This window comes from Cupressus sempervirens, chromosome 2, assembly GCF_028749045.1.
Source record: "Cupressus sempervirens isolate cs-2001-9-10 chromosome 2, ASM2874904v1, whole genome shotgun sequence".
In the NCBI taxonomy this organism is placed as follows: Eukaryota; Viridiplantae; Streptophyta; class Pinopsida; order Cupressales; family Cupressaceae; genus Cupressus; species Cupressus sempervirens.
The window spans coordinates 52945756-53017844 of record NC_143119.1 but is presented as its reverse complement, the minus strand read 5'-3'; positions in this window follow the sequence as shown (position 1 = coordinate 53017844).

Sequence of the window (72089 nt, the reverse complement as noted above, 5' to 3'; positions counted from 1 at the left end):
ATTGCAACAGGAGAAGCCTCTAATGGATCTATTAAACTCTATGTATTTTGGAAAATTAAAAACTAGGGCATCAATAAATAAAAAGTATTAAAAGTCACCTAGTAAAGGACATGCCCAATAATACCTAGAATAAAAATAAATGACAAAACATATTTATTTTCCATTAACAAACACATATAGTTATATCTTCAAATTTGTTTCAGTCAAATGCTTTTTTCAAATACAAAGTCTATTTAAGTTGATTTAGATAAATTGACCTTTATTCAATGCATATTGTGTAAAACCTCAATATGTCCCTCTTGGCTTTACTATGTAATGTACAAGACTGCAAAACTATAAAGGTGCATACAGTGAAGTTTCTCTTGTAATCAACAATCTCAAAATAAATGAAATCAATCATAACAAATATTCATAGAAAGTCATATTGTATTAGACATGTACGAAAGCCAAAAAACCATATTCATAGAAATACCAAGTATATATATATATATGTCATAACTGTTATATAATGAGTTGTACATAAACATGTCATTACTACAAAGTGCAAATATATGTTCATGTTTTGCAATACAGCTAAGTTTGAGAGTTGTAGTCTTCCCACATCCTTTGGGCTATTTAATTTCAAAAATTCCTCTAGTCATCTCTATCTCTTTGATTCATTCCATAAGTCTCAAGAATGAGCACATTTATCCCAGCACGATCATCATCCTCTTCAATATCCACTTCAGATGGAAGACCATCCTCCATGGTAATGAAGTTGTGTAGTATGTTGCATGCCAAAACAATCTTTGTTTGGGTAAATATACTATAGGATGTTGCATGCTCTAGGATAGGAAAACATTGCTTTAATATACCAAATATTCACTCAATCACATTCCTAAGAGAGAAGTGTTGGTGGTTAAATAACTCTTTTGGAGTGCTGATCGATTTTTCTCTACAAAACTCTTTTAGGTGGTAACATGTACACCAACAAGGGGCAAGAAAACTTGGTACATTTGGATACCTAGCATTAACTAAATAGAATTTTCCTACACAAATGGAAATAAAGTTATAATCAAAATAGAGCATACAAGTTTTGATTTAATATAACGATTATATTATTATATAAAATATGAATTAATATACTAGGAGGAACCACCAGTGGATCTGCTCTAAACAAAGCTGAAGAGAGCACCCAACTATCTATAGTAGACCCTTCCCAACCAACAAGAATATATTGAAACTTGTAGTGAAATGAATAGACACCCAAAACATTTTGTGACAAATTACCTTTTCTATCACGATATTTTTCTTGGATGTCCACATCGATAGTAACAGACATATGGGTTCCATCCATTGCACCAATACAATCCTATAAAAAGAAATATTATTATCAAATATAAATTAATATTATTATTTCCAACAAAGAAAGAAATGTCACTAGAGTATTTACCTTGAAATATGGATCAAAATGGTCATTCCCAACAATTTTTGGAGGAGTTGTTGCAAGAGGGGGTAACAGATAATCGTTATGAAGTGCTAATATGGCCTTCAAGACCTTGTGGAAGTGTTGACTCATTGTCTCTCCTGAGTGACCAAAGTTATGGCTAAGAGTGTGGAGAAATATCACTAGTTGTTCTTCCAATGTTATGTTACCCATATCTTGGATGCTCCCTTTTTGTCTTAGAATTTTGGCCAAGTGAAAGAAGGCTACTCTACTCATGTGTATTTGGTCATGGCAATCTGTGTTAGTAGAATGGATAATACACTTACAAAAAGGACATGCAGCTCTTCTTCACTTATCCCTATGCCTTCTAGCCTCTTGGGAAGATACTACTATCAATACTACAAGGTTGGCCAACAAAACAACGAGTATGCACATGACCTTGATCTTCCTAACTATGGCTCCTTGGACTTCTATATTTGGAGTAAGATCCATTGAATGACGTACAATGAAAACAAGGTCACATGAATCTTACTATTGTTAAGAGTTATATAAACAAAATATAAATAATAATTACTTAAAACTACCAAGAGTACATCAACACATAGACACTTTTCTTACCTCATAAGATCTCTAGACAATATAGAAGAGGCAACTTCTAGCTTAAATTGTATTAAAGAGAATATATGGAGAAGATAAAAATGGGGGCAGCAATTACTAATCCAATTTATAGAAGGTTTTGAGGGCACAACATGTATTTCAATAGGACCCAATAGTTCTATATGTCAAATATGCAAAAGAGCTGAAATGGAACACTAGTCATAAAGATAGTGACATCTAAAGAAAACATTCTTATAGAAAAACACAATCTTCATCTACTTTGGAACTCAATAATGAAGAATATACACATACAATGAAAATGGTCAAACAAAGAGCTACACCATGTTCTGCAAGAAAAAAAAGGATATTGCAGCTATATGTGAGCAAAAAAAGTAACAATTGAGCAAAAAAGGATAGTACAACTATAGCTGTGATAGTTGTTACCAATGTAAGTATGCAAAAAAATTGAGATGAGAGAAGACAATTGTCCATCTCAGGGAGTGATGGTAGCTTTATATTATAGAAGACGAATATTATAGACAAATTTCATGCATTCATATAGACAAATATTATAAACAAATTTTGAGTAATTATGATCATACTCACTGGATTAATCCATAGAAAATAGTTGTAGAGAATGACATGATGAGTTGCATCTCCTTAAAACACATGACATACAAAAAGCTAAAACACGTGACATACAAATGAGACACTTGGTCTTTTTTTAAACTCTCATTATGTGTTATGTGTTTTAGCTAGCTAGATAGCGACAAGTTCATGATCTAGCTTGCTCGAAGCACGACATCCATGAATTTTTTTTGAATTTGACAAAATGACTGTTATTACTGTTGCATAAACCATGACTAGTCTAAGAAATGGTTAAGATCTTTATCTATAATGTCTCTCCCATAGTTTTTGAACATCGATCATAGAAAATTTGAACTTCTCATGTGAGGCTTTAACAAATTAATTATTTCAGTAGAAGAAGTTTGAGATGTATTTGATTGAAGGCAAAGTATAATGGGACCTTCCCAATCCACCTTGTTTATCTTTCCTAGTTTTCATTTTTTATCTTCTCTTGCGCAACACGATCTTTCCTAACTATGGTTCCTTGGACTTATATATTTCGAGTAAGCAGGAAAGTGGCAAGAAACCCAAATATGAAGGCTTTTTCAAATATGCAGAAATGCTCTGTTTATCAGGATTCAGGGATGGCTAACACAATAAAAATATAATTAAACATACGATAATCACAAGAGCAAGAACATATAGGAACAATTTAGAAACACAATAATTAAGCAGATATAGTTTTGTAATTAAAATAAGGAGTGGATTAAGGATACCTTGTCAAAAGAGTTTTGAGAAGGATAATGTGAATCCGGTGCTACGGTTGGACCAGCCCACTACTGATGATATCCTGCCTTAATCGATTGAGCCACAAAAAGAAGATGTAAGTCCTCCGTTTACATAAAAAACATGCTCAAACTCCACAAGAAGCTCGATCACTTTCAGCCACTACACAAAACATAAACAGTTCTTCAAAATACACACAAATGAACCAAATATTAACATGCATCAAAACAAGCAGATCAAATATGTAGAAGCGCATAACATAAATCTAAAACCATTAACCTAAAATAGAAAGGGTATGTTTCATAAATATTTATAATGTTATTTAATGATAAAAGGCAGCATTACAGACATGAAAAATAAGGATGAAAGCAGAAAATTAAATTGCTATGTGAACAAACTATAGCATTCAACAACTGGTTTGCCACAAGAGCATGTAATATAATTTGTTTATGTTTTTTTCCTCTTTTGGTCAATAAATAGCCAGTAGTAATTTCTCATGCGTGCGGATAACGGATAGAAAAAAGAAACGACTAAACCAGATATCCCTCACAGTTAGAGTGCCAAAGGATTTGTGGAAGGAAAAGATGGAGCTGATTCCCATCAATATAAAATGTTACAACCATCTTCGAATGTGTGTATTTATGAGGTGTCTGAATCTATGGTGGCTTCAAAACCACAAGCTTAATTATGTTCCTCTGCTTGTGTCCTTTGGATTTTATCATCACAAGAAAGGGGAATAACTATCTGTAATGGACGACCACAAGCTAGAAGCAGTAGAGAGAACATTGAAAAGGCTCAATAATATGGAATCTATATGTTGACAGCATAAATTGAGGAGTAATCAGGGAGTGCTACCAAGATTCAATAGTTGAATACGATAGAGAAATAGTGGCCTGGATGCTGACAATGGGTGCATGATTTATTTAGAGTTAATTGATGACTTAATTTGAGAAAGATATTGCTTTGCTTCTGAATCAAGAAATCATCATAAGTCTAATGGGGAGAGATAATGAAATACCAGATGCTGGGATTACTGTTCTTCATGCTGGGTTTGATTGAGTAGAGCTAAAATAGCATGGGAGTTGTAATTGTTCTCATATGAGGACGTTGCAAACAAAATGGTCACTTCCAATCAACTGAATTAGGTTTGGTAAATTACTCAACAAGTTGTGATTTTGTATACAGAATGTTAATAAATAAAATTAATTTGTATTGACTGTTTATTTTCAACAAACTCTGATTGTATATAATGAAAAAGTCAATTGAATTAAATATGACAAAATTATCAGAAAAATTGTAACAAATCATTAAAGGATGGTTCAAAATAAGAAACAACCAGAAAATATTTTCTATTTATGCAAATTGAATCAACTACACATCTTAGCCCAGCAAATAGGCGTCATAAATACTACTTCTATTTGAACGTACTTGAGCAGAGAGAGTAGCAGAGCCAAGCAAAATTGAACATGAAACCTATGTTGACACCTCACAATTCATTATCAGTATAAAGGATTCATCATTATAAAGAAGAAAATTTGAGTTTCAAATCACTTGATCCAACATGAAAAAGAAGCAAATGAGAAATATGTTCTTCCTGTTTCATCGTCTAGAAGAAGCAACACACATTTTTTTACAGCATAACTGATTGCTTTGACCAACATGAAATGACCTTCTTCGAAATAGATGCAATTTATTTATTTTTAGTGAAATACAAAGAAGTTAACCCAAACCTTGCAAACAAAAATGGCATCCTGAGGCAAAAAAACCAAAACTCAAACCCTGCAAACAAAAATGGCTTCTCGAGGCACTAAAACAAAATCCCTAACCCTACAAACAAAAATGGCTTCCCAAGGCAAAAAATAAAAAACACAAAACCTGCAAACAAAAATGGCTTCCCGAGGCGAAAAAAGAAAAAACTCAAACTAGTTCTCTTGAATAGAAAAACCATGTGTGAACTATGAATTACTGGGAGCTTTGCGAGCATATATACAACCCACAAAAACTAAAGATTCATGCCTCTCCATTCACAATTATACTCGTGAATTTTAACACCAAAAATTATAATACTTACGTCTGGACCATGAAGAGGAGATTCGATGCACAACTCTTCTAGGTGATGAAAGCTCTATAGAATCTTGCCAAGGCTTCGACCAGAGATGCACATTATTTTACTCAATGATGTTACTGCTACAAAATGCTCAAGAAATTTAAAGCCAGTCTCCAAATGGACACAAGCAGGTAAATGTATAAGGAAGTTGCATAAGATTCATTTTTCTTTTACCCATCTTGTTTCCTCTGCCAGATTTTTAATTGCAGTAGTAAAATGATATTTTAGAAACATACAATGGGGTTGCAAAATGCAAGAACATACCTTTCAATAATGAAATGCAGGACCTTTGACTGAAATCGATCTCCTAAAATGGTGGCATGAAATGCAGTAACATGAGCAGGAGTTTTTCTACGGAGAAATACGCAATTCACAATATGTTGGGAAAGTGAGATTGGCGGACCCAATAGATTATAGATTTTGTCATAGTGAGATTGGGAATGGGATTGGCCCATTCCACTTACAAGTTTTTTTAAGAATGGATAAAAGCTCATTTTGGGCTAAAATAGGAATTTGAAATCCTATTCTCCAATCCCATTTCGTGTAGCGAACAAAGAATTAGAAATATATTCTAATTTTCTAATCCTATTCATATCCCATTCCACTAACCAAACGGTCCCTTAAGGAATTAACCAAATAGGTCAACCTAGACAAAGGAGGAATAAGCGTTGGACATTGGCCCCATATGACACAAAATTATATATATAAAGTATCATATTCATCAAAGTGAGCTTTGTTGGGATGTGATGAAGATGTACGGTGAAGCCATTGTATGGTGCAGTGACTCACATGAGTCTACCATATAGGGTCCCACCATACGATGTGTCATGCTTGCAGTATGACAAAGGAATACCTACAATGCGATGTGGGGCATGTTGACCATGCAACATGAGTGCGACTTAGTAGAGTGAGACACACTTTCTATAATGGTGTGGTGTACAGTGATGTTGCATAGTGTATAGTGAAGTTGTCTAAGGCCGAAGGGAGTGTCTTGATGCCGAAGGGAGTGTCTTGATGCTGAAGGGAGTACCCAAGGCTGAAGGGTGTTCTTGAGGGCGAAGGGAGTGTCTGAGGTGGAAGGAAGTGTCCAAAGCCGAAGGGAGTGAACCAAAGTTGAAGGGAGTGACCCGATGCTGAAGGGAGTGTCTGAACTTGAAGTAAAAGACCTGATGCAAAAGGGGGTGACTGTCGAGACTGACAACTGGAGGAATGACTATTGTGATTTTTAAATGGAGGAGTACCAAGGCTATCAGTAATTTTTTTTTTATGACAATTAATGCACTAGATTGCATAATGAATTATAGAATTTGTAAATTGTTGCATGTTTCGTTGGGATATGCATGGTGGAAGTAGGGTTGATTGTAACACAGCCTAAGCTTGTGAGCCTATGCAAGAATTTTTAGTTCATTGTATGCAATATTGATTACTATTATACAAAGAAGTTGCTTAGGTTCTTGGGTGATGAATTTTTTCCCAAAAGGGTTTCCCACGTTAAATATGGTCTCCTTTATTTATCTAGTGTGCATGATATTTTCATATTCTCATTTTCATGCACATTTCTATATTTATATTTATTTTTCTTGTTTCCCCTATAAAGTTGGTATTAGGAAGCCATTTCTGCATTGTAGCTTTCTTAACAAGTGGTATCAGAGCTTGGTCAGTTGTGTTATCCTTTTTGGGTAGGGTTTGGTCACTTGTGCCAACTTGGTTTCAGTGGGAGTTTCGAAAGTGTTCATCTAGAAATTGAGATGGGAGAAAAGACATTGAAAATTTTAATGACATAAACTTTGAGTTGTGGAAATTTAAATTTGAAGATATGTTGGTTGCTTGAGATCTGTGGACCACTATATCTCAAAACAAACCTAGTAGGTTGTGTCTCGAAACAAGCTTTCATGCATGAAGCATGAAGATTGGGATCTAGTAGATCAAAAGAGGTCCAAAGTGAAGTGTTGGAATTTTGGGGAGGCTGGTCATATCTAAGATGATTAAAAAGATTAAGGAGAAGAAGAAGAAAATGAAGAGTTCCTCCAATTTCTAAGTCTTTTCAAAGTGATGGTGAGTCTTCATATATTATTATTACAAATATACAACAATCTACAACTAAAAACAATACATTACATTAGCAAACTTTATCATTATTATTATTTAAAAAAAACTTTTCATAACTCATAATTTCAGATTTTACATGAAAATAAAAGTATAATTAAAAATAAAGTTTGATAACCAAGTACCTATTATGAAAAATAGTCGTACCAGTACTAGTACTGGTACCCGAAGTATCCAAAGTACCCCCATCCTTGTGCAACCTTGATAATAATATAATATTCTTCAACTATCTAATTTGCATAATTTCAATAAGGTTTATTGTGGCTAAAGAATGGGTAAAAGGAGCATCCTCGTGTCCTCTATCCCATGTTTGATCCATATTTTCCTATGACAAAGATTAAATATAAAAACTTCAGTCCACTAATCCTAGCAAAAAAACTTATTAATAAAATGGTGTATAGTACTTACCAACCTCATGATAGTAAATTTATTTTTATCTATGTGATTTAAATGGTAATCTATTAGCAGTTCTTCAGCTACACTTATTGATATTATTGCATATAGAAAAATTTGATTCAACTCACATGCCTCAAAAATGCATTTGGGATGCTTATTAGTTGAGGAAGGCCGCATACTATTTATAAAACCCATAATATTACTTGTTGCTTTTGGTCTCCCATCAATGTACATAGAAATTTTTTTACTTTGATAATTTTATTTCCATTGTATATAATTTGTTGATAGTGCATACCTACGCATACTTTTGTTATATTGAACAATCCACATCTAATCATTGTAATTGTAACAAGGACCAACATACTTCATCAATTCAACAACTTTTTTGTAACATACCTTTATCCCATTCATTGAAAATAGGCCCAAACCATGCAATGAGGATGGAGCTATGTGATATATCCTCTCATTAACATAGAAATTAGTGTTAATTTGAGGTAGCTCATTAGGTACTCATTCTTTCTCAATATGTGTGTATCGAAAGGGCACATTGATTTCGCCTTTCCTCTCATCATCATAAGAGCATGACCCCCCTTTAGCAAGGAAAAATTGCATGTGTTTATTGAATTTTTTTAAATTTTTTTGGACCTCTAGTTGATCTCCCCATTTCAGCCATAGTACATGTAGAACTTTCATCTACCATTCCCTCATTTCCCTCATTCAATGTAGATAGATCTGACAAGTACCTATTTGGTGTTCCCTAAAATCCATCAAATGAGATATAATTACATGTCTATAGGTTCTTATTTGTCTATTTAAAAAAGAAAATTATAAGAAAATTATGTCTATTTATTGACTTATACCTGCTGATCCATGTCACTGTGCACAATGCTCACTAAAGGAGTTAAATTTCCTACATTTGTTAATCATTTATCTTAAGTTAGCTACAAATAACTTAGAAGAATGAATATTTCACTCAATTTATTTTAGGACACCTTCGTGTGAAATGATCAGAGCTTACTAGGAGTTATGTATATCTTAGAAAATTTGGACATGTTATACTTAATGTTTATATTTGTACAGATGCTTTTGAAAGAAAATTTTTGTGCATGTTGTACTTAACAATCAAATCTTATTAGGAGTCATGTACATCTTTAAAAATTTGGACATGTTGTACTTAATGTTTATATCTACACATATGGTTTTGAAAAAAAAATTGGTGTATGTTGTACTTAGTGATCACAGCTTAGTAGGAGTCATTAATCACATACCTTGTACATTTCAATCATGTCATTGATCATCTTCTTCATCTATCTCATCATCATCATCATCATCTTCGTCTTCGTAGTCATCATTATCACAATCATCATCGTCATCATCATCATCATCACCATTATCATCATCATCATCATCACCACCACCATCATCATCATCATCACCACCACCACCAACATTGTCATCATCATCACCATCATCTTGATCTTCATCATCTTCAGCATCTTCTTCTTCCATAACATCATACTTTATTGGCCTTCCTCTTGGTTCATTTCTAACAAAAATGACCAACCCTATTTATGTGGAAGCTCATAGTAAAACACTTGCTCACAATGGCTTGGAAGAACATAGGGCTCATATCCAAGTAGCTCAAACGACCTTGCATTAATCATTCCAAATCCATTATCATGTTGAATAACAATTCTATCTAGATCATTTTGATTCAGTCATACCCTATACCATTTGATGATGAATAGAACTACTTTGAAGGAGTGAAAGTTACACTGAATTAGATCATCCAAGATGCCATAGTATCAATTTTGAGATTGTTGAGGATGTATGTCATTTCTAGATGATATATTAGTGACCTTGAAAACATCAGTTATCTCATAATCACAAGTTTTCTTAGGGTCATCCAAATTTTTTATGCTAAATTTGTGCCCATGATAATAAATAGCTTTGTGGTGCTTGACCTACAATTCTTGAAGTGTGTGAAAATTATTTTCATCGTGAGTTGATATGAAATATATGAGTGATGATAATTAATAATTTTGTACGTACATATCCACCTCTTAAACCCTTTATTAGATCAACTACCATCGACGTAACAATGGAATCTCCATTATGATGAGCTTTTATAACCAATGCAGCAACACCTTCCCATGTTAACGAGAAACAAATTTTTTAACATCATTCAATCCATACCATCATCCAATAAAGATTGTTCACAATATACAAATCTATTTCATCCCACTCTCAACCAGTTGTATTAAAAAATAAACCAATTATAAATAACTTATATTGAAGATTTTTAAGAATTAATTAAATAAAATAACATCTTATATTTACCTTTCACTTTCCTCAATCTACCTTTACCCATCAAGTACTCCCCTTCAAATTTGTTAATGGAGTTTGGATCCCAAATACAATCTACATAGATCTTTACTGCAATCTTAGGAAGATATTCACTAATGTATACCATGGTCTCGTATACCATATATCCCTTCACCATAGAACCCTCAGGATGTGCTCTCTGTTGAACCAAGCCTTTCAAAAATTTCAAGTGCCTCTCAACCATCCACATTGATGTAGTTGGTGCATGTCCACACAATTCAATCTCCTCAACTTGATGTATGAGGTAGTGTTCTTGTGCATTGAAAAAAGTTGGAGGTAGACACTTTTGCATTTCACACATAAGATGAGGAATTTATCTCTTCCAATATTTTATATCTTCTTTATTGATTTCTTTAGTGATGGTGAAGATGTTGGCAATGCATCACTAGTAAATTCAGACCCAATTTTCGACAAGGATTCATCACAATTTCAACACCACCATGTCAATAAACTGACAAAAACTATCATCAAAATATTTGTGTTGAGCTTATGACACCCAAAATGTTAGTTGAATTTTAGACATTACTATTGTAGATATATTGACAAAACTATTGTTGGGATATCTTCCTTAACCCTCAAGCATTGAAAGCATCCTTATCGAAATGTTATGCTCTTTATTGTCATTATTGTGACAAATTCTTATTGAAACTCATGTCAAATGGATAGCATCCTCGTCAAAATTCTATGCTCCGTCTCATCGAAATGGGGATGAATAGTTGTCAAAACTTACGTCACACATAACATCCTCATGGAAATATTGTGGTCCCTTTCGTGGAAATTGTGACATCTGGTTCTATTTAAAAAAAAATTATATTTTCAATTAAAATATGAAATACCTTTCAAATCAAAATACATATCAAATGTATTGACAATGTGTAGGGATACGATAGGAAATCTTGCTAGCGTGGGTAGGAAGGACAACCTCCTTATTATCTCACATGACTATTGTAGAGTCCTTTGAGCTTTGCAATGGCGGCCTCCCTAGGCAAGTTTGGAGTATTTGCAGCCTTCATAGGCAAGTGATTTTTTAAAATTTTTTTATAGATGTATATGCCCCATGTTGGTCAAAAATTTTGACCACCACCCCTGTGTTGGTCAAAATTTTGACCAACACGGGGCTTACATGTAAAAAAAGGAAATTTTTACCTTAACATTCTGACCAACCTAAACTTATTTAGTTGAGGGTCAAAATTTTTGGTAGAAAAATGAGGTTAAATGTAGTAGTGTCTAAATTATTTTCCATTTTCTGTGACACTACTAGGTTTTTGAAAAAAAACCCCTTAATAGGCCACATCTCTCCAATTTTTTGGTTGTAGGACTTGTAGTTTACAGAGATAAGGGAGGCAATGGCACAGATGATGAGAATCACTTGTAAGTTCCTATAGGAAGTGGAGTTGAGGGAATCGCTAGGAGAGCAGTTGCAACACATCTTCAACAAAGCCAATAAAAGGGAGAAGGTGGCCATGATTGCACTTCTAGGGTAGATTACTAGTTTGGCCATCATGTTCATGATGGAAAATTTATTCTCGACCTTTTCTTGCCCATTATTATAGTTATAGGCCACCTAACAGTTGTCAACAGTATGGTCAGAAGAATTCTTGCAGATGAACTCTTTCACCAAGTGACCATGGCCTTAGACCTGATGGATGGTAATCTCTCAAGTGGGCTACTAAAGTCATTGTTTGCTCTTGAAGATCAGGAAAAGAAAAAGATTATAAAAAAATCTTGGAAGATCTTCAACAATTGTGTTTCTAAAGTTAATGTTATGGAACAGTTTTTGTTATTCTGTGAAGTTAATGACAACCCTTTTTTAGAGGATGTTGTAGCTAGGTTGTCCTCAATTGGTGAGGGTATTGGATACCTTTATCATTGAGGATGTATTGGAGGATCTTCTCTGTAACATATGTATCTATTTTTTGGTGATCAATATAATGGGTACTGCCCCCAAGGCAGAGCTTGCTTAAACAAATAAAATCCATGTCACTAAAAAAAGCATACAACATTGCTCATTATAACCAATTTGACAAGGATAAGCATCATTCAAAACCTTTACCTAAAATAAGGCATTCCTATGAGTGCTCAAATTGTCATTTAGCCAGGTTTCCAAATTTAAATACTCCCTTCTGGATGCAAAATCCGCAAGTCCAATTGCAAAAGAAAAGGGTGTCATGTCCAACACAAGAGATAATGCCTAAAAATTGCAACTATGTGTTTAATAATGATGATAATAACCTAAATATTAAACCAAAAGCAACTCAAAAATAATAAAACGTAAATTATAGGGGCTCTCTCTAGTTGTTTCTTTGAAATTTACTAGAAGGTAAGGAAAGCATGGAGTTCCCCAACTATCCCCAGTACACAATCCTGAGCAACAACATGACTAATGTTTCTAATACTGACTTTTACCCAAAATTACCAACAATTGCAACACTTGGTTTTTTCTTAATGGCGCATTAGTGAGACACAATATGCGTAAATAGTCTGTGGTGTAATGTGAGCAAACAATATAGCTTCATTCCTACATACATAATAATAAAAATATGCATACATAATTGTACTATAATGAATTCACTGTCTTACCTTTATCTCTTGGCATGCATCTGCAATTTTTGAGATGCTACTAGGATCTTTTGAATGGATGTCCATCATACTCTAGAGGACAATTTGAGGATTAATATGCCAATGTTGGTTAAGTAAAATGCTACTACTAATATTTCCCCCAAGGCATAAGGAAAAAAGAGTAGAAAATATATCACACTGAAGCATGTTGAAGTTGGTCTACACAAGTGGTGTTGCATTTTGATTAGTCAACATAAATTGTCACAAACATAGAAAAGAAATGAAACAAAAGTGCCATAGGCGACTAAATTTGACTTGGGAAACAATGATGAGCAAAATCTTTGGACATTGATTAATATAAGGATACTCAAACATTGAGTACACAACAGCCCCATGCCCCATCTCTACCAAATGGCATAGTACCTCTATCAGATCAATAAACAACCATGCTTGATTCATATTACCAAATGGAAGTTTATTTCCATGTGGACCTTCAAATGGTGCCTATCAAAGTGGGATTTTTTTCATTAATAAAAAATCAAAAAATAGCATAACAACTAATTAAGAAGGTTGTGTCAAATGTGATATACAATGTTAAATCATTGAAGCTTTCATAGTGGAGATTTGTGTTCAAATCCCCAAAAAAAAATAAAAATGTTTGTTTGGAATCAAAGATGAACTTTAAACTAGGTAAACCACTGCATCCAACTCTTAGTATGGTGTACTCCATTGGGCAATACTTCGTGCAAGTCATGGAGAAATTGAATGAAGAGATGACTCTCACTCTTAACATTGAAAGGTAAAGGGCACTCCACCATTAGAATATCCATAACAAAAATAGATGAACTTGTAAGCTAAGTCATCACTTGTAGCCTTCTTGAATTTGTAAATGTCAAAATTTCAGCTGATGCAGATACAACAAATCTCAAGAACGATAGCTGACCTTCATCATTCTTCCATACACTTCCACAAAATGTTTGAATAGGAAGTGGATCCTACAAGCAATTAAAATCCAAAACTAATTATATTATGTTCATCATTTATGGTTAGAAAACCCCTTTTGTCCCTATTTAGGGAGAATTATAGAAATGCACAAAATATATAAGCATGCAAATAGGATCTAGTGATATATAGAACTCTGCCATGTTTACCCAGCAAATTTTTGTATAGGTTGACATCAGCATTGAGAATGACTATTGATCTAGTATATAAAACCCTTAATTATCTAAATTCTCCATTACTTTAACCCAACTAATGTCTGGGGCCTGCAATAACAACCAGCATCAACTTCATCCAAAGCTCCTTAAAGCATGACACAAATAAAATATTAGCTTTGCAACAAGTTAAGTAAATTGTAGAAGACTCACCAATTCCTTAATATAATCTAAAAGAATGTCTATATTCTAGAAGGTTAACCATGAATAGTCAATTGTGGAACTACTAAAAAGTGAAGAATAAAATGTTTCATGTGTGCCATGAGCATCAACAAGGCCTATGTGAGTGTGAACAACAGTACTAATAATCTTGGAAATAGTCTACTCTATAAGTGGGAAAAATAATGACACAACATCTTTGCAATGTGCAACAACGATTGCACAGCCATATCCAAGCTCCTCCATTATTCTTTCAACATCAGTAGCCTCTTCCAATTGTGTCAAAATAGTATCTAACAGTTGCAAATTGCATGCACAAGATTGAAAACTCTTACAGTGACCAAATAGTATAGAATTGAAGTAGTCTGCATATAAAACTAGAAAAAAAAGGCCAAAAAGAGACCTTTTCAAATCAAGGATCTAATCCTATGTATCCTCCAAGTTTAATAAATAAGAAATGTTGAAAAAATACTAGCTTTAACATAATAAAAGAAACAAAATGAAGCAAATACTTGAAAGTGCTGACAATATTTACATCATTTTTTAATAGTGGTTTGAGAAGTAGTGACATGTGCACTTTTAACTCTAACAATGACAATGTCCAAAAGAAAGAAGGTACGTGTTTTGATAGCCTTTCACTCTGATGGATGAATAACAAAATCTTCTCAATACGATCTTCAAAGATTCTAAATGTAGGATTCTCACAAATTTTAGTATAAGAAATTTACTCTTATATTTTAAAACAACAAAAAACCAAACTGATGACAACTAGGAAAACTAGGAAAACAACAACTAGGAAAATAGAGAGTGCACAATTTTAAAATTTGAAGGAGATACTCATAGCTTCTTCAAGTTTGTCAGACTTGTGAGTGATTCAAGTATTGTTTCATTTAAACTATTATTAGACAGATCATTGGCAAATCATAGATATAATTTTCTTACTTGGAGCATTAAGAAACATGTAATCCCCATTTGAAAATAACTCTAATGGTTTACAACTTTCAACCTTTATCATTGCACTTTGTAAACAAATATTAAGAAGAAGAAAAGGAATATAAGGGTAACTATAGAACTTCAAACATTATGCCATAGGATCTTGGGGTACCAAAATAATGTTTGTTGTTGGTGCAATCTCACAACTCAATGAAGCCTATGCCTATTCTCCTATACTTTCCTTTGCAACTCTGCAAAGTTTCTTCCACCTCGGTGAAGCAGATCGAGTTATTGAACCAAAAAAATGAAGTACAATCAAAATTGGGAAAAATCAAGCAGGATTTCTTTGAAACAATTTAACTAAATATCTTCACAAATATAAGAGAAATCTTGAAGGTAGTTACCACTAAACTATAGCCTAATGGGATGCTAGTTCTTCCAAGAAGAAAAACCAACTATTTCTTGTTAAAAAGAAAAGAGCAAGAATTGTGTGAGAAAGAAATCATTAATCTTATATCCATAAATCTAAATTAGACAATGCAACAATCCATTTTCTTGTCATGCCATGTATGCACCTAAATTTGATGAGAATGGTAATTAACTAGAAGAAAAGAGTTTAGTGGTTAATTATAAGCTACAAAGTACATGTGTAGAAGATAATAAACATCCTCTATCAAATAAGGCATATATGATTATATATACATGGCCTTAGAAATTTGATTTCTATTTAGTTTAGTCTAAGCTTCACTTGGTTTCAAGAATAGTTTAATATTATCTACTTAGCAAGGCCAACCATGTGAAGGTGGAAGCTCATTTGGTTCCTTCCCCCCCTAACATCATTCTAAATTCCCCATTAACATCTAATAACATTCATTCAATCATTATAATCACATGATAACATTCATTAACACATAAAATTCATTAGCATCTTATAACATTCATTCATTCACTCATTCAACCATTTTCGAAATATAGCATTCAATCATTATAATCACAAGATAACATTCATTAACACATAAAATTCATTAACAAAAAACATTCATGAATAATTCATTAACACTCAAAATTTGAAAATATTTCAATACCACATAAAATTTATTAACACACAACATTCGTGAATATTTCATTACCACATAAAATTCATTAACACACAACATTCCTGAATATTTCATTAACACATAAAATTCGTTAATATTATTTCCGTTTGGGATTCTTAATATTACTATTTTTAAGTATCTTGTAAGAGGAATATCAGTGTCCTCATCATTCCCCTCATCTATTGATTCTAATGCCAATGCATGTCTCCTCCTCATTTGTTTAGGGTGAGGTGGCCATTGTGGCAAAGGGGAGTCTACTACAAAAGTAATTGCATCATGAGTTAAATTTAAACCATTTATAGAAGTGAATTACATGTATTTAATTAAGGTAAAAAACTATAAATAAATAAGAATATTTAAATGAACAAAACATTTTTATTTTTTACTTGAATGTGCCACATGATCTACATGGTGATCAGTCTAAACATCCTCCAGAACTCATTCAACACGACATTCTGTATCCTCTAAAATATACACAAAAAAGGTTAGACTAAGTTCAATTTAAGATGTTAAATTGTATTAATAATTACATAATTATTTTTATATAGCAAATGAACACCTCCATCAACACCATGATGCACATTAGGCTTCATCATGTAGCATATAATAAGGATCTGTGTTCCAATTAGGAGGTTGCATTGCAATGCCATGCATACATTATTATCAAATAGATTTTTTCTCAAGTGTTCAATTTATAACATTTTTATTTTTTTGCATATTTACCGATCCAGATGATGCAGGGGGCTCTTGGGTTGGACCAGAAAAAGCTTGGCATAGGCATTCAACCATGGCCTGATTTGGTGTTCTCTCATGACCTCTAAATTAAATTCAGAGTCTTGTATTTTTTGATTAAACAAAACTATTTTTATTCTATAAATAGTTTTTTTTTAGGAATTTATTTACTCCTACTTACAATTCATGCTTTAATTTTTGAATATCCACTAGAGCCAAGTTTGCGCTACCCAATCTTTTTTAGCCCAAGGCCTTTGTTGCCTTTGATGTATCCTATATCCTATCAAAGGTTTGAAATATGTTAGATGATATAGATATAAAGATGCCTAATCAGTGCACTATTACATTGTACTAGTAGTTAATACTATTGCATACCTTCTTCTCTCATTTGCAGATATAACTCCTCTTTTAACATCCCTTTTTTCTTTGCATCCAAAATGAATTCATTCCAATCCCTCACTAAACTAATTGGGGGATGCTCATACTTTGGATTGTGGATGAGACTCCTTCTATAGGAGTCCCTTACAGTACTTAGATGTTTTGCATCTTTTTCCAAAATTTTCTTCTCCTTAAATTTTTTACCAAACTCGTGCTCTAAATATGCAATGAACTAATCTTTTAGTTTTTTATCTTGCAAGTTCCACCTTTCAAGAAAAAACACAAAATTTTTAGATAGAAAAATTAACTAAAGTTGTGTACCTTGAATATACTGAAAGAAAAGTTGTGTACCTTACATGTATGGTGGGCATACATATCTTTAGTGCATAGTCATAAAGCATCTTATAAAAGAAATTATTTCCTACAAAAAATGCCATGGGATCCTCAATCCAAAACTTGTTAGAATACGTAAATGCATATTACAATATAAAAAATAATAATTTAAAAGTTCCAAGAAGCTTAGGACATTTCAAAGGCATTGATTCATTGTCGTCAATCAACAATGACGTCTACATAGCTCCCATGCTAGAAACATGGGTACATCTAGGAAATGATGGTGAATTATCACCAATACATGTACTATGATCTATATCTGGTGTCACAAACCTCGACAATGAATGTACTAGTAGATGCACCCATGATTAAAGTACAAATTATCAAACCATAATTAACACAAAACCAAATATAGCAAAACAAGGATTTACCAGGCATAGACTATGAAGATGTCAATGTTTGCATGGCCCTTGTTGCTGACACTATAGTTGGCAATCTCTAATGGACCTCTGTCAACCTCCTAGGAGTCTCTTGCACTTGATGACCTAGTGAATAGTACATTTCTAACAAAGACATTTTGATATAATAAAAGTAAGAGTTAACTTAAGAAGTTTTTGAATATTTGATCAAAGAAAAAATTCCTTGTAACTTGTCAAATTAAGGATTATTTTACCTAAGGTAGTTAGAGCTCCACTAATACTAGCCTCATCATGATGTCCTGGACTAGACACTTGAGTTTACAAAAAATCCTATAACAAGACTACATAAATATTTTAGTTGACAATATAAAATTAACATTTACTGAACTTTTGTTATAATTAAAAAATCATTACTATTTACTTCAAAATGATGTGTTGTGGCCATCAAATTGTTATAATTGGATTTGGATCTTCAAAAATGCTCATAATTTCTAAATTGATTTTTTTCAATTTTTTCCTCATCATATATGATAAATTAGGCACCTCTATGATATCATCATCAGAAGGGGTAGATGCCTCTATTGTTGCAAGAGTTTTTCCCCTTTCTTGAACATAAGTAAAACTTTCATAAAAACTCCAAAACCTTAAATAAAATAACATAATAATATAACATTTTTTAACTATCTAATTTGTACAATTTCAATAAGGCTTACCATTGCTGAGGAATGGGTGGGAGCTAGAGCATCCTCGTGGCCTCTATCCTATGGGGGGGTCCATATTTTCCTATGACAAAGATTAAATATAAGAACTTCAATGATCATAAAAAATGCTCATTATTTCTATATTGATATTTTTAAATTTTTTTATTCATCTTGTATGTTAAATTAGGGACATCTGCAATATCCTCATTAGAATGGTTATTAGTTTCCTCTGTTCTTGTAGGTACTCTTCCTTAATCCTAAACATCAAATGGTGACAAAAATATCATTAAAACTCCAAAATCATAGCTAAGGATGTTTATTAAGATTTTTTATTATTTTTTCAATTTTTCCTTTACGTATTAGCTTGTCATTTATCAAGCTTAATTCAATACCTAATCATTTTGAAACTTTGATAAAATATTGATTAAAAATTAACTTTATCACTGTTCAAGTCAAAATTTTATCATTTGTAATGTCATTGTCATATGATTTATGATCTTCCTATTCATGTTTAAAGTTTTCCTTCTCTGTTATGCATCTAAATAGTTATCATATATTATTACAAACATACAACAATCTGAAACTGAAAACAATACATTACATTAGCAAACTTTATCACTATTCTTGTTTTTAAAAAGCTTTTCATGACTCCTAATTTAAGATTTTCTATATAGCAGTTAACATTTTGAGGCCATTAGATGTCCTCTATCAAGGAGATGGATAATTGATTAAAATGACATGTTCTATTTTCTCACACTATGAAAGGTCCAAAGAATGAAATGATTTGTTTGCATAATAATTTCGTTTTGCAATTCTATGTTATATGGAAAGAAAGTTCTATTTGCATTACTACAGTGTTCATTTGAGAAGAGAGTTCTAAGAAAGGGTTGTTATTATGATGAATTATTGACTAGGGGGATGAAATTATTATTTGTATAACAAAATTTTGAAAGCATTTATGCATGATTCAAACACCAGTGATTTCTTGTCCTATTGGGCTTTAACATTTCAAGTTTAAACTAGTTCTCTACTAGTTATGATTTTCTTGTTAATGTTTAAAGTTTGCCTTCTCTGTTATGCATCTAAATAGTTATCATATATTATTATTACAAATATACAACAATCTAAAACTAAAAACAATACATTACATTAGCAAACTTTATCACTATTATTGTTTTAAAAAAACTTTTCATAACTCATAATTTCAGATTTTACATGAATATAAAAGTATAATTAAAAATAAAGTTTGATAACCAAGTACCTATTATGAAAAATAGTCGTATCAGTACTAGTACTGGTACCCTAAGTATCCAAAGTACCCCCATCCTTGTGCAACCTTGATAATAATATAATATTCTTCAACTATCTAATTTGCACAATTTCAATAAGGTTTACTGTGGCTAAAGAATGGGTAAAAGGAGCATCCTCATGGCCTCTATCCCGTGTTTGATCCATATTTTCCTGTGACAAAGATTAAATATAAAAACTTCAGCCCACTAATCTTAGCGAAAAAACTTATTAATACAATGGTATATAATACTTACCAACCTCATGATAGTAAATTTATTTTTATCTATGTGCTTTAAATGGTAATCTATTAGCAGTTCTTCCCCTACACTTATTGATATTATTGCACATAGAAAAACTTGATTCCCCTCACATGCCTCAAAAATGCATTTGGGTTGCTTATTAGTTGAGGAAGGCCGCATACTATTTATAAAACCCATAATATTACTTGTTGCTTTTGGCCTCCCATCAATGTACATAGAATTTTTTTTACTTTGATAATTTTATTTCCACTGTATATAATTTGTTGATAGTGCATACCTACGCATACTTTTGTTATATTGAACAATCCACATCTAATCATTGTAATTGTAACAAGGACCAACATACTTCATCAATTCAACAACTTTTTTGTAACATACCTTTATCCCATTCATTGAAAATAGGACCAAACCATGCAATGAGGATGGAGCTATGTGATATATCCTCTCATTAACATAAAAATTAGTGTTAATTTGAGGTAGCTCATTAGGTACTCATTCTTTAACCATGCAATGAGGATGGAGCTATGTGATATATCCTCTCATTAACATAAAAATTAGTGTTAATTTGAGGTAGCTCATTAGGTACTCATTCTTTCTCAATATGTGTGTATCGAAAGGGCACATTGATTTCGCCTTTCCTCTCATCATCATAAGAGCATGACCCCCCTTTAGCAAGGAAAAATTGCATGTGTTTATTGAATTTTTTTTTAAATCTTTTGACCTCTAGTTGATCTCCCCATTTCAGCCATAATACATGTAGAAATTTCATCTACCATTCCCTCATTTCCCTCATTCAATGTAGATAGATCTGACAAGTACCTATTTGGTGTTCCCTAAAATCCATCAAATGAGATATAATTACATATCTATATGGTTCTTATTTGTCTATTTAAAAAAGAAAATTATAAGAAAATTATGTCTATTTATTGACTTATACCTGCTGATCCATGTCACTATGCACAATCCTCACTAAAGGAGTTAAATTTCGTACATATGTTAATCATTTATCTTAAGTTAGCTACAAATAACTTAGAAGGATGAATATTTCACTCAATTTATTTTAGGCCACCTTCGTGTGAAATGATCAGAGCTTACTAGGAGTTATGTATATCTTAGAAAATTTGGACATGTTATACTTAATGTTTATATCTGTACATATGCTTTTGAAAGAAAAATTTTGTGCATGTTGTACTTAACAATCAAAGCTTATTAGGAGTCATGTACATCTTTAAAAATTTGGACATGTTGTACTTAATGTTTATATCTACACATATGGTTTTGAAAAAAAAATTGGTGTATGTTGTACTTAGTGATCATAGCTTAGTAGGAGTCATTAATCACATACCTTGTACATTTCAATCATGTCATTGATCATCTTCTTCATCTATCTCATCATCATCATCATCATCTTCATTGTTGTAGTCATCATCATCACAATCATCATCATCATCATCATCATCACCATTATCATCATCATCATCATCACCATCACCATCATCATCATCATCACCACCACCACCACCAACATTGTCTTCATCATCACCATCATCTTGATCTTCATCATCTTCAGCATCTTCTTCTTCCATAACATCATACTTTATTGGCCTTCCTCTTGGTTCATGTCTAACAAAAATGACCAACCCTATTTATGTGGAAGCTCTGAGTAAAACACCTGCTCACAATGGCTTGGAAGAACATAGGGCTCATCTCCAAGTAGCTCAAATGACATTGTATTAATCATTGTAAATCCATTATCATGTTGAATAAAAATTCTATCTGGATCATTTTGATTCAGTCATACCCTGTATCATTTGATGATGAATAGAACCACTTTGAAGGAGTGAAAGTTACACTCAATTAGATCATCCAAGATGCCATAGTATCAATTTTGAGATTGTTGAGGATGTATGTCATTTCTAGATGATATATTAGTGACCTTGAAAACATTAGTTATCTCATAATCACAAGTTTTCTTAGTGTCATCCAACTTTTTTATGCAAAATTTGTGCCCATGATAATAAATAGCTTTGTGGTGCTTGACCTACAATTCTTGAAGTGCGTGACAATTATTTTCATCGTGAGTTGATATGAAATATATGAGTGATGATCATTAATAAATTTGTACATACATATCCACCTCTTAAACCCTTTATTAGATCAACTACCATTGATGTAATAATGGAATCTCCATTATGATGAGCTTTTATAACCAATGCAGCAACACCTTCCCATGTTGATGAGAAACAATTTTTTTAACATCGTTCAATCCATACCATCATCCAATCAAGATTGTTCATAATATAAAAATCTATTGCATCCCACTCTCAACCAGTTGTATTAAAAAATACACCAATTATAAATAACTTATATTGAAGATTTTTAAGAATTAATTAAATACAATAACATCTTATATTTACCTTTCACTTTCCTCAATCTACCTTTACCCATCAAGTACTCCCCTTCAAATTTTTTAATGGAGTTTGGATCCGAAATAAAATCTACATAGATCTTTACTGCAAACTTAGGAAGATATTCACTAATGTACACCATGGTCTCGTATACCATATATCCCTTCACCATAGAACCCTCAAGATGTGCTCTCTGTCGAACCAAGCCTTTCAAAAATTTCAAGTGCCTCTCAACCATCCACATTGACCTAGTTGGTGCATGTCCACACAATTCAATCTCCTCAACTTGATGTATGAGGTAGTGTTCTTGTGCATTGAAAAAAGTTGGAGGTAGACACTTTTGCATTTCACACATATGATGAGGAATTTATCTCTTCCAATATTTATATCTTCTTTATTGATTTCTTTTGATGAAAACCACCTCATGTATTTTCCAAGATCATATATAACTTGTTTGACACAGTTCTTAAAGTGGTGTGGGAGAGATAGAGGTAGAACGTACTGTAATATTTGTAAAATGAGATTATCAATATTTTGTAAAAGAATGCAGTGAAAACTATGTGCAGTATACAAATATATAGTGAATAGAAAAAAACATGAATTACCTAAATAAATTTATGCCAATCATGTGTTTTCATCCCTAGCCCAAATTCAGTTTTCTTTGATATGAGATTGTTTATGTTCACAGCAAATCTTGTGGGAAATTGTATTTTTTTATGACTTATTTTATAGCATTGCTTTGTTGCTCCAAAAATAACCAAGGACACTTGTATCAATCTAATCTTGATTGTTAGTTAATCAAATGAAATGTTTCATTGCATGGTTGGATTCTTCAATATCACTACAAATTTTGACAATTTTGTCATTGTCATGCCTTCCATCCAAGATTTTCCATAATGTCTCTATTACATTCTATCCAATATACATATGATCAAACAAATGCATGATTTGGAGTTTCTTGTAGTATGAAAATCTACTAAATTGCATAGGATAACTTTTTACTCCTTTTGAAAGTTGGTCATTAATGCCTTTATGACCTTCATGAGTATCAATTAAATCATCAGTAAACAAAATCAAAATATGAATTTCAAACAAAAAACCATCAAATGGAATGATATTACCTCTAAGATTGTATTCCAACTTCCATAGCTAAGACATCACTCTCCATGGCTTTGATGTAGTCTCATCTTTCCCATTGAAAATATGTTTTTACATAATTCAGTGCTTATGATTTCTGTGGAGAAAGTGTCTATTCTCATTGAACACTTATTTTTCTAAATTTTTTGAATGACGAGATTTCATCTTTGGACCACAAATTGGACATGCAAATTATCCCTTTGTCTGAAGACCTACAAGATCATGTATAATTGGATTAAATATGTTAACTTTGTGTTAGCACTATAACATACCAAAAAAGAGGTGTTAAAAAAAGAACATACCACAAAAATGTGTTAGCCCAGGGGCATCATGTATTGTCCATACAAGCATTGCATGAAATTGAAATTGTCTATATCTTATTGGTCTAGAGACATCATACATAGTGATCCCATTCCATAAAACCATCAACTCATCAACAAGGGGCTATCTTTAACTTGGTACTTAACTAGTTGAAAGAACAAAAACATTGCATAATCATTACATAATTATTATGACCTTTTTGATGGATTACTTTTTTAGATGACTATTAAATGAAAAAATACCTAGAATAATCAGTGCCAACATTATGTGCTCCCTCTTTATGGTCATTCAAGGAGGAATGTTATTGTTGATAACAAAAACAAGCCACACCAAGTAAGGAGATCTCATCTCTCCAAACAGATTGACACTGTCTACTACCAATGAAAGCTTGAGATTACGAGTTTCTTCCTTAAAGTGTGGCCATTTTTCCTCTATTTCCTTAAATGTTGAACCATCCATAGGCATTCCCATAATATCATCTCGACTTCTATTGTGTGCATGGTAATCCATAAAATGTGCCAAGCTATTACACCTGAATAATTGTTGCAGATTTGGAATAATGGGAATAACTCGAAGAACCTTGCGAGGCACCTTTTTTGTTATTCGATGTAATCGATATCTACTAATATGAAAAATAGGGCATTATTTGTAAATTCATATTGTTTATGATATATAATATGATCATTCGGACATGCATGTATTATTTGATACTCCATTCCACTATCTTTCATAATGACAGTTAATTCTTAGTACGAGCGAGGTAGAATGTTTGATGGTGCAAACAAACACTCACCTATCAACCTACGACAAAAAACATAATTTGTTAATATAAAGAATATTAATTGCTACACAATTCATCGAATGTTAATTGTAAGGGAATTACAACTAAAAAATGAAAAAAGATAACATACCTTAACATATGTGTCATTGCTAGGTTGGATAAACCATTCATAACCTTCAAGTTGACCAACATCAATACAATGACAAGAAGAGTTGTTTGGGAGTCTTCGTATAATGGCTCATGTACCTACTCAAGTTTAGGTACTTCAAGGTCTACATCAATATCATCATCATCATTATCATCATCATCATCATCATCATCATCTTTATCATTGTGTTCTTCTTCAATTGGATCATTACCTTCTACTTCTATATTTACACCTCCATGTTCCCTCATTTTGAAATCCACATTCTCCAAATTGTCATGGTCCATAACATGATACCCAAGGTGGTTGGCCTATATCAAAATGATGACCTTATATTAACCATGACCATTCAATGTCACCATCAAATCATGTCCTATGTATTTTATAAATTATTAAAATGCATACCAATGGAAAAAATTTGTTTCTCCCTTCAATCTAACCATGTTGCTTACAATGTTCCTCAACTATTTTGATTAGATATCTTATAGTCTTTAAGACTTTACAATTTTTGCAAGGACAATAAAATTTTCCATCACCTTTTCTTTTTAAGTTAGACCACAGTCTAGAAATTATCTCCCTATTTTGTTGTGCATTGATATCATCAGACATGGTCTTTCTTGAATGGAATGAATCATTGGTGGAAGAAGGATGATTTGTTTGCAACTTGCAGATTCTATAGCAAGTGTATTAAAAGAACATACAACATTAATAATCAATATTTCCTTTGTAGGGTGATAGTTGGATTGAAAACAATATACAAATCTATTAATATTTAACACTCATTAATATTCACATTATAAACCACTCATATATTATCTAACCTTGCATTATCTCTCCTCAATTATTTTACAAGGCTAGTCAGGGATATCATTCCATCACCAGTAATAATATAATCATTGATTATGGTAGGGACCGATATCAATTAGCAATACATGAAACAAATAGATCTATAATGAGAACAGGGAAAATATTAATAAATAGCAATATTGATGATAAAAATCAACGTCTCTAGTAGCAAAGACTCTAATGTATAGGCATCTTGATTCACATAAAAATCATCTCTACCAAGACAAGTGGGAGATTATATGGAGGTTGCTGAAAGAGTAGGACATGCACACATCTATAAAGCAAGAAGATTAGTGATTAGTATATAAATTAACTAGAGGCACCCATGGCATATTACATTGAGCACCACATTCATAAACACCTCTATCAGATATTAAGTTAATGAGTGTGTATGCCTCTATCAGATATAGAAACATGCAAAATTTATAAGTATAATAGAACCATAATAGAAACAATTGAGTCTTAGGTATAATTATGTAAGCTTTGAGATAAAAGAATTGGCTGTGAATGATGGAAGAAACAAATGTGCACTCTTTGGGTTAAAGATAAACTTAAGAATATTCATTACATGCAAAATTGAATGAGAAGATTTTATCCAATTGATCAATGTACTTTATGATCTAATCAACTAAAATGTTAAAATATATTCAAAAATATAAACCATATCAAAGTGACATAATTATTATCATTGAAAAACATTAGGAGACAATAAGGTATGCATTAGTTTGCTATTGATTCTACATTACTGGATTACAACAAAAGGAATAATAGCAAGAACTCGAACACAGTTAATACTGATAAATGCTAATTTTCATAAAGGTTTGGTATTATAATTTATTTAATTTTTCAATTGAGGGAAGGCTAAAATCATCATAACTTCCCTGACACATAATTGCTTTCCCAAAGATAAAACTTGTTGTTATTGGTTACAGTGTACACAACCATCAACAACTAATATAATTATTTATAAAATTAATACACAAAAAATATACATTTGGTGATATTATTGCCATCTATTTGCTATCTAACCAAAAGAAAATGTCAAGAATAAGATTCTTTTAGCTAAAAATATTCCTACACAAACACAAAATGCAATGGATTCTAGATATTAAAATATGTGTGAAGGAATTGAAGGTGGTGATCATGTTTTTTGTAGCTCCATAGAATCTCCAAACTATTTTGGGATGGACATGAGATGAATGTATAGACAGAATTATGAATAGAATTGGGTAAAGAAGATATTCAACATCTATAAGATTTGGGAGAAATTTAGAGAATGAAAATAAATCTAGAAGACCATTTAGATCATCTCAGTACAACATGCTTCCATGAGAAGTGGTAGGACATTTCCATAGATATATCAATGAAATCAATTAAGTCACAAACAAAAAAACTAGTTACTCTAATAGGGGAATATCTTGTGACAAGAAATTTCCATAGATATATCTTGGAAAGTAAATCTTGCAAATGCAAATCTTGGCATCTCTAGGCCAAAGAGGTAAATGAAGAACATACTTTTGGAAAGGAAAAGAATTCTAGAATTTATAATATAACACTTTAAAAACAATTACTAAAAGTTTATACTCATTGTGTATAATCTCACCCATGATAATTCATTCATACATAACCATTTCATAATAATAGTTGTATTCTAAATTTTGCAATGATGATTTTACCAAATATTGAAAGGCTTTTTTTGAGGCTTTTGGAGATAGAGTGAAGCATTGGTTCACATTTAATGAGCCTAGGGTATTTTCTATCCATGGTTATGACCTTGTCATCTAGGCTCCAGGAAGATGTTCAATACTTTCTCACTTTCTTTGTAAGCAAGGGAACTCTTCAATAGAACCTTACATAGTTGCTTACAGCATACTTTTATCCCATTCTACTTCTATCAATATGTACAGGCAACATTTCAAGGTCTCAATCTACTTTTTCAAATTTCTATTTTGAATAAAAAGAGGTCCTATGGAGGAAGGTTAACTCAATGGAGGAAGGTACTTCCTTTGTGATTTTTTCATGGATTAGCTAGGACTAAAATCTAAGTATAAATGTTTTAGACAATCTTATAAGTTAAATGATGTTTCTTGCACGTAGGAGAAACAAAGAGGGTGTATTGGTATAACTCTTCATGCCATCTGGTTTAAATCAATGTTGGATTTAGTTGAAAATCAAAGATGCTACTCAGAGAGAACAAGATTTTGAACTTGGATGGAAAATACATTCAAAGAAAGAGGAATATTGATTTCTTTTTAAATGATTCTTCAAATTAGTTTTTCACAATCTATAAACTAGAATATGATTGTTTTTACTTTTAAACATTTGCATTTTTCAATCAAACACATTTAATTATCCATTATCAAAATGAAAAAAAAAAGAATAATCTCAATATCAATCAAAAAACTTTGACATAAATTACAACCCTTGATAAAAATATGGATAATAATTTTACATAAGCAATTTTAAACATTATCTTCTTACGATATCATCCATAACTCTTGCAATCAAGACAATGGGATTACCAAACCTTAAAATTGTATCCACCAACCAACAACTTGCATGAGAACATTATTCTCACTTGGTTGAATGTTTTTGTGTTCATACATATTCCCTATCACAAGATTAGTTCTCAATCTTCACCTATATACACCTAAAACATCATTAATGTATCATTTGAAAACTCTTTCATAGTTCATTATCTCTCTCCCTATTTAATTCTTTGCATTCATCATGACTATATTTGTCTAACCTACCAAAACACTATCCAATTTTAGGCCAATCATCCTTCACAACAAAACATGACAAATCTAATCAGGGTTTGCATGACTTAATGAGGATACTAAGCCCTTCCACAAGTTCATTTTGATGAAAAGCTACACCTTTGGAATACTTTACAAGGAATCATGATGTGATTAGCATTTACATTGCCCGTAACCCAAACTTGACAAGTTTTCACTTTCCTATAAGCATATAGGTTAACGCAACCATCTAGTAACCTTAACATATAGTATCTTCCTTACCCCTACCATTAAAGACACTTTCAAACATCTCTATTGATTTTCTAAAACTACAACCATCTTGACACACTAAATATCTTTAATCAAATGAAATTTTAAAAAAAGTTTCATACCTTGATATAGTGTTATGATAGTCTACTCCAAATCTACAATTTCTTGTATCCAATCCAAAAATCTTTTTTTCAGACTTAATAAAAATATTTCACACATCAATGTATCTTATTATACTATTTTCACAATACTATATCCATAGTTTAACTGCCCATCTAATGGACAAAGCCCTGCAACAACTTCACACACTCAAAAACCTTACCCTATGACAGTTTACTAGTCACATTCTAGTAATCAAATGCACATTCTTTGCTTGCATGGGTTGCTAAAAATTACTTGGAATTTTTTTTATTTACACCTCTCCAAGTTATTTACCAAATTTTAGGCTTTATTCAATTGAAATCATGCAAAATATTACATCGGAATGCTCTCGGGTTACCCTGGATTAAAAGTTTGCTAGTTAATCTTCAAAGGAATGCTCTCAGGTTACCCTAGTCACACTTAAGAGGAACAATTTTGTGGGGATTCTACTTTGGTGATGGTTTACTACTACAATTTTGTAGGGATTTTGTTCTTCTTGCATCACTACTCTAGTGATTGGTTTCTTCAAATTTGCATAAACCACACCATAAGGCAAGAAGAAGTGGAGAGAAGTAGGCATGGAGCCCTTTGAAAGGTTGAGTATGATCACATACTTTGACCACTGACAGCATTTAACTGAAGAGAACTCACAATTGTGATGGACAAGTTCACCCATGAGTTGGGAAAGGTAGCATTTGGGTCTGTCTTCAATGGATCCCCTACCAAATAATACACTTGTGTCCCTATAAAAAAATTAGAGGGTTTTGTGCAAGGAGGAAAGATATTCCATCTATAAAATAAGCATAATTTAGAAAATAAATCACCTAAATTAGGCTATGGTGTTTCTGTGTAGGGATTTTGAAGAATGCTTGATTCTAAGTATATACAAAATGGGTCTCTTAACTTTTTCATGCAGTGCAATGCATTACCTCAAAAAAAACTTACAATCTTTGTATGTGAACCTGCCTCTGTATGTAAAACTACCTCCTACCATGAACAATGAAAAATGTGTTTTAAAATTCACTTCTTTTTTTTTCAAATATAATTCTATTTTTGGCACTATTTTGACATCCCATGTTTCTAGCTATTTCAACGAACACAAGAGGAAAAAAGTAGTTCACAAGCCAATTTTGACTATCGTCAAAAACTTTCATCGAAAATAGAGGCCAAATGTACTAGTGCATCTTTGGCTAGTCAGTCATGTAATGATGACTGGATAGATTAATTCAATCTTCATGTGGAAGATTTTTTCCACAATGCTATGTGTGACTCGACAACACCATATAGTGGGAGTTGTTCATAGTGATGTGTGGAAGATGTTTGTCACGATGCTATGTGTGACTCAACACCATTGTACAGTGGAAGTTGTTGATAATGATGTAGATGCCATGTGAAAAATGATACAGTAGTTTAGTGGGAGTTATTGGTAGTGACATAGTGAATAATCATTAGTATTATTAGAGGTATGGGATCTTGATATTGCAGAATGATCTTTTCACATTTTTTGAAGTATTGTTTGGAGATATTAATCTTTATGTGATTGAAGATATTGACATCCTAAAGGCTTAACTGAGTCTTTGATAAAGGTGTATATTATGGTATGTTCATTTGGAGCATGTTATCTCCTTGGTTGGGATGTTTTAGATCATGTTGTCATGTTTATGTTCCTAAGGCAATGATTGGAATTTTGAAATTGATCTTGGTTTACTTTTTTTGTATTGAGTCTATTGATTATTTGATGGATACTTCATGATATTGAAATGTTGCATTTTTAATTGGTATGGATTGATGAGTTATAGGTTCTCATGAATACTTAGAGATTGTATTGATGTTGTTGAATGGATTCATATCAAATCGACATTACTTGTGTAGAGGGAGCCTCTTAGTGTATATGTGGTAGATTGGATTTGAGGCTTGAGACTATCCATTACATGTTGTGTATGTTGTTGATTTTGAATTCATGTTGTATGCCTTGGAGGTATTAAATAGAGAAAAAATAAGTTTGAATGGTGCACATGGCCTGTTGAATAAATCAACAGATAGTAGTAAGTACTTCATCAAGCGGGAGATTGTTGGGATGTGACAAAGATGTACAATGAAGCCTTCGTACAATACAAAGACTCAATATGCGTGAATCTACTATACAAGGTTCCACTTTATGATGCATCATGCTTGCAGTATGGTGAGGGAAAGTCTACAATACAGTTTGGGATATGTAGACCCTGTAACATGAATGAGACTTAATATGGTGAGACACATGTCTAAGACATTCTACAATAGTGTGGTGTATGGTGATGTTGCATGGTGTACACTAAAGTTGTTTGAGGTCAAAGGGAGTGTCTCAATGTTGAAGTGAGTGCTTAATGGTGAAGGGAGTATCTAATTGCAAAGGGAGTGACTTGATGCCAAAGGGAGTGTCCAAAGATGAAGAGAGTAATTTGAATCTGAAGAAAATGCCACAATGTTGAAAAGAGTATCTAAAGTTGAAGGGTTTGACCCAATGCTGAAGGAAGTGTCTAAGGTTAAAGAGAGTGTTCAAGGCTGAAGAGAGTCACTGTCGGGACCATCAACTAGAGGAGTGAAAATTGGATGGATGAGTGACTATAGGGATTGTCAAATGGAGGAGTGCTACTTGACTACCACTAACCATTTTGTTTTATGATAGTTAATGCACCAAACTGCATAATGAATTGTAATGTGTATAACTTTTTTCAAGTTTTGTTGGGATAAGCACATTGAAAGTTGGGTTGATCGTAACACAATATGAGCTTGTGAGCTTGTACAAAAATTTGTAGTTCATTATATGTAATATTGATTACTGTAATACAAAGAAGTTGCTTGGTTCTTGGTTGGTGGATTTTTTCACAAAAGGGTTTCCAATGTTAAATCTAGTCTCCTTTATTTATCTTATGTGCATTGTATTTATTATGTTCTTGCTTCTTTTTCTTATCTCAATGTTCTGAATTAGATTTGAAATCTTTCTTATTTCCCCTATAAACTAGCATTAGGAAGTTGTTATTGCATGTAGCTTTCCTAACAATCTTTATGTTTGACTGGCCCAACCAACTTATTGAATTACTTAATAATTAATATTTATTAGAAATTATATTTATTATCATTTAATAAAAAAAAATATTGGTAGGTATTGATGCAAATTTTTTGACCACTTCATCATGTAGGATGAACCACTTGGTATACCAGGATGAAACACCAAATTTCTAATCCTCTTGTAAATAAAGACACCTTGGTGCTAAACAATGCATTGGTGATTAAAATGAGAACATCCCATAAGACATTTGAGATTAGCACACACATCTAGTATCCAATGATTTTTTCAATAGCTTCAAATGACCAAATACAAGTACACACTACTATGCCATAAAAGCAAAAACAAACAATTGATTTCCTACATTTAAAATCTTAAACAAAAGTGACTGCAATATACAAATCCAACAAATTTCAGCAGCATTATGACATGTAGAATTGATATTCTATAAAAAAAACTAGACTAATCAAACAAAATAGAAAACAAAAATATACGTGGGGAAAACCCTTCTAGGTAAAAAACCATACACTCCAAAACATCAAACCAATGTATTATTCGGCAATAAGTTACAATACATTTTTGGGCTTTAAGCCTTCACATGAAGAATTACATATTGTTCCATCCTAGAGAGTATCTGGTAGCACAACTCTTTGAAATAAACTCCTTCACTCTCTCTCACTCTGTAAATCAAAAAAGGCACCAACATATATAGAGCTCAACACAAGAGGTATGTTCCCATGATTACTTATCTCATCTATAATAGTCATCTAGCTAAATGTAATTCAAGTACAACATAGAAATTACCATGAGTAGGATTAGGCACCTTCCTTACCTCACACCTCTTGTCAAAGTGAATTCCACCATATATGGTTGTTTCCAAAATATGACTCCAATACACAATGGAAATTTCCAACCAAGACTCTTTGATCTGCATAGGAAATTGGAAAAATAACATTCACACCAAGTGGAAATATATGACTATATATTCCTATAAATTAGAATCTTCCAACTAAATACCAACTTCCTAAAAAAAAGAAATATTCTATCTTATCACTTTTCATGTAGGATACTACCTCAGCAAGAGGTCTCAAAAAGTGAATGGAAAATTAAGAAATTAAAAAATAAAGATAAATCAATAAATCAACATGTTAGGAGTCTAAGGTTAAGACGCCATAATCCCAACATTCTCCCACTTGTCAAAGACTTGTCAAGTGTCTATAACATCAACATTAGAAGAAGTCAAACTGATGAAACTATATCATCATAGCCATCCATGAAAACAAACAAATCTAAACACATTATGTCATGCTCTAGCTAGACACATGTCCAAACAACACAAGCATAAGATCCATATGATTAAAAAGGCTACATAATACTACCACCACTCCATTGCAATCATGAGCTATATAAAAGCATCAATAACATCAACTTCTTATCACAACCCAATAGCAAAGTACTCCTCAAGAAAACAAGATAAAACATCAGCCAAAACAACAAGCAAACTGATTACTCCAGCCCAATTGATAAACCCATGAGATTGAATATAGATTCCATCTAACCCATCAAATAATCTCATACCTCAAAGGTATTCAACATTAGCAAAATCATGTCAGCAACATAACCAACCCATTGACTAAAATCTTGAGCTTTATGTAAAAACCACTTGATGAAGAACAAAACATACAAGAACTCCCACTGCATGGGTACTAGAAAATTTGAAAAATCAAAGGTATACAGAGTCTACCAACAAGAACACAAGGAAAGTATAACTACATAGTATCAAGGACCATCCAAATGATATCCAAAATCCTATAGCAAAATTGATGCAAGAAACATCTTTCTCATCCAATCTCCACAACTCTCCCATGTTTTCCACATCGAACAAAGAAAATGCTAACCGATCAAACATCTCATACCTCAAAGGCATCCAACATCAAAAAAATCATGCTAGCAACATAACCAACTCATTGACTGAAACCTCAAGCTATATGTGAAAACTGGTCAATGAAGAACAAGACATAAAAGAACTCCCACTGCATGTGTACTGTCAAATCTAAAAAATCAAAGGCATATTGAGTGTACCAATGACAACACAAGGAAATTATAACTATATAGTATCAAGGACCATCCAAATGATATGTAAAATCCTATAGAAATTTTTTTGCAAGAAACATCTCTCTCATCCAGTCTCCACAACTCTCCCATGTTTTCCACATCCAACAAAGAAAAGAGATAATGGAACCTATCATGTCATCACCAAAAAAAATTAAGTACAAGTGATAACACATGACCAAAAAAGAGTAATTCCATAGCTCCAATAGATCTCAAAAAATAATTTTATATGAACTAAAATATCCAAGAAGATAACTAAGACCAAAGAGAGAACCTACAAATCATAATCGTGTGGCATGTCCTTTTACAAACATCTCTAAATGTCAACTATGACAAGTATGATCTCCTTTACAACCCCAATTGAAAAGCCACAACAACATCCAAAACCATTCAACCTCACGAGATCAAACATAGCATGATATCATGAATTTACATGGATGTAAGCCTCTCAAAGAAGATCAACTACTCCATTTCCCATTTTAGGAAATCAACCCTTTACCATCTCCTACTATCAACATAAATAGAAACAATCAAGGAGGTCACCATGATATCCATCTTTCATAATGAATCCTCTAGAACCAACTAATTGCAGCTCAAGATCCATGAATATGAAAGAAAATATAATGCACCTAAAACTAACATTGGGCAATACCTCTCAAGTGATAAACTATCAAGTAGACCAAGAGTGGGGGTTGAGAATACTCCTCCAATAAATTCAATTCATCATAACTTATCCAATAAGAATTTCCTCAAAGGTCTTCATTAAACTTGTGTCCAACCAAGGTGTAGGCTCCTCGAACTTTCTATTGAAATCTCATCAAGAGTATACATCTCAACAGTTCAAGTCTCTCATATCAAGAGAACTCTATGCTCTCTGATGTCTCCAATTATCCATGGGAATAATCAATTAGTCCATGCCAGCCTTTGTATGTGATGTAACACTATCATGCAGTATCAGGAAAATGATTGAAGTACTCAATACCAAGAAACTAAACCAAGATCAATGTCAAAGCTCCAACAATGGAATTGGGAACATAAAAATGAAAACATGATCTAAACCATCTCCTCCAAAGAAATACCATGCTCCATATGATCATATTAAATAAGAACATCTCTACCAAGGACTCCTTGAATCTAAAGATGTCAGCATCTCCAATCACATGAAGAGACCATCTCTAACTTGTGAACTGACAAATGTGAAAGACTCTTTTGCACAAATAGAATCTAGGGCATCCTCCAACATCTGCAACACTGAAGAATACCATCCATCACCATGTGATGAAAACATAATCATTTTAAAATCTCCCACTAAAATCATGTGATACCGAGCTCTCCAAGCCTATGATGCACCATCCCACAAATTTGAAAATCATTGAGGCCAATGCATCACACCAAGTGAAACCATGATTTCCAAACTAAGGAAATTCACCATGCTATAGGACACCATAATTGACTATCCAAGTACTCACATAACATCCATCCTCTCATCCCAAAAAAACCACTCCAATGCACAAGTGATTACAAACAAGGCTAGCTAACAAGTCTGCACCAACGCTAAATCAAATTTTGTGGATATAGATAGTCCACATCCAAGTTATCCCTCTGTAGTCAAATGGGTGGCCTATCCACCTAATTACATAACTTTTAGATCTAATCACTGCAACATGCAAACCCACTATCACATTAGTGACATGTTAAAAAGAGACCTCAAAGAGAAAAAGTATGTAGACAACATGACTCAAACACCAAATCAATTACAGATCTGATTTTCCAATTATGTCCACATTAAGCACCATAGTCTAGAAGATTCCAAAAAGACATTACCACATAAATGTTGAGTTCCTAATCACATACCAACATCCCCATATAGAGAAATAATTGGACCTCTCACCATGCACAAAGCATTCATGCATGTATGACTACAACTACCTCATCTAGTAACACCTTGAAGGAACCTAGATTTGAAAAAAAAAAAAAAAGACATCAAAGAGGTCACTGATAAGATCAAAGCCATACAATAGGAGCTAAAAGATAAGGTGGAAGAGTTAGTTTATTTCTTCCATGTAAGGGTTGTTTATTTTTTCTCTATTGTTGTTTATTTGTTAGTGTTTTATTTTGTTCAAGTTTTTGGCTCTGGTTTTGGCAGTGGATGTGTTTTAAGTAGTTGACATTGTTTCATTTTGGGACTTTCTTGTTTAAGTATTTTTGTAAGTCTTTTGGTCTTTTGGGTCCTCTATTAAAAAAACCCATTTTATCCTTAATCAAAAACACCCTTAAGGAACCAGGGTCTAGAAAATAGCTCTTCAATATGTCCACAAAATTCACAAGTATTTCCTTGAGCATGCAAAACTTGCAAAACCATTGTGTTCAAGAACACTTATTCACAACCAAACCCACTTCTCATCAGCAAGACTCAAAATTCAAAAAACACCAAACAACCAAACCAAGAATAATGGATTGTCTTATATGAGTCTTACAATAGATTTTGAGGAAAGTCTATAAACCCCTCAAATCCAATGAACAATAATCCAAGCCATGCATGTACAATCATCCAAAAGCAAAAAGTAGTACTGGAACTCTAGGTCCACTTGTAGACCAAATCTACAACCACCACTAATAAATGCATTTGAGAGATAGACTACCTAGAAGCTTCAAAATCATCTAATGATCAACTCCATGGTCTCTATACATTCAGGTAACAAAAGAGGCATCTTCCAATACCCATGCATTTGGAATTATTCTATTATCGACAAAGAGCTCTAGATCTATGTCCTTTCAACATGACCAACTCTATTTTCTCTATCTTTGACATCCTTCAAAAAATGTATTCTTTCTTCTAAAAAACTAAACCAACTACAAGGCTTCCACTCATCAAAGGATTAATTATTAGCCAATTCCTTCAAAACAAATTTCTTCAAGCTTTGCAAGCTAAGAAATCTTAATAGAAGAAATAATCAACACTAGAAACATTATAAATCCTCACATGCAAGCAACATGTAATTCACAAAAGTGAGCTCTGATACCAATTGAAGGGAAATGAGAACATTCTAGAAAGACATCTGATATCAGTATACACATCTTGTATCCAATGATTTCTTGAATTGCTTCAAATAAAAAAATACAAGTACACACTATAATGCCATAAAAGCAAAAAAAACATAGTTGATTTCCCACAATTAAAAACTTAAAGGAAAGTGATTGCAATTTATAGATCTAACAGATTTTAATAGCATTACAACACATAGAATTAATATTCTAGAAGCATATAAATAGGAGAATGAGACAAAATAGAAAACACAGATATAGGTGGGGAAAGGCCTTCTGGGTAAAAAAACCCCACACTCCAAAACATCGATCCACTATATTATTTAGCAGTAAGTTACAATACACTTTCAGGTTCTAAGCCTTCACATGGATATTTACATCTTGTTCCATCCTAGAGAATATCTGGTAGCACAATCTTGTGAAATAAACTCCTTCATTCTCTCTCTCTCTCTCTCTCTCTCTCTCTCTCTCTCTCTCTCTCTCTCTCTCTCTCTCTCTCTCTCTCTCTCTCTCTCTCTCTCTCTCTCTCTCTATCACTTTGTAAATTAGAAAAGACACCAACACATATAGAGCTCAACACAAGAGGTATATTCCCATAGTTTCCAAAAACATCTTCAATAGATAAGAGGCAAATTGTGTCACAATACAAGAAACTTGCTAATTATTTAACATGTTGCTCATAGCAACTTCCAAGGCAACAAAAGCTATCTCATTTATAATAGTCATCTAAATGTAATTTAAGTACAACATAAAAATTACCATGACTAGGATAAGACACCTTCCTTAGCTCACACCACTTGTCAAAAGTGAACTCTGCCATAAATGGTTGTTGCGAAAATACAATTTCAATACACAATAGAAATTTCCAACCAAGACTCTTTAGTCTACAAAGGAAATTGCCAAAATAAATTCCACACCAAATGAAAATATATGATAATATCTTCCCATTAATTAGAATCTTCCAAGTGAGTTCCAACTTCCTAAAAATAAGAATACGCCATCTTGTCACTTTCCATGTAGGATACCACGTCACTAAGAGGTCCCACAAAGTGAATGACGGCTTAGGAAATTAATAAAGTAAGATAAATCAATAATTTAACATGTTAGGACTCTACGGTTGAGACACCATAATCCAAATAGTTCATTCAATAAACATCAACTTTGCAAATGTGAATGGTTTAGCATTGATTACTCTTCAACTACTTCTAATGTAACAAATTGCAAAAAGAATTGGGTGTAGAAGATTAGCCACTAGGTCAACTCTAACACTGTAGAATACTATTGATGGTCTGGTGAGTCTTTAACTATTATTGTTTTGTAGCTGCAACAGACCGATTTCATACCCGTGATTATCTTCTTTGAAGTTCTTAGAAATATATCTCTATGAATATGGATAGTATTGATTCTTTCTCTGCAAGTGTGAGGATGTTTTGGTTCTTTTATTGTTTCTCACTGAGTAGTGGCTCATCATTCTTTAATTCTAGCTATCTTCATGTGTCTCTCCTTGATACTCTTGTTTATATTGTGACTATGCGGAAGATATTTCCTTTATATTTATTTGTATCTTCTTCATACATAGTAACATGGGGACATGTCCCCACCCTTTTTCTCTAGCATCCATGAGACAGGGATGCACTTAGGATAGACAGTTGTGAGTTGTCCCTTGATCCCATTCATCTCATAAAAACTTTGAAAAATATTTGGAGCAATACTCTCCTCCACAATATATTCTGAAACATCTGATTATGTTGCCTTTCTCATTCTCTAAACAAGCTTTAAACCTATTGAATGTATCAAGGGCTTCATCCTTAGTCTTCAAAAAATACACCCAACATTTGCATGAGTAATCATCAATTAAGGTAACAAAATATGATGACTTACCCAAGCTTTGTGTTTGCATAGGACCACAAATATCTAAATGAATAAGCTAAAGTGGGTGATGGGCCTTCCATGCATTGCCTTTTGGGAATGGTTCCTTTGCATGCTTCACTTTTGCACATCCTTCACAAATCTATTTATCCTCTTCAACCTTAGGAAATCCAAGAACCAAGGCATTTGATCTTAGAAGCTTCAAACTATTAAAATTCAGATGGCCATACCTGAGATGCCATAAGCAACTTTTATCCTCATAAGCCATATTGACAAGATGATTATCATTTTCACCAAACTTCAAAAGAAACATCCTGTTCTTTGTCATAGGAACAACTTTAATCATGTTACTTCCTTGATTCTCATAATAGATAGTGCATTTCATATTTTCAAATAACACTCTACAATTCTTCTCACATAGCTGCCCAATATTTAATAAATTATGTTTCAATTTTGGAGCTTGAACACATTTCATACTTTCCTTTGTCTGAACATCCATGGATCCTTTGGCTGCAACCTCCATTGCATTGTTAGTAGCAAGAGTAATATTGGATGTGAAACCATCATCAAGATTTGAAAATATTTTCTTATTAACAGACATGTGATTAGAGCACCTAGAATCCAAATACCAAACATCATTCACATTATTTTCATCTTTGCCATAACACAAAAATAAATTACTTGAGGAAGGATCCTCATCTTGTTGAGCATAACTGGCAGTATTATTAGTTGATTTCAATCTACACTCTTTCTCAAAATGTCCATACCTTTTGCAATGATAGCATCAGATGTTTCTTTTATCAAATTTGTCTCTGCCTCTTCCTCCTTGAGCACCTCCTCTTCCTCTAGCTCCTCTTGGATAATTTGGATTTTGACCCTTTGTTGTTGTTATTGTTGCTGCTAGCACCATCATTCTTTGAAATTTGCAATTGGGAAGAAAAAGCCTTCTCATTAATGCTGGTAGAAGTGTCCCTCAATCTATCTTCATGTGACATGAGAGATCCAACCAACTCATCATACTCCAAGGTGGCTAAATTTTTTCTTTCTTCCATAATAATTGCTACAATATTCCATCTTGGGGTTAGAGATCTCAATACCTTTTATATCACATACTCTTGGCTCATAGGTTGACCCAAAGTGACCATTTTACAAACCACATCCTTGAATGTTACACAAAAATCACATTCTCAGTTTCCTTCATCTTTAAGTTTTCAAATTCTCTTTTCAAGGTTTGTAGCTTCACAACCTTGATCTGATCATTGCATTGGTAAACATCTTTTAGGGCCCATTTGTTTGTCGGCATAGGAATAGAAAGTTAGAATAGGAATGGAAATGTGAAATGGGAATGGAAAAGAGCAATCCCATTCTTGTTTGGTTAACCTCATATTTGACCGAAAATATATTACTTCCTTGTTTGGTTGTACAAAAATGGAATAGGAATAAGGTGAAGTTTTGTATTTTTAAAAATAGATATAATGAGAAAAATGTTTTGACAAAAATTTTAAATTTTTTTTTTTTAAATTTGAAAAAAAAAAAAAAACAGATTGAGAATAGGAATGGCTCATTCCAATAACAACTATTTTTTGGAATGGACATATGCTCATTTTAGGGGGAAAATTGGAATATGTTTGCCTATTTCCTATTCCTATTTGGAGTACCAAACATATAATACATTTCTTATTCCTATTTTCCTATTCCTATTCCAACAAACAAATGGGCCCTTAGAGTCTTCTAGGCCTCCTTTGCTATTTGGACATTAGTAATTCTAGGAAACAATCTCTTTTCAAGAACCATCTGAATGTGAAACAGAGCCATCGTATTCTTCTTCTCAACTTCCTTCTTTAATCTCCTTTTGTTCGCTTTGAGATTATCCCAATTCTCAGGCTTCTCATATCTAGATTCAACTATCTCCTAAAAATATTTTTCAATAAATTTTTTTTTATCATGATTGATCAATATTGGTAATTAACTCCATCAAATTCTTGATTTGTATATTGTTTTCCATGATGATGCATTCTAAACACCTTCAAAGGTAAAGGTGTGAGTAAACAAGGAGGCCAATGTATGAAGGCCTTGGATATTCTATAGGAAAAGGAAAGATGAACACAAGTTCATGCAAATCAGCAGATGGAATGAAAACTATGCAATGTGCATATTGTCACATGCTAGGACATATAGAGGAAAGATGTTGGGATTTATATCCATGCAGTATTTCTGGTTTGAAAAGTTATTGTGAAACATGTTGGAATAGAAAATTCAAGAATGAATCTAATATAGATTGCATAAAAATTGGCTATGGATGGAGCTATGGATCGAAATGGCAGAAGATTATAGGTATGATTAAAAATTTCTATAAGTATAAATGTTCAGGTATGAGTAATAAGAGAAATTTGGCAAAGTTTGAAGGTTCAAGGAGAATTACAAATGGTTTGAGTAAATCAGGTTCATTGAGTAAATTTTGCAGAAAGTTCAGAATTAAGGTTTTGAAGAATCGCCGCAGCAGCTGGACAAAGAGAAAGGAATTAAATGGAGAAGCTGAAGCTATAGTTTGAGTAGACATTTGGATTCCCTAGCACCCACAGAGTGGCTTAATGGGAGTTGTTGAGAAAATACAAGGTTTTGACACGTCAACCTACAATGGGCTGGAGATCAAGCTTCTCAAAGCTCGTGGTTAGAGTATCCCAAGAAATGATGGGACTTCCTAGGTTCGATATGAATTTGAAGATTTAATATTTGATGTGCTGATGAGTTTTTGTGGTCAGTAGTAATTACTTGTATGCAAAGTTCGTGGTCAGTTATCAACCACTTTATAAACATAGAAGTTTATGGTAAACCAAAACCCATATCAGAATTACATTGACAACTAGAAGTGCATGCATTAGCATTTGAGGTAGAAATTAAGAACGAGTGTTGAAATACTAATTTCTTCCATGCACAATTTTTGACTAACAGTTTATCTTGTTGATCCACCGGAGAAAGAATATTTTATCGACAAAATAATCATGCAGCAGTTGAACCGTTAGTTGATCTCAAGCTTGATCCATCGAATAAACTACATTAAGTAAATTAGTTTGTATTTTCCAAGACTAAGGAGAATAGACTCCACTCCAAGTTTCTTGAAAGATGTAAATAAGAAAATTAACTATTAAATCAGCTGTTCAATAGTTTGTAAGACTCCAGTTAGCCTCTGGTCACGCACACTACTACCCAGTTCAGTTTATGTTTTATGGAGTTTTGTCTTAGTTTAGACTCATCTCATGCAGAGTTTGTATCGCCTAGATCCTCTTTTAATAACAGGTGATTGTAATGCATTCGGGTGTAGAATTTGAGAAATCAATATGAATGAAATTCTGAATTTCTTCTCTACTGTAGCAGATCTGTGTAAAATATTTGTTTGTGTTTAAGATGTGAAATATTTTTGTGTATTGTGTTTGATATTTGAATGTTCTGTTCTGCCGGTCTACCAGACAGTATATTAGGCATTTTTTTATAGAGGTTGTAGTTTCAGTTCTTGGCAACAATCATGCATTCACAACTGTTTCAAACTGACATATGGACTACAAAATGTCTGCTAACTAGAGTTAAATTGAATAATAAACAGTTCACACAATCTATAAATAAGCTAACAAGAACTCTGCATATGGAGGCAGACACGGCATGGCAATGAGTTTCAAGATCGATATGATGTTCATTTCCTTCCACTACAAGCAATATTGGCAAATCAGAAAATAGTGGGAAAATCAGAATTTAAAAAAATATCTGATATGGGGATATTACATGCAATTTATAAGTAGGCTAACAAGAACTCTGCATATGGAGGCACACACACAGCATTACGATGAATTTCAAGATTGATATGTCTTTCATTTTATTTTACTATGCCTGTGAACTGTCATGAAACTGGAGCATCACCTGCCAACACAATGCATATCTTGTCCCCATGGAAGAGATAAAAAACTGAGAAGAGGCATCAATTTTTAAAAATATGTTTGTGTTTAATACAGATATTCAATCATTTTATGCAATGCCAGGGTTACAGGATGTCCATGAAATGCATTTGTTTGAAAGAGCTTTAGAAACCTTCAGACAAGCAATTGCCAAGAAAATAATCTTGAAAAGATCGGAAGACATTATTGTAAAATGAGGGAAAAAGTTTACAATAAATAACATAAAAATGGTTTAGACCAATCTTTACAACTGAAGAATATAGATGGGTTAACCTTATGAATTTGATCAGTAAGAACTATAACTGTACTGCCAACATCCTCTCTACACAGAAACCTGTTATATGTGACAAATGCAACCATCCTGGTGCACATCAAAAAACAAAAATGCAAGCACTGACATGGTAATTGAACTATTTGTGTGCTAAAATGCCTCTGATACAGAATATTCAGAATTATAGAAATTGCAGTGAGGGCATAGAATAAATGTTTATACTACTGAGAAATGAATATTGGAGTAGCTGTAGCAGTTAGAAGAATTATTTTAAAATTTCATAAAACATTGTGTATATCAAACCTGCTGTTAATATTTCAAAGAAAGATGCCTTAATTTATTTTACAAAATCATTAAAAGCATCTTCTTGGAAGCAAGGAGACCTAATAATAATCTTGAAAACTTCAAAAAAAAAATCTGGAAACCTATTCTGGAAGTACTCCAATACTCCATCAGGTCTGCTATCAAAGAAGGCCTGTCATACATTTAGATATTAGAATTTATTTTATGGTAAATATATTTAAACTATAAAATAACTAAATTCATAACTATTCTAATAAATATTATTATCTTTTAAAAATGTCATCTACATATATTTAATAAATTTTCAATTTTTTTTTTCAGATTATTACAAACCTGTATATCTTGAGGATGATCTATATAATGACAATGTAGATTTCGGAAAGCTCTAAGCAGTTCGCATAAGTCATTACCGTCATACGGATGTCCTCGTTGCAAATTTATGTGAGATATTATCATTTGATCTATCATACTGTCCCAGTTGCCTGCTGGAACAACTTGCCATCTAGCATTAGTAAATCCTTTTATTATCGCAGAATGTTTTGTATTCGTGGTACGCTTTTCCAATTCTACGCGATCACTTGCAATGTGAAGAAAATGTATACGTTTCTTTGAGATCCAAAAAAATGGATGTACCTCTATATCACGTACTCCAGGCCTGGAATGAGTACGAAGTGCACAATAGAACTCTTATATCTATCTATCCATATATATTAAAACAGGTTTAATAATAAATCTTATAAAAAAATCCATACCTTTGAGAAGCTCGTATTAGTGAATTCACAAGGTCAAAGGCCTCAGGAATATGACTAATGGCTGAGATATCATGTCGACCAATTTTCATTCCATTTTGACGCGTTGAAAAATGACGAAAAGGATGGTCTCCCCCTGTAAGGCAGAAGAAAATGACGCATCCAAAGTTAAATGTGTCTACTTCTTTTCCCTTGATTTGATTAGGAGCTTTCCATCCACGAGTTTCATCACCTATAATAAAATCAACATATACAAATTATCATATTAAATAATTATACAATATTAATATATATCAATAATAATTAATTGCACAAAAATTATAACAATACATCATCTGATCTATTAGAAATTTCATTTGTTACAATAATTTCTTGTATTCAATTTTTTTGATATTTAGAAATTATTGAAAATATTTTTAACTAACATCTAAAAAAGAATTGAACTTAAAATAGGCTACCTTTAAGTCAACTTTGATCATATAACACTTTTAATCTAGGAATCAAGCCTTAGTGTGTGATGTTTAAAGCGCCGCTCAAAATATGATCATTTGCTAAGTTGACATAACCTTATATAATTATACAATAAACATGATAATTTTTACAAATTTAGAGATAAAATAATTAATCTAGACCACTGCCACTACTACATTTTGTTAGAATAGATAGCATAAGATCAAATTAATTTCTCATCCCTGATTTAAGGCAATTGATAGAAAAAAAAAAATAGAATATAATTTATTTTATATAAGTATTGGCATCACAATTTTTTATCTAAATTGTTAGTTCCTACCTAAGACTTATGTTTCACCATGTTGTTTTGCAATTAGTTCACTCCTCAAGAATCATGTGTGGTGTTTTATCTTATGGTTTCTATAGATTTCATTACATTGTTTGTTTGTTTTTGCTTTGTTCTATTTTCTGATTGGTTTGTGTTATTTACCTAACAGTCTTTCACCTTTTTTGGTTCCAAATTTGGGAGAAATTATATTGTGAGATAAAAAATGGGGGGAATTTATTTCTTCTCCTACAGTGAGCATGCGTCCTTCCTGGATCGGTGGGCGGTATTCTGGAAGGTCACTTGCCTTGTTTACAGTGTGACATTTCTCATTTTTACAATTCTGCAAACCCTTTTCTGCAAACCCTTGTTTATTGTGAGCTGAATGAAGCAATTTAGCTCGACATTTGTAGAAGAAGCAACTAAGTTCAATTCTAATGAAGAAGATGAAGAAAAGAGACTAGACCTCGCAACGAATTCATCTAACTCAAAAACTTTTATTATCTAGAATCATATCTAATGATGATATTGCTTAGAAGAAATTGAGTCTTCAATGAAGCTTGTTGGGTGTCACACATGTTTAATGTATTTCATTGTGACAAGTCAAGAATCAAGTCTCCAAAATACAAAGCTGCTTTACTTAGCATCACTTCTATGACAACCTTTTCTAAAAGGTATTATAATGGTACTGCTACTCTTTATTTTTAGTGAGCTATCTTATATCCTTGCATCGTATCATGATACTAACTCAGCAAACAATTATAAAAGGTTTCCTATCCAAAATAAGGAGAAATAATAAAAATAATTATTAAAGAATATTTAAAACACCTTACCAATGTTGTTGTAGTTGAAGTTGCGATCATATATTATTGGCTTACTTATATTGAAATCGCAAATTCTTACGCATACATGATTCTTGTCAAATTTTAACAGGATATTCTCAGGTGTCAAATCTCTATGGTAGATGTTTTGTTCATGTAGAGCAGAAATACCATGCAAAATGGCCCTGCATTAAAGAAAAAAATTCTATTAGTACCTTTTATTTTAAAATAATACTAAAGATTACTAAAAATAACTTAATAAAAAATAATAACTTTAGAGAAATCGTATAAGAATCATAAAAATAATAACGTTGTTCCAACCAACCTCAACAATTTCAGTGTGTGATCTGTAGGGATCCTCACTGGAAACTTCTTTTTGTTCCACATTTCTATACCATTATGTTGACAAAAATCTTTAATATGCTGAAATTTTTTTCTTTCAATCTCATTTTTTGTTTCACTCTGTAAACTTTTTTGTTGAAACATGAATTTTGTTTGAACAAAAACAAAATCTCGTAAAGTACAATCACATTTTTCCAATGCGATATAAAAACAATTTTCGTATTTTCCATAGCCATAATGACTAATAATATTAGTATGAGCATCTACATTGGATAATATTTTTACTTCTCGTATGAATGCCTCGTAATTCTTCATTTGGATAAGCTTTATAGCAACATTTTTTCTAAAACAATATCTTCCAATCTTTACTATAGCTCCATGTTTTCCTCTTTCAATCTCCTCCCCATCAAGAGTGATAGTAGGTTCATCCAATTCGGACCGCTTCGATATGCAATCAGTCATGGTCCAAAAACTATGTAAAAGGTATCTACAAAAATACAAAAGATTAATGAGAAAAAAATTCGTGGCAATCAAATTGGTACCAATGTAGAGTTTATTTTGAAAAGAAAATAATCACACAATAACATTAACTTATAAATAGTGTATAAATCTCGATGTGCTCATTTTATTGTGTACCCAGGCAAAACATTTCACTTGTACAAAAAATTGTTAGCCAATTAATTGGTTTAGGGAAATGCATTATTTTTTGAACTATAAACCTATGAATTTTATATTTTTGTATTCATATATTTCATTTGTATTCTTGGTACTTGAGATTATATTATTAATGTTATCCCATTTGGTGCCTAGGACTTAATTGTATTTAAAGCTCCACTTTTTACCTTAGCTTTTTATTTGGTCATATTCTTGGGATGTTTTCTCCCAATTCTGGCCTAAGTGTAGAACATGTTTCCCTTGTTTTCAAAAAGCTTCATATCCTTAGAGAAGTTAAGAGTATATTTAAATATGTCAAAAATATTTTTATTACTTATCCAAAATGTCAAGTGTATCAACATTAAGTTTCATTTCCTTGTAAAATCTAATTTGAGAACAAAATATATGAATAGGTCACATGGTTTGTTTGGGGAGTGAATTTTATTTTCCTTTTTTTCATATTTGTTTAACTCCAAGCCCTAACTCGTGGTCAAAGGAGAGTGGAAAGAGAAATATGGCCCTTGGTTCATGCCTTGGTCTTTCATGGTTGTTGGAAGTAGAAAAGGTTCAAGGTGAACAATAACATATATTTATAAAAGGGAGAAAGGTTTCAAGACTAAGAGCAAGTGAAAAGAGAGGATCCATTTGGTTTTAATGAGGAACAACAAGGAGAAAAGAAAGCAATTTTGATTAATAATAGTAGAGTCTGAAGCAAGAGCAATTGTCTTTCATCAAAGAACAACATATCTAGGCATTGCAACAACAATTAATGTAATGAAAGCTATGAGAATCTAGTGAATAAGGGTAGAGCTACAATAATGAACATAGGGTGTTGAAGGAATGGAAGACACTTTTGCAATGATGAATGACAGTTGACATGGATTTTTCTTCAAAAAGAGGTAGAGTTTAAGAAAATCATAGGATCTAATATATTCATATGTTCTTTTTTGGGTTCAAGCATGTTCATCAATCTTCAAGTAAGTATCACTATTTTTCAAGAGATTTTATGTTGTTCCTCAATGTTTTCCTAGAGATTTTCTTGAGATTAGTGTTTATTTTTAAATTTTTATGTTTTGTGAAGAGTTTTTGACTAGGATAAATAGAGTTTTTACTCTTTTTTTGAGTCTATTAACCATTTTCATTAGAATATAGTCACTATCCATGCATTGGGATGTATTGCAAAAGGTCTTTTCCATTTCTTTTGGGGAGTTTCTCTATTTTTGCAGAATTTTCAATGGTAGATGAAGTCTTATATTCAAGAAGGTGCATTATAATCCTAAGACCTTCATGTTAGCATGAATTTTGATGGTATTCCTTTGGGGGAGTATCCTAAGAATTGCTAGAGCAGATGAGAGATTGTTACCATGATTGACATTGCATTCATGACTGTATCTGTCATTGATGTCAACATAGCATTATTTATGTAAATATTGGTACAGTAGCAAACAGAGAATGAGGTAGCATGGTTCATGTTTGATTGATGAGGATATGCTAGGTTAAGGACATGTTCTACAATGTGTCCTGATTAAGCAATTAAGTGCATGTACGAAAAATCAAATATTGGTTTTAGATATGTGAGATTTAGTGGAGATAGTTTGAAGACAAAGTTTCTAGTAATTGAGTTATATCTTTTGGCAAAGATAAAATTTGGATAGGCGAGGTTAGATAGAGGAAGAAAACATCCTGATGATGATCTCAGTAAGGGCACAAGGTCTAAGATCGCACGTGTGGAAGATTTGAGAAGATTGTGAGATGCCAGTGTTAAATAATTATGAAAAAGAGTTTATCTTAATGAGGTCCTATTATAATTAATTGGGAAAGCCACAAGGCCAACTCAAGGAATTGTTTTGAGGACTTGGTATAAAAGAAGGTTATTTTCATTGTTTGTAAGATGTGTTGTGGTTTAGTTGAGTAAGAAAGAAGTGTGATATGTGAAGAAGATTGGTAATGCAAGTAAGCGATCCAAGGGATTATTAGATGTGGGGATATGATACGATATTGAGATCTGAAGAGTGTTTGATATAGTCAAAAGGATAGAAAAAGAGTTCAAGTTACTATTCATTCTATTATTCTACAAGGAATACAAAATAATACATATGTTAGTTGGACAATGAGTTTGATGGTCTTGCCATGAAATGGTTTGGATAGTGGGTCCTTCTACCTTCTACAACTCCTAATAAGGTTGGCACAACTCCCAATAGGGTTGGAATCTCCTAACAAGGATTCAAAGTCTCTTAACAAGGACTGATATGTATTGAATGAATTTCACAAACTCCTAATAGGGTCCATCCTCTTGCAAGGAACTTTTATATTATTACATCATTTTGTGGGTACCATCCCCACCAGGGTTTTCCCTCTGATCAAGGGTTTCCCTAGTTAACATATTTCGTGTTATTGTGTATGTGTATCTTCTTATGGTTGCTAGTTATATTTTTCACATGGTTAAGGATTAATACATATTTAATAAGTGTTTTATTAGTTGGATAACTCATTCACCCCCACTCTTAGTTATATTAGTGAACTTCACTTTCTAACACTTTATGTATAGAGAGAAAAAAAGGCGATGCAAAAGTTTGAAAGCACTATCATTGGTAGGATGTATGCACTTGTATAAGGTAGAAAAATAGACAAGATTGTAAAGGTTGCAGAGATCAACAATTATTAACTGTCCTATAAAAGGAACAATCATTGTTTTCTAGAGGCCTTTCTTTCTTTCTGAGGTTTTCATCAAGTCCTTTGGTTGTTAGGTAGTTGTATTTTCTATTGTAGGAGAGAAACATTTGTGGTTTTATATGAGATATCCACTCTTATGAGATTCACATTAGAGGAAGAAGCCAAAGGGACAAATCCTAGTCATGGAGAAGTTGATTATCACACCTTGAAAACCTCAAGACATGGTTGTTTTCCTAGAGCATGAGATATGGACTATTGCAAAGATAGTGAAAGGAATTAATATGTAAAAGGAATGCCTAAAAACATTTATTACAATGAAAAAAGAAATCACATTTACTGTCACAATGCTTTACTATGAAACAATGATCCATTTAGCAATAAAGACAATATACATAAAATAGTGAGTGAGATGGATCAACATGTCATGATCTTAGAGCATGAAGAAAAATAGATGATTGTTAAACAACAATTTCATAATATGCAACAGTGAAAAATCACTATTATGAATGATAGTGATATGAATAAGACCATCAAGGGATCATAGTAACATGATAGTGAAAACAAGAAGTCATGAATCTGTGAACCCATAATGAATATTAGGGTTTAATAAAAGAGTCAAGGACAATAAATAAAGGGAATTCTTAATTGCTATGGATTAGATCAGACAAAAGGTTGAAAATTTTCATGAAGAGCACTATTACAAAATAGTGATGATGAAAACACTAATAAAGAGAAAAGATGATAGATGTTTGAAGAGTAGGGACCCATTGTAATCAAGTCACTATTTTTGATGAATTAATTAACATCTAAAAGTAGGGTTGACCTTGTAGTACAATGGCCTAGAGAATCGCTGGTAGTAATCAAGTCACTATTCCATGAAAAGAAAAGACCAGATTTGTCATGAAATTGTTTTTGAAAAGGAAAGATTTGTAATGAAGTTTAGAGGATATTGTTGTTATAACAAAGGATAGAAGTACAACTTTCATAGATATGGATGACTGTTATAGAGATGGAAAGCACTAATATTGAATGGAGAGCACTTAATACCCCATGAACATCTGAAGCAAAAGAATGTCATAATTAACAAAGGTTAGAACTCTTTGTAGATCATCCAAAGACAAGGTACATTTCAAACAATATAAAGGTTATTCAAAAGGTTTGAAGGAGTCTCTTCACATTTTCCATTCACTTTTGAATAATTATTTTTATTAATGAAATTACATCTCTTGAATAGTGACAAAAAGGGTAATATGATAGACATCATGAATACCAATCATGAAGATAGTAATAATACATGATCATGACAATTAAAAAATGGTTACTTATATTTATAGTGAAAAGGGATGCAATAATGTAATGAAGGACATATATGATTTATATCAATGATAGACCAAGGTATTGTTGATATCTTTTGCACCATTTTGGCACAAAATGTTGAACAAAAACTTTTCAAAGGTTTAGAGAAATTTTCTTTAATTTTAGTTAAATAAAGGAAACATAAAGTTTTTGAACAATGAAAATTTTTATTTCATGATGAAGTTGTCTACTTTTTAGATCATACACACTAAACGAGTAAAGAAAAAGCTTAATCCTTGGAGCTCAAATATCCTCGCCAAGGGAGGAAAAAGACATTTTTTCTCAAACTCTTTACATTCATATCCCATGAGAGAAAGAGGACTTTTTTTTCCTTACAGTTGGATGAGTCTTCAATTGCATGGGGAATTATTGCAATTTGCATTCTTTTGGGAGAATAGATAAATTGTATCCATCAAAAAAAGATTTAAGGCACATAGATGGTGTAGGAGCACCTTAAATATGATGTAAGCCTAAGGGAACATATGATGCAAGTAGTACAGGGATTTTTAACAAGTCCCTAGGGGTCACATGGGTTTGTGATGTAAGGACACAAAGATATCGTGAGCCAAAGTTGGGCACAAATAGGGATTTAGGACCTAAAAGGAATTTTTGGTGAAATACTCGTCGAGGGGTTCAAATGTTGAAGATCACATTCAACACATGTTAATTGATTCATTCTCATATTAGAAACATCAAATGTAATGGTTTTGAGGCTCTAGAATAATTTCAAGGGCAAGTTGTAAAAAACATAGTAAAGTTGTCAAGAACTTGTCATGGGATGTGTGGATCCATGCTTCTTCGCATAGATTGTTTGGTAGTGCGTATGGCATTGAAGGCTTCCATGCTTCTATAAAAGAAGGTTGTTTTTGTTGTTTGTAAGATGTGTTGTGGTTTAGTTGAGTAAGAAAGAAGTGTGATATGTGAAGAAGATTGGTAATGTGAGTAACCGATCTAAGGGATTATTAGATGTGGGGATATGATACGATATTGAGATTCGAAGAGTGTTTGGTCTAGTCAAAAGGATAGAAAAAGAGTTCAAGTTACTATTCATTCTATTATCCTACAAGGAATAGAAAAAATACATAGTCTAGTTGGACAATGAGTTTGATGGTCTTGCCATGAAACGATTTGGATAGTGGGTCCTTCTGTCTTCTACAACTCCTAATAAGGTTGGCAAAACTCCTAACAGGGTTGGAATCTCCTAACAGGGATTCAAAGTCTCTTAACAAGGACTGATATGTATTGAATAAATTTCACAAACTCCTAATAGGGTCCATCCTCTTGCAAGGAACTTTTATATTATTACATCATTTTGCAGGTACCATCCCCACCAGGGTTTTCCCTCTGATCAAGGGTTTCCCTAGTTAACATATTTGGTCTTATTGTGTATGTGTATCTTCTTATGGTTCCTAGTTATATTTTTCACATGGCTAAGGATTAATACTTTTTTAATAAGTGTTTTATTAGTTGGATAACTCATTCACCCCCACTCTTAGTTATCTTAGTGGACTTCACTTTCCAACACTTCATGTATAGAGAAAAAAAAAAGTGATGCAAAAGTTTGAAAGCACTATCATTGGCAAGATGTATGCACTTGTATAAGGTAGAAAAATAGACAAGATTGTAAAGGTTGCAGAGATCAACAATTATTAACTGTCCTATAAAAGGAACAATCATTGTCTTCTAGAGGCCTTTCTTTGTTTTTGAGGTTTTCATCAAGTCCTTTGGTTGTTAGGTAGTTGTATTTTTTGTTTTAGGAGAGAAACATTTGTGGTTTTATATGAGATATCCACTCTTATGAGATTCACATTGGAGGAAGAAGCCAAAGGGACAAATCCTAGTCATGGAGAAGTTGATTATCACACCTTGAAAACCTCAAGACATGGTTGTTTATGAGATATAGACTATTGCAAAGATAGTGAAAGGAATTAATATGTAAAAGGAATGCCTAAAAAAATTTATTACAATGCAAAAAGAAATCGCATCTACTGCCACAATGCTTTACTATGAAACAATGATCCATTTAGTAATAAAGATAATATACATAAAATAGTGAGTGAGATGGATAAACATTTCATGATCTTAGAACATGAAGAAAAATAGATGATTGTTAAATAATAATTTCATACTATGCAATAGTGAAAAATCACTATTATGAATGATAGTGATATGAATAAGACCATCAAGGGATCATAGTAACATGACAGTGAAAACAAGAAGTCATGAATCTTGGAACCCATAATGAATTTTAGGGTTTCATAAAAGAGTCAAGGATAATAAGTAAAGGGAATTCTTAACTACTATGGATTAGATCAGAGAAATGGTTGAAGATTTTCATGAAGAGCACTAGTACAAAATAGTGATGATGAAGACATTAATAAAGAGAAAATATGATAGATGTTTGAAGAGTAGGGATCCACTATAATCAAGTCACTATTTTTGGTGAATTAAATAACATCCAAAAGTGGGGTTGACCATGTAGTACATTGGCCTAGAGAATAGCTAGTAGTAATCAAGTCACTATTCCATGAAAAGAAAAGACCAGATTTGTCATGAAATTGTTATTGAAAAGGAAAGATCTGTAATGAAGTTTAGAGGATATTGTTGTTATAAAAAAGGATAGAATTACAACTTTCATAGATATAGATGACTGTTATAGAGATGGAAAGCACTGATATTGAATGTAGAGCACTTAATACCCCATGAACATCTGAAGCAAAAGAATGTCATAATTAACAAAGGTTAGAACTCTCTGTAGATCATCCAAAGACAAGGTACATTTCAAACAAAGTAAAGGTTATTCAAAAGGTTTGAATGAGTCTCTTCACATTTTGCATTCACTTTTGATTAATTATTGTTATTAATGAAATTGCATCTCTTGAATAGTGACAAAAAGAGTAATACGATAGACATCATGAATACCAATCATGAAGATAGTAATAATACATGATCATGACAGTTAAAAAATGGTTACTTATATTTATAGTGAAAAGGGATGCAATAATGTAATGAAGGACATATATGATTTATATCAATGATAGACCAAGGTATTGTTGATATCTTTTGCACCATTTTGGCACAAAATGTTGAACACAAAATTTTCAAAGGTTTAGAGAAATATTTTTTTAGTTTTAGTTAAATAAAGGAGACATAAATGTTTTGAACAATGAAAATTTTAATGTCATGGTGAAGTTGTCTACTTTTTAGATCATACACAATGAACAAGTAAAGAAAAAGCTTAATCCTTGTAGCTCAAATGTCCTCGCCAAGGGAGGCAAAAGACAATTTTTCGCAAACTCTTTACATTCATATCCCATGAGAGAAAGAGGACTTTTGTTTTTTATAGTTGGATGAGTCTTCAATTACATGGGGAATTATTGCAATTTGCATTCTTTTGGGAGAATAGATAAATTGTATCCATCAAACAAAGATTTAAGGCACATAGATGGTGTAGGAGAACCTTTAAATTGATGTAAAGCTAAGGGCACATATCATACAAGTAGTATAGGGATTTTTTAACAAGTCCCTAGGGGTCACATGGGTTTGTGATGTAAGGACACAAAGATATTGTGAGCCAAAGTTGGGCACAAATTGGGATTTAGGACCTAAAAGAAATTTTTGGTGAAATACTAGTCGAGGGGTTCAAATGTTGAAGACCACATTTAAAACATGTTGATTGATTCATTCTCATGTTAGAAACATCAAATGTAATGGTTTTGAGGCTCTAGAATAATTTCAAGCGCAAGTTGTAAAAAACATTGTAAAGTTGTCAAGAACTTTTCCTGAGAACTTTAGAATTTTTAAGCACCCATTAGCAACTTTGTTTATTACAGTCACCTAACTCTAAATTTGGTTGGGAAACATTGTTGTCTGGTCTAGACATTTTTGAAATATGTCTTGGAATAGAGGAGGATGGTTGCTGTTGAGTTTTGAAGTTTTTGGGGCAAATAAATATTGGAATATTTTGTGTATTCTTGTGCTTTTTTTTAAATTGGTCACACTCATCAGATTGGTAGAAATTCGATCTATGGATCCAAATTCCTATGAGAGTTAGCTTTCTTTTCAATTAATATTAAAGTTTTAAGTTATTTCTAATACATTTGGCAATTGAATCTTTCTCAATTGGTTTGAAACCCTCACAAACCTAGGGTTTTGTGAAAAAAATGCATTTTGATCTATCATACTATTAAAATACTTTAGAATAACTAAGAGGGTAGGGGGGGAATCAGTTATCCAAGGTCCAAATGTATAAATTAAAATTTTCATAGCTTAGTGAACGAATAAACATTTATCATCATGCACATATCCATTAGATTATGCAATCACTTAAAATTTTGTAGGTTACTGTCAAATCAACTTGTAGAAATGTAAACATGAAACATAACAAATTCATCAATGCACTTGACACAATGATTTATGTAGAATAATTTGAGAAAAATTATCAGTAACATGCTACTCTTTTTCACTTTTGTAAAGTGATGCCTTGTGAAGGGCCAACCCTGTTAAAAGTTACAATACACACTGTTAAATGTGACTTTGTTAAAGGATTTCAATCACCCTATTAGGAGTGAGCCTTGTTAGAGGACTTTAGACCATTCTCTTGGAATGTCACCCGGTTATAGGATTTACAAATGATAGTTAGGTCAACCTTAATCCAAAAGATTTACCCTAGACTAATGCAATTATTAGAGAGTAATAGTAAGGCTGGATCTAATAACAACATACAACTCCATTTTTAGACTATAGATCTCTATTCCAGTCATTCATTTCCCTTGGTCTTCACATGTTTCAGCTCTGTTAGCTTGTTCAACCTTCAAGTATTCATACCCTTAAGCCTTCTTGCTTAACATGCCATTGTAGACTCTTCTCTTAGGTCACTTGATGAAGCAAAGCCCTTGACTCCTTGTCTTCTTTAGGTTCTCGCACATGATGACTCGTGCTTCTGACCAACCATTCCTATAAATAGAAAATTAAGATCTTTTTTTGCACATTCTCCATCGTCCAATTTATGGTTAGGATGGATTAGGTAGGATACAATGAATCTACCTCATATTTCATATCTCTTCTAGAGATTTCTCCTTTAATTCTCTTTGAATTCACCTAAAAAATGGTTTACCTTGAATTGTGTGCCACCAACTCATTAGTCTTAGTTCTACCTATTTTACACAATCCAAGAAAACAAACATGTTGGCTCAAATCCATTGAATTCACAATCTTTCAAATAATGTAGCCACTTGTCATTAACTTGTGTTTGATGCTTAGCACATATTACATTTTTTTGCATCCTCTGTAAAATCACTAGGCATGAACTAAAGTTCACTGGTGCTCAGCATCAACTAAACTTCACTCGACATCCACTATTTTTCTTAGCATACACTAGAATAGACTTTTACTTGGCTCAAATGGATTTTTTTCTTGGCTTGCACTAACTTTGTTTGACACCTACTATCCACTCGGTCAAGCTTGGTAGAAAAACTTTATATAACTTGTTCTTCTAAAATTTCTTAGTCTAACCAACCTTTGTAACTTAAGTAGATTATCAATACATCATATTATCACTGCCTTAACTAATTCTTGTTCTCCTTTACATAATCATAATTCAATCTTTCATCTAGGTGCTATTGTTACATCTTTTGATCAAATCATCTTCATGGTTGAGATAATGGGTGTTGCACACATTGCTTGATATTGTTATGTTGTATTATTTTTATTTTATTATGTTTTGTTGTATGTAGGAGCACTTATATGCATGTGCAATATATAAAGATTCCCATGGGATATACTTGATGAGTTGTATTGTAACATTATGAAAATATTTTATGTAATTATTTAATTTAAGAAACCACAAGGGTAGTTGTTGGTGTGAGAAAAAGAGAAGATAGAAGGGAAAAAGCAAGAGTCGAGTGAGACAAGGCTTGATAGGTTAGCCAAGAGAGCATTTGTGAAGGTTGGAGGCATGGCATGGGATGTGTGGAGCCATGCTTCTTCACATAGATTTTTTGGTAGTGGCTATGGCATTGAAGGCTTCCATTCTTGTATTGCAATATTATCATTGTTGAATAATACATGGTGATGGATGCTTTTCGAGGCTAGGTTTTTCCTCAATGAGGGTTTCGTAGGGTATATCTTGTGTCACATTTTTGTGGGTATATTGTCTATTCTCTTACATGTGGATTTCAATTGCATATTTATTTTAGATTTGTTATAGGTTATGTGGAAACAATTATATTCTTTGTTGCAAGTTTCCTTACAAGTGGTATCAAAGCTATGGTTTTATTATTATAACCCTCCATAGAATCCATGGGAATGCATGAGAGGATAAAAGAAGGTGCAAGATATATGAGTTTTTATTACATAATTGAGGATTTTGGGTTTGTTGTTATGATGGGGCATTGGTAGATTTTAGGCATGTGAAATTGTTGGACAAATGGATTCTTTTGGATGTTTTATTTAAATGAGGGTTTTAGGGGGGAGCTTACAAAAATGACCTCCTGGGTAAAAACAGACCTCACCATTGGATCTTGGTTGAAGTTTCCTTAAATTTTGATACATAACATGCCCTAGTTTGTTCATGTTTAGAGGAAATGAAAGATTTTTTTTGTTATAGACGATGATGGCCATCAAATTTAATCCTATCAAAATTTTTGTCACAAAAAAAAAATTGTAGTGAAAATGGTAAAAATACTATCTTAGTAAAATGACCATAACTTTCTCTCACAATATCAGATTTTGCACTTCTAATAGGAATTGGAAAGCTAATTCAAAGCACTACGATTTGGTGTAGGTTTGTTTTATTTATTTATTCATCTTGTTAAGTTTTAAATACTCAAAGTTAGATGTTTTTTATTTTGAGCATAGATTAGGGCATAATTGGGGCATATGGAGTCATATTTTGAACTTTGAGTAGTCAATGAAAAAATCTTAGAGAGCTCTACGCATTAGTTCAGATTTGGTGCAGGTTTGGCATGGTTTATTTAATGATATATTAGTATGAATAATTTATGGTATATATTGACTATGGTAACATTGTGAGTTTATGACATTGTATGTTTGGAGATTTGGATTTGATGTCATTGCATATGTCAAATTGGTCTCATGATGATATGATTATCAGTATTTCATTTAGATATGTATGATGACTTGTTGGGTCTACAAGTTGTGTAGTTTTGTAAGAAGTCTATACTTATAAGTTGCATTTATGGCTTGGTTATGGGTTATCTTTTCCCATTGATCTTTCATTATTCATGTATATTCAAATTGGTGGCTTGGATTTGGGTTGTCTGTGCCCTAAGTCACATAATTTTCTTATTTTTCTTCATGTAGAAGGGATGAGATGTAATTACTAGGTACAGTCATGGTAGAGCATTGTGGTTGACTATTTTATGCTGACAAGTTAAGCACATTAAGAGTCAAATGCTTAGTTTATGGATATGATCATGGTGCCATAAATTTTGGCATGACATGATTGTATATATAGGTACATCCTTGATATTCACTAGTTTGGATTCCTGATTTGGTTATAGTGGTATATCTTCTTGGTTGAGGATCATTGTTATTTGGTTTCATTAAGGAGTTCATGATGTGCACTTTGAGTTCTTTGATGGTTTGATGCCTTGGTTGATTCTCATGGTTAAAGTATAGTTTTTCATCATGATGTCATGGATAGCTTGGATAGATGATTTGGTGGGAGCTTGTGATAATGAAGGATTAGTTCTTGGTTTAGTTTCCATCTTCTTGGGTTTGGAGATCTTGGTTTCACTTGGTACTAACACTTTTGATTGTGTGTGTAGACCTAGAGAATCATCATGTGGTAGAAGGATTTTATGATGCCATAGGTGACTTAGTACCACGGTTGAGTGGGAGTTGTTGGAATCTATATATTTATTGAGTTTTTTCAAATTTTGGAGGTTGTCTTAGATCCTAATGATGCAAAAGCATATTTGACATTTCATGGTGTACTTGTTATCTTTGTGGTGTGTGAAGATGGATAGATCTTGAGGACTCATTGGGTTCTTGGCTATCTTTATGGTGTGTGAAGATGGCTCTTCATGGTATGTGGAGATGTTTTTCTTCATAGTGTGTGGAGATGGTTGCATCTTGAGGACTCATGACGTTCTTGGTAAAGGTGTGGCTTATGCTTTAATTTGACATGTTATCTGTTGGCTCCTGATTTAATAGTTTTGAAAATGACCAAGACATTAGACAGATGCATCTAAGTCTAGAAAATTCCTATGATGGATACACTTGACTACAGTCTTGGGCCAACTATAAGGCTAGACCCTTCTTCTTCTTTAGGCTCTGCAAAACCTAGGCGGGTGGACCTATAGATTCTTTATATGGTACCAGTTATCAAAGCATATACTGAATCTAATATAAAGAAGATAAAAATCTTATTTCTCCAATTAACTCATGTAATAACACAAATCTACAGTAGAAAATTGCAACTCTATGATATTCACATGTTGAGTGAGGGCATTACATTTAGGTTCTTCAACATAAAATGTAAAGATGATTTGAATTTTGATTTAATTTTATGTGGGTGGGGAAAGCGGATGAAAAATAGGTATGAACAACAAACTTATGATCCTGTAATAGATCAGTGCCTCATCCATTGGGAAATTCATGAATCTCCCTCATGCATTTTGGATATCTAATACTAATTCATATATTCAAATATATGATCTATCCATTCACCTTGTAAATAGACATCAATGTTCAACTTAAATCTCATTCTTATTTGATATCCTCCTCAACAAACCTACAACATTTTTCAATCTTTGAACCTTGAATTAAAAGCAACAATGAAGTAGCATACAACCTTAAGGAAATGCACTTATGATCTAAGCTCTTTGTTTAAAGACCATAAAATATCACAGCTCAACTGAGAAAGGAGACAAGATTTAAACTGAAACTAAACACTTCTATTCTTTGTATTGATTTCCTTGAGATAATACATGAAAATGCATGAAATTGACTCATAAAAAACCTAATAAACCAAACTATACAATGAGAAAATGCAGTCATACAAGAGAGAAAATGGCAGGAATAAGAAACTAATGGGATGGAAAGGGGGTATCATAGCAAAAAAAAAGCTTCATGGTCTAGAACCAGCATATCCCAGATCTTTCCATTCAGATTTCACCAATTCCAAAGCCAAATTCTGCTAAGTGTTTTCATTCCAGAGAAACTTTCCAAAATTCTCCCTTTACTACAATGAATGAAAGGAAGAAAGATATAGCAAGAAGTGAATTCCTAGATCTGATCTATGCCTAACATGTGTCCACTTGGAATTCAATCTCTTGTAACTGAATAACCTCTCTCTTCTTTTTTTCCATTTTGATTTGATTTTTTTTTCATCATTACTTGTAACAAACTTTTAAATATCTCTCCTCAATGATGAAAATCATTCTACAACCAAAATATTTGAAAACTTTATGAAATTCTAGAGAAAATTGAGTTTTTACTGAGTGAATGTGATTAGAATTTTACCCAAACTACATTTTCACTGTCTTTTACTGATATTCAGGTCATTACCCTGCTAAAAATAAAAATAGAACTTTGATACTTGAATTTGGTTGCAAGTTAGGAATCTGATTAAAAAAACCTCTTATAGCTCGAATAGACTGCTTCTTGTGCAAAAACTAACTGCATAGTTAGAAAATTCAGATTCTCCCCATTCCGGTGATCTATAATATTGCTATATTTGCATACTAGGAACCCTCTAAATCTTAGTTTGAAAAATATTCCTCTAATAGAATACTCAGTTGAGTTTGCAACTCTGATTTTAAATTTTGAAAAAATTTAAAAGTTCTAAAGTTAAAACTTTAGAAAAAACCCCCTTTTGAATTTAAAATTCTCAACATGCATATAACATATTTGGATAAATGATAAAAAAATGATATTTTAAAATTTTCATTTTCCCTTTATCCTTGCATTTTGGGGTCAACTGACCAGGCGCCATGTGTCACATAATCACTTACCCGCATTCCGTAAATTTCTTGCATCTTAAAATAGTGGGTAAGCATTGGTCATTGATCAAGACTAGATCAATGATTAGTTCAGTTTATTATTTAAACAAAGTCCAGTCAGCTATACTGACCAATAGGAAGCCTTTATATGAGTTTGCACCTCCTGACAACTTCCATGCTAGTGGGTCCCATATCTTTTTCTGAGCGAGCAGGTGCTTGACATCATTCTTTCCACGTGTCAAGCTGTCACATTCCTGCTTTCCTTATTTGACAAGTATCTTCAAATTGTGGGCTTGAGCCAGTGGTCAATCTTCGAAAGATTAATGGTGGTCATAAATCTTCTGTGACTATATACTTAGTTAGCTGGATGGACCAATGAGGTGCTTCCTTTGTATTCCAACTCGCTTGACTATTTTTCATGTATGACAAGGTGTTATTACCCTCTAAGAAAGGTGGCCCCATGATGTCACTCTGTGCCATGCGTCATGAAGAGGCTTTCCCACATTACTTAAAACTTGTGCATTTTAATATTATGAGCAAGCGCCAGCCCTTGATGCTTGCTAAATCAATGATCAAAAAATTTGAACTGCAAAGTATTAATATCATTAAAAGACCAACCAATGACATCACAGTAAATTCAAAATGTGTAAAGGGAACACTGACAACTCTACAAAAGGTCTAACTACTTCTGACAACTTAAGAACTTTTGCGATGCACTGAGGTTTGAACGTCAACAGGGGCTACATTTCAAAAAGGTGCTTGCCTACAATATTTAAAGACCTTGCAACTCCATATTGTGGGAAAGCCTCAACCCTTGATCTCAAAAGGACCTATGATGCTTGGAAGAAATTGCAATTAAGACAAGCTTTATAAGGTTTACCAAAATGATTAAAAGGTCATTCTTACGTAAATAAATCTTTAGGATAAAATGTCCCACCAAAATTTATTTGAAATGATACTTTCTAAGGTTTTCAAAGGCTAGGGTCAAATAGGTCTAGGTACAAGGTTACTTAGTGAATTTTGCCTATGGTTTTGACCAAATTTCAAATTATTTGGGGTACACATTTAGTGTTTTTTCACTACAAAATACAACAAAAAAAGGGTGGTGAAAAACTAGGCCAATAGTGGCTTTGTCTAGGGATGCATGCCCCTTGCGGGCATGGCAAGATTTCAAATCTCTGGAAGAAGAAAACCACACACCTAAACTTCAAAAACTCTCCTGAACAATTTAATTGAAAATAGGGAAACTATAGTACAATGTACAAGCGATGGCCCCGGGCCACCGAGAAGTTATCAAAACTTCTTACCTCTTTCATATACCTAATTTTCATTTACATTCTCTTGAGGCAAACTAAAATTTTTATTCCCATTTGTTTCACCCAACACATCAACACTTTCAATCAGCTCAGATTTTAACGAGTTACATGAATCAAATTTTAACTCACCTTGTGCCTTCGGATATGAAGAGTATGAAAAATCTAATTTCTCCTCACTTGCAACATTAGTACAACATAAATCAGATTGAATAGATGTTGCATTTTCTTCATATTCCAACAAATGATTAGATCCCAATTCATAAGAATCATCATGAAAATTCCTTTTAACAATATGTTGATCCGTATCAAATTTTTATTCAAATAGCTCACTAGGATAAACTAATTCATTACTATTTCTTTCCTTGTCATATGAGCAATTTGAATGTATCTCAACCTCATGACAATAAAAAGACAATGAACCAACAATAGACCCTATCTCTACATTTTCATCCTCAACATAGAAGTCATCATGTGCATTTATGTACAAATTACCATCACATATACCTCCCAAACTTGATAGAGCATATTCTGAAACTACATCTTCTTCAACATCAAATTTAGGGGAAATGACATCATCATATGAAAATGCAAAATGTGGAAAAACAAAAGCATCCTTAAATAGATTATCATACCTTTCAAAATCATGAGCCAACAAGTCAGAATTCTCATCGACACTTAATAAGATTTCACTACTAGTTTCTTCTCCTTGGCTATGATTGTTATCTAGATGGCTTGGCACATTTACAATAGCAGACTTATTAGTAACATATTCTAAAAAATCAACATTCTAATGATCACATACATCTTCTTCTTTAGATAATACCTCAACAATTGGTATTGTGACACATTCACATTCATCACTAGAAGAAAGACTATTATTGTTGTTGCACTTTTCCTCTTCTTTGCACTCATCATCAGAAAAAGATGAATCCACATTATGCACATCATCAATCTGCTGATTATTATCCTCTAATTCATAAAACTAAGACTCCTCATATTCATTATGATTTTCAATGGACTCATTGCATTCACTACTATTAGACTCATTAGCCTTCAAAGCACTTTCAACCTCCATGATAAAATCTTGGAATTCAATAATCTTTTCTAATCTCGACTTGGCTGACCAATCAATTGAATGTGGGATAAAATCTTCTAAGAGCACCATTGGCCATGAAGCCTTCTCCAGTCTAAAGGATTCATCAAGATTCATAACTACTAATTTAAACTTCGTGTAAGTTTGAAATCCATTAAGACCCATGATATCACCAATTGTATTTCTTATGTCAATGATGGTCTCATTATGAATTTCTCTTTTCAGCCAAGCAATATCTTCATGAATACTTTCAAGAGTTGGTATATCATTTTTAGATCTAAACTCAGAATCCATCTCTTGAAATTTTAAAACTCCTACCTTTGTTTTCCTAATGCTGAAACCACTAGATGGAGGCATCCATTTCTACCATTTAACTTTCATGAATGACAAAGACATGAAAACTAAAATACCTTTATGTGTTGCTGTCTAAAACCTCAGATCTACTGATTAGCACAGGTTGCAAATATGAAATCCTTCACACCGTAGATAAAGTCCTTTTGTAGAGTTGCCACCTTCTTGAAGAGGAAAATGAAATCACAACAATGATTCACCCTTTGAAATGAATTTCTTTAGAAAATACAAGCAACCACATAAACCATTAATTAATAAACTTATAATTTCTCTTTCCCAACAAACTAGATCTACCCAAAAATAATGAAAGCCTCTGATATTAAGACAAAAAATGCACTAGTATAGAGATTTACTTCAGAGTCACCACTCACACTTAGTGAGAAAAGATTTGAAACAATTTTACCATTTGTAGATTCTGAACTAGACTTTCAATATGGAAAACTTGCAGATCACTAACACCTTGGAAAGAGGATACACTTCATTTTTAGATTCTTGACTCTGATTTTTACAACAACAACTCACAAAACTGAATTGATTGAAGGTATACTCATTTCTCAACACAAATTACAACCAATTCAAGAACTACTATTGTAAGAGAATAAAACATACTGGGGAACATGAAAATATAGTAAGGAAATGGACTGAACACATCACTTGTTGTTGTATAAAAACTTTCTCCATGTCATTCCTTCTATTGTGTTGAATTCCTTTAAATTCTCCAAGTTTGTTTATCTTGAATCTCAACACAAGTCTCCAACAGACTCACCATTTTGTTGGCTCCTAATTTAATAATTTTGAAAATGACCAAGAAACCATATAGATGCATCTAAGGCTAGCAAATTCCTATGATAGATACACTTGACTATAGTCTTGGGCCAACTATAAGGCTAGACCCTTCTTCTTCTTCAGGCTTTCCAAAGCCTATGCAGGTGGACCTATAGATTTTTTATATGGTACTAGTTATCAATATATATATTGAATCTAATATAAAGCAGATAAAACCCTTATTTCTCCTATTAACTCATGTAATAACACATATCTACTATAGTAAATTGCAACTCTATGATATTCACAAGCTGAGTGAGGGCATTACATTTAAGTTCTTCAACATAAAATGTAAAGATAATTTGAATTTCTATTTGATTTTATGTGGGTGGAGAAAGCAGATGAAAACTAGGTATGAACAACAAACTTATGATCTTGTAACAAATTAGTGCCTTAGCCATTGTGCAATTCATGAATCTCCCTCATGCATTTTGGATATCTGATACTAATTCATATATTCAAATATATGATCTATCCATTCACCTTGTAAATAGACATCAATGTTCAACTTAAATATCAATCTTACCTGATTTGCTCCTCAACAAACCTGAAACCCTGTTGAATCTCTGAAGCATTTACATAATTCCTTGTATTACAAGCAACAATGAAGAAAAATAAAGCCTTAAGGGACTACACTTATGATCTAGGCTCTTTGTTCAAAGACCATAAAACATCAGAGCTCAACTTAGAAAGGAGACAAGATTTAAACTGAAACTAAACACTGGTATTCTTTCTATTGATTTCCTTGAAATAATACATGAAAATGCATGAAATTGACTCATAAACAACCTAATAAACTAGACTATACAATGAGAAAATGTTGTCATACAAGAGAGAAAATGGCTGGAATGAGAAACTGATGGGATGGAAAGGGTGAATCATAGCCAAAGAAAAAGCTTTATGGTCTCGAACCAGTACATCCCAGATCTTTTTGTTCAGATTTCACCAATTCCAGAGCTAATTCTACTAAGTGTTTTCATTCCAGAGAAACTTTCCAAAATTCCCCCTTTACTACAGTGAATAAAAGAATGAAAGATATAGCAAGAAGTGAATTCTTGGATCTGATCTATGCCTGACATGTGTCCACTTGGAATTCAATCTCTTGTAACTGTATAACCTCTCTCTTCTTTCTTCCCATTTTGATCTAATTTTGATTTCATCATTACTTGTAAAAAACTTGTAAATATCTCTCCTCAATGATGAAAATCACTCTGCAACCAAAATATCTAAAAACTTTATGAAATATTGGTGAAAATTGAGTTTTTACTGAGTGAATGTGATCAAAATTCAACCCAAACTATATTTTCACTGTCTTATACTGATATTCAGGTCATGATTCTACTGAAAATTAAAATTGAACTTCGATATATGAATTTGGTTGCAAGTTAGGAATCTGATAGAAAACCTCTTATAGCTCAAACAAACTGCTTCCTGTGCAGAAACTAACTGCATAGTCAGAAAATTCAGATTCTCCTAGTTTTGGCGATATAGAATATTGCTATATTTGCATACCAGGAACCCTCTAAATCTTAGTTTGAAAAATACTCCTCTGATAGGACACTCAGCAGAGTCTGCAACTCTGATTTTAAATTTTGAAAAACAGTTAAAAGTTCTAAAGTTAAAACTTTAGAAAAAACCCCCTTTTGAATTTAAAATTCTCAACATGCATATAACATATTTGGATAAATGATAAAAAAATTGATATTTTAAACATTTTCATTTTCCCTTTATCCTTGCATTTCAGGGTTAACTGACTAAGCACCATGTGTCACATTACTGCTTACTCGCATTCCTTGTATTTCTTGCATCTTAAAATAGTGGGTAAGCGTCGGTTGTTGATCAAGACTAGATCAACAATTAGATCAATTTATTATTTAAACAAAGTCTAGTCAACTTTACTAACCAATAGGAAGCCTTTATATGAGTTTGTGCCTCTTGACAACTTCTGCACTAGCGGGTCCCATATCTTTTTCTGAGTGAGTAGGTGCTTGATGTCATTCTTTCAATGTGTCAAGCTGGCGCATTCCCACTTTCCATAATTGACAGGTATCTTCAAATTGCGGGCTTGAGCTAGTCGTCAATCTTCAAAAGATCAACGATGATAAAAAATCTTCTATGACTATATACTTAGTTAGATAGACCAATGAGGTGCTTCCTTTATATTTCTACTCACCTAACAATTTGCCATGTATGACAAGGTGTTGTTACCCTCTAAGAAAGGCAGCCCCATGATGTCACTTTGTGTAATGCATCGTGAAGGGCCTTGCCTGCATTGCTTAAAACTCGTGCATTTTCATATTGCAAGCAAGCACCAAACCTTGATGCTTGCTAAATCAACTATCACAAAATTTGAACTGCAAAGTATTAATATCATTAAAAGACTACCCAATGACATCGTAGGAAATTCAAAACATGCACAGGGAACACCGACAACTCTGCAAAAGGTCTGACTACTTCTAAAATCTTAAGAACTTTTGCGACGCGCTAAGGTTTGAATGTCAGCAGGGACTACATGGCAAAAAGGTGCTTGCCCACAATATTTAAAGACCTTGCAGCTCCATATTGCGGACAAGCCTCAACCCTCAATCTCAAAAGGATCTATGATGCTCAAAAGAAATTGCAATTAAGACAAGCTGTATAAGGTTTATCAAAAAGATTAAAAGGTCATTCTTACATAAATAAACCTTTAGGATAAAATGTCCCACCAAAATTTATTTGACATGATACTTTCTAAGGTTTTCAAAGGCTAGGGCCAAATAGGGCTAGGTACAAGGTTACTTAGTGAATTTTTCTTAGGATTTTGACTGAATTTCAAATTATTTGGGGTACACATTTAGGGATTTTTCACTACAAAATACAACAAAAAAAGGGTGGTGAAAAACTAGGCCAACATTATCCTTGGTGTGAGGATGGTTTTATTTTTATGTCATGGTACACTCTTGATACACATTTCGAGTTTTGACATGCTATAGTATGTTCATATGGAGCATATTATTTCTTTTGTTGAGATGGTTAGATCATGTTGTCATATTATGTTCCTGAGGCCATGGTTGGAACTTTGACAGTGATCTTGGTTTAGTTTCTTGGTATTGAGTACACTGATCATAAGTTGGATACTTCATGATATTGTTATGTTACATTTAGGGTTGGCATGGATTGATTGGTTACAGGTACTCATGGATACTTAGAGATGGTGGTGATGTTGATTTATCTTGGATTAGAGGATTATTTTTTGGAATGATTAATGGTTTCAGTAGGAAGTCCAAGGGGCATTCACCTGATATGGACTTGAGAGGAGATTTTTCTTAGATGAGTCTTGGTTGGAGACTGTAATCACCTAAAAATGGCCATCTAGACTATTAGCCCCCTTCTCAGCATTTTGGCTAACTTAATTTAATCATTTACCTAGACCAAATTGCTAATAATCAATTTATTTGATTATAACCTATAGTTTGACTATGCTATCCTAAGTTCATTATTTGATTAAAAGAACATGTCCCCTTTTAATTAAATAAAAGACCCCATTCTTCTAACCCACTTAAAGTGCACACATAAAGTCCTTTTTCTATTTTGCAATTAAAAGAAAAGGCTTTGTGACTTTTGTCTTATATGACAAGCCAACTTATATTCTATTGGTTGACTTGTGTGTGCACATGGATCACTCCTATTTTCAAATTCCACCATTGATCATCCACCATCTTCATCTTGATCTCTACCGTCCATACATCTTTAAAAGGGAGAGAGCTTTCTCCCTCAAAGCATCCATATTTTTAATATTGTTATGCTGCAGGTTTTCTAACAGGTTTCTTTGGAGCTTTGTGGAGAATTTTTATTTCTTGTCTACATTCTCTCATACCATAGCATCTTAGCTTAGCTTTCATTTTTACATGTAGCTTAATCTCACATAGCTTAATAATGGTATTGTAACACTCTCATACATGTTTTAGCATAGCTGCATTTGACATTCTCATTCTAGCTTAATCTTCATTTGCATTGCATCCTTGAGGAACTCCTTGGGACATTTGAATTCTTGCATCTTGTCTTTGGAACCTCCCATTGCATGGTTTACTAGCAAGAAGAGTATCTCTAAGGCTCATCTGAGAGCCTTTTTATTCTTGAAATATACTCTCTTGCACTCCGTGGATAGGGAGCTCTAAGCCGGCATCCAAGCATTCCAAACTCATGGAATTGTTTGGATAGAAGGGTTTAGAGTGGGACACTTTCGAGTGTCCCCTTTTAATTAAATAAAAGACCCCATTCTTCTAACCCACTTAAAGTGCACACATAAAGTCCTTTTTCTATTTTGCAATTAAAAGAAAAGGCTTTGTGACTTTTGTCTTATATGACAAGTCAACTTATATTCTATTGGTTGACATGTGTGTGCACATGGATCACTCCTATTTTCAAATTCCACCGTTGATCATCCACCATCTTCATCTTGATCTCTACTATCCATACATCTTTAAAAGGGAGAGAGCTTTCCCCCTCAAAGCATCCTTATTTTGAATATTGTTATGCTGCAAGTTTTCTAACAGGTTTCTTTGGAGCTTTGTGGAGAATTTCTATTTCTTGTCTACATTCTCTCATACCATAGCATCTTAGCTTAGCTTTCATTTTTACATGTAGCTTAGTCTCACATAGCTTAATAATGGTATTGTAACACTCTCATACATGTTTTAGCATAGCTGCATTTTGCATTATCATTCTAGTTTAATCTTTAGTTGCATTGCATTCTTGAGGAACTCCTTGGGACATTTGCATTCTTGCATCTTGTCTTTGGAATCTCCCATTGCATGGTTTACTAGAAAGAAGAGTATCTCTAAGGCTCATTTGAGAGCCCTTGAACTTGAAATACACTCTCTTGCACTCTGTGGATAGGGAGCTCTAAGCCGACATCCAAGCATTCCAAACTCATGGAATCATTTGGATAGAAGGGTTTAGAGTGTGACACAAATACTCTATCACTGCTTAAGAGCATTTGTTTGATCTTCTCACTTGCTCTCACTCTATCCACTTTTCTAAGTGTTAGCATTCTTCTTGAATTCTGACATCATCTTTTCCTAGTGTTCAGTACTATCACTATCAGGCTGTACATTCAGGACTTGCTATCTTTTTCTACATTTTGTTCTTCAAAATCAGATATCTATATCTATCATCACCTACTTGGTTTCAATTTTTTTTGACATAATGTGTTCCCAGATCGATCACGCATTACTCAAAGAGGGACAAATGTAATCACCTAAAAATGGTCATCTAGACTATTAGCCCCCTTCTCAGCATTTTGGCTAAATTAATTTAATCATTTACCTAGACCAAATTGCTAATAATCAATTTATTTGATTATAACTTATAGTTTGACTATGCTATCCTAAGTTCATTATTTGATTAAAAGAACATGTCCCCTTTTAATTAAATAAAAGACCCCATTTTTCTAACCCACTTAAAGTGCACACATAAAGTCCTTTTTCTATTTTGCAATTAAAAGAAAAGGCTTTGTGACTTTTGTCTTATATGACAAGTCAACTTATATTCTATTAGTTGACTTGTTTGTGCACATGGATCACTCCTATTTTCAAATTCCACCGTTGATCATCCACCATCTTCATCTTGATCTCTACCGTCCATACATCTTTAAAAGGGAGAGAGCTTTCCCCCTCAAAGCATCCATATTTTGAATATTGTTATGCTGCAGGTTTTCTAACAAGTTTCTTTGGAGCTTTGTGGAGAATTTCTATTTCTTGTCTACATTCTCTCATACCATAGCATCTTAGCTTAGCTTTCATTTTTACATGTAGCTTAATCTCACATAGCTTAATAATGGTATTGTAACACTCTCATACATGTTTTAGCATAGCTGCATTTTGCATTATCATTCTAGTTTAATCTTTAGTTGCATTGCATTCTTGAGGAACTCCTTGGGACATTTGCATTCTTGCATCTTGTCTTTGGAATCTCCCATTGCATGGTTTACTAGCAAGAAGAGTATCTCTAAGGCTCATCTGAGAGCCCTTGAACTTGAAATACACTCTCTTGCACTCCGTGGATAGGGAGCTCTAAGCCGGCATCCAAGCATTCCAAACTTATGGAATCATTTGGATAGAAGGGTTTAGAGTGTGACACAAATCAAGTGTATATTTTTGGCGCCCACCGTGGGGCTTGAATCAAGTTCTAGCTCCATTTTTTTTCATTTTTTATCTCTGGTTTTTTACAGCAGCATATTGAATCTAATCAAATGCTTTTGTAGAATTATCACTTTGATTTTAAGACCAACCCATAAGTAAATTGGTTTGAAGGTCAAAAACTTAGTTGGTTTAAAGATTTGATCATATCTTTGAAACCGCTTGGAGTTTGGTTCTAAAATTGTTTTTGTAGGTTGGATATATGCTCAAAATGTTTCAGTCCGATTTGTAGAGCATTGTGATGTGATTTTCGGGAGTTATGAGTTTTTCTTAATTTTTCATAAAAAGCCATTTTTGATCGCAAATCAGTGAATTTTTTTTAAAAACTTACATTTTCAGAAAGGGTTTTGAATTCTAATAGGAGTTTTTTTTTTTGTGTTTTGAATTTTGAAGTTGTATTAAAGATCAAAAACTCGATTTGATAAATTTGGTCTGTTTTGACAAAATTGATCTCTAGAGCACAAATGAAGAGATTTTTTAAAATTTCTTGCATTTTTGGAAATCTCTTTGATTTTTAACAAGGGTCTCTTCTTTTCATTTTCATTTTTGAATACAAAATCATAGTAAACAAGTCCAATCTTGTTGACTAGGTCAAAATCAAAGAGTAAAAATGAGAGCATTTGTGATTAACTTGCACTTTCTTTGCATGCACTTGGTTGGAAGATAAATTGGATTTTTGAGGCAACTCACCACTTTTTATTGCAGATTTTTATGTTATTTCATACTAACTTTTGGTGCTAACAAGTTGTGATTACAGGTTGCCATCCTTATGAAAAAAAAATTGAAACATTGCATAAAAAGAACGCATGTCAAAGCTTCAAATGCGCAAGGGCTACTAACATTATTTGCAGGGCTTCCCAAAGCATAAAAAACAAAAATTTATTGCTTTTTAGTTTTCATGTGTGGTATATACTAGTTGTTTATTTTTAGGCACATTAAAACTTACAATTGGGATCTTTTGGTGATAGGAGAGTATGCTCTTCACCCTTGTGGTGAATTAGAAATCTTGACTTACCATTTGGTTTCAAGAGTAAGAGGCAATTGAATCTTCTTGGCATGTTTGGGAGAAAACGATTGGAATAGGAGAGTATGCTCTTCACCCTTGTGGTGAATCAAAAATCTTGACTTTCGAAAGTTGATCCACTCTTTGTGTAGTTAGAAT